At 38.4% G+C, this 72,089-nt stretch overlaps 3 protein-coding genes across 5 annotated transcripts in view; 2 read left to right on the top strand and 1 right to left on the bottom strand.

Annotated features, from left to right (window-relative positions):
- LOC133459309 (maternal B9.10 protein-like) overlaps positions 1 to 3,171 on the top strand; it is an 8,084-nt gene extending 4,913 nt beyond the window's left edge. The window contains exon 4 of the mRNA XM_061739190.1: positions 2,752 to 3,171. Coding sequence (XP_061595174.1) covers positions 2,752 to 2,964 — 213 coding nt within the window. The 3' untranslated portion in view covers positions 2,965 to 3,171. The remainder of the gene's footprint in view (positions 1 to 2,751) is intronic.
- An 11,412-nt stretch (positions 3,172 to 14,583) lies between these two features.
- LOC133460082 (heterogeneous nuclear ribonucleoprotein A/B-like) lies at positions 14,584 to 21,432 on the top strand. 3 transcript variants are annotated; one of them, XM_061740600.1, is made up of 9 exons: positions 14,584 to 14,736; positions 16,450 to 16,665; positions 16,840 to 17,008; positions 17,112 to 17,270; positions 17,455 to 17,586; positions 18,577 to 18,685; positions 19,469 to 19,618; positions 19,888 to 19,965; positions 21,045 to 21,432. In XM_061740600.1, the coding sequence occupies exons 2-8, from the start codon at positions 16,475 to 16,477 to the stop codon at positions 19,956 to 19,958; spliced, it is 981 nt and encodes a 326-aa protein (XP_061596584.1). In that variant the 5' UTR covers positions 14,584 to 14,736; positions 16,450 to 16,474; the 3' UTR covers positions 19,959 to 19,965; positions 21,045 to 21,432. The 3 variants fall into 3 exon arrangements, with proteins under 3 accessions (XP_061596584.1, XP_061596586.1, XP_061596585.1); XM_061740602.1 differs by having other exon boundaries at positions 19,888 to 19,970; XM_061740601.1 differs by having other exon boundaries at positions 14,640 to 14,763.
- An 11,873-nt stretch (positions 21,433 to 33,305) lies between these two features.
- arl10 (ADP-ribosylation factor-like 10) lies at positions 33,306 to 71,493 on the bottom strand. The gene is made up of 4 exons (XM_061739189.1): positions 71,250 to 71,493; positions 49,884 to 50,067; positions 39,468 to 39,643; positions 33,306 to 34,222 (listed from the first exon to the last, which is right to left on the bottom strand). The coding sequence occupies exons 1-4, from the start codon at positions 71,385 to 71,387 to the stop codon at positions 34,049 to 34,051; spliced, it is 672 nt and encodes a 223-aa protein (XP_061595173.1). The 5' UTR covers positions 71,388 to 71,493; the 3' UTR covers positions 33,306 to 34,048.
- Between the last annotated feature and the right edge of the window lie 596 nt (positions 71,494 to 72,089).

Genomic DNA, 72,089 nt, shown 5'->3' with positions numbered 1-72,089 from the left:
AAGGCTGATTTATGGTTCTGTGTTAATACGACGCAGAGCCTACGGCGTAGTACGGCGCGCGTCGCCGCGTACCCTACGGCGTAGGCTCTGCGTTGGTGTAACATGGAACCATAAATCAGCCTTTATTCTGACGAGATCTGAAAAAACAACGCAACGAGGAAACGAGTGATTATTTACATTCACTGAGTGAATATTATGAAAGTAAAATATATATTTCTCGCTAGAAATGTAATCAAAACGCATTTTTATGCAGAAACTAACTCAAAATATTGATTTTATTCACTAAAAAATGAGAAATGTCCACCATGTTTTTTTGTTTGATTCAGTCTGCAAATGATGACATAAAGCATTCTGGGAAATTTCTCTGGTCCTCGGTCGGCGAGTCAGCATCTGAAATCCCTCGCTGTGAAGGGCTAGATTGATAACCACTAGCCCTCGTTTTCCCCACTAGCCCTAGATGAAAAGAGGAATTGGGACACCATTACTCTCACGGGAACGCGCAAAATTTAGGGGGAGGGATGAAAAGTAGGACTGGGGGGGGATTGGGACTGGGCCATAGTCTCTCCAGTTTCCTGGGTCTTCCCCGGGGTCTCCTCCCGGTGGGACATGCCTGGAACACCTCCCTAGGGAGGAGGGACATGCCTGGAACACCTCCCTAGAGAGGAGGGACACGTCTGGAACACCTCCCTAGGGAGGCGTCCAGGAGGATCCGGTACAGATGCCCAAGCCACCTCAGCTGACTCCTCTCAATGTGAAGGAGTAGCGGCTCGACTTCGAGCTCCTCCCGGGTGACCGAACTCCTCACCCTATCTCTAAGGGAGCGTCCAGCCGCCCTGCAGAGGAAACTCATCTCTAAGGGAGCGTTCAGCCACCCTGCGGAGGAAACTCATCTCTAAGGGAGCGTTCAGCCACCCTGCGGAGGAAACTCATCTCTAAGGGAGCGTCCAGCCGCCCTGCAGAGGAAACTCATCTCTAAGGGAGCGTTCAGCCACCCTGCGGAGGAAACTCATCTCTAAGGGAGCGTCCAGCCACCCTGCGGAGGAAACTCATCTCTAAGGGAGCGTCCAGCCACCCTGCGGAGGAAACTCATCTCGGCCGCTTGTATCCGTGATCTTGTCCTTTCGGTCACTACCCAAAGTTCATGACCATAGGTGAGGGTAGGTGCGTAGATCGACCGGTAAATCGAGAGCTTCTCCTTTCGACTCAGCTCCTTCTTCACCATGACGGTCCAGTACATCGACCGCATAACTACGGACGCTGCACCGATCCGTCTGTCAATCTCACGCTCCATCGTTCCCTCACTCGTGAACAAGACCCCGAGATACTTGAACTCCTCCACCTGAGGCAGGACTTCTCCACCCACCCGGAGAAGGAACTCCACCCTTTCCCGGTGGAGAACATGGCCTCGGTTTTGGAGGTGCTGATTATAACCCCAGCCTGCTTCAAACCGCCCCAGCACATGCTGAAGGTCCCGGTCCGATGAAGCCAACAGGACAACATCATCCGCAAAAAGCAGAGACGAAATCCTGTGGTTCCCAAACCGATCCCCCTCCGGCCCCTGGCTGCGCCTAGAAATCCTGTCCATAAAAATGATGAACAGAACCGGTAACAAAGGGCAAAGTGTTGATTTACAAAGCTTCAGTTACTTTATATCCGGATGTTTTGCTAGATTAAACATGGGTTGTTTTGGGTTTTTTGGTTTAAAGTAATCACCAAGGTCCTACATATTTTATTTAATGGCACTGGTCTTCAACATCCACCTGATCCAACTCCACTTGTCACTTTCATGTAATTGAGCAGTGCAAATGCTCACCACTGATTTACAGTATATTATGAAAAATGACTCTCCATAAGTTTCTTCTAAAGGGCAGGAAGTCGAGAGGAAGTCATGTCTGATGTTTTCTTATGCTGTTGTGGCGTAAAGTACTTACATTTGTTATGACATTTCAATGCAGTTCCTCTTAGTTTTTTTTTTTTATAGATATCTTTATTGAGGGCATTAAAAAAAGAAAAAAATAATATTTACAATAACAATATAATTATCAATATTTCCCCCTTTTTTACTTTTCATAACATTAATTAAACCGAAATAAATAAATAATAAGAGAAAAAAAAAAAAATAAGTAAATAAAAACAGCACACCCCTCTCCCCTTCCCTCCGTTATATGGTCAATAAATTACATCATTCAAAATCATTTAACATATGTCTATTAATACTAGAACAAAAATGAATAATACATTAAATAATCAAGTCCTGTGTAAACACATTCATTAATGCAGTAGATGATTCAGATCATTAGTCCAATAAAAGCAAAAAATCCAAAAAAGGTCCCCAAATAAGGTCAAAGTCTCTAGTTTTTTTTTCTAACGGAATACAATATTTTTTCTGGAGTATTATATAATGCAAGTTAATTGATCCACTGTTTGGGTGCTGGTTTTTTTTTCTGATTTCCAGTTTTTAAGAATACAATTTTTTGCCGCGGTGCCTGCAAGCAGAATGAAATACTTTTTATGATAAGTCATATTTAGTGAACTGATATCTCCCAGTATCCAGACTTTAGGATCAAGAATATGGGATTTTAAAATATCAGAGATTGTTTTGACCACGTATTTCCAGAAAGCATCTATAATAGGACAGTTCCAGAGGAGTAGATTTCCAGTATTAAGTTCCTCTTAGTTTTTGTGTAAAGGAAATTATTCTGTCAAGTCTTTCTGCATAAACACCCATGTTCTTGTTTCTTCTGTCCTCAGTTCAGCGAGTTTTCTCCAGGTGCTCCTCGGACCTGGCTGAGGGAAAAGCGGAAGGCCTTTGCCGGGGAAGCTTTCCATCCTCACGTACCACCGCCCGGGCCTCCGCCCCCCCACTTCCCCGCCCAGAAAGGCTTCAAATCCTATCAAGCCACATTCACCTTCTCCGGGCCTCGCATTGACAAATATCACTGGGTCAGCAAATCCAGATCTTAAAGTAAGCCACGTCCAGGAGCTGAATTCAAGACTAGACTTTCTTTTTTCCTTTGTTTTCTTTTTTCCTCTTCCCCCCCTCAGGACAGTTTGTATATCTTTTGAAAAGGATAAGTTTATTTTGATTTAAAATAATGCTGTTTAAGTATGTTTTTAAATGTATTAAAGTATTTTATCTCCCCTTCATACAGATTTTTAACTAAAAATAAAGCAAGTGTGAATAAAGTAAGCTTGAACTGTTATTAAAAATAAATAAATGTTCAACCAACTGTGCAAGTTGTCGTCTTTACCGCAGTAGTATTTTTGCTCAATTATGTTAATTATGTTGATGCACAGAGACAAGTAAAGGTGTATCTAAAAAGTACCATCATTTAAATGATGCTTCTTGTGAGTTTCTCATACAGGACTGTCTCAGAAAATTTGAATATTGTGATAAAGTTCTTTATTTTCTGTAATGCATTTAAAAAAAAAAAAAAAAAAAAAGTCATACATTCTGGATTCATTACAAATTAACTGAAATATTGCAAGCCTTTTATTATTTTAATATTGCTGATTATGGCTTACAGTTTAAGATTAAGATTCCCAGAATATTCTAATTTTTTGAGATAGGATATTTGAGTTTTCTTAAGCTGTAAGCCATGATCAGCAATATTAAAATAATAAAAGGCTTGCAATATTTCAGTTAATTTGTAATGAATCCAGAATGTATGACGTTTTTGTAATTGCATTACAGAAAATCACAATATTCTAATTTTCTGAATCAGTCCTGTAGTAATTGGTAGGGTTTTTGTTTTTTATATTGATATGAAGTGATATTTTCATTAATTACACAAACTCATAAGAAAGTAAACATGCCTTGCTTCAAGAAAATTAATACATTTTTGTCTAGTGGCCAGACTGTTTTGCTAGTTTTGAAGAATTCTTATCAGGAAATGCTTTTCTTGCCTCATTGCCGGAGGTATTTTTGTGTCGTATAAGAGGACTTGGATTTAGGCATAGACTTATTTCTAGAGGCGGTTTTTGCAGTGTAGCAACCTCATCTAAACTAATTACTTTGGAGAAAAAAATCCAGCCTGCCAAAATTTGGTGTGCAAACATAAATAAATTGGGTCCTGGATAAACGGCATCTAAAAGGAGAACTCTCATTTGGTTTTAAGATTCAGACTTGTTACCTGTGGTTGAAGCTTGAAACCAGAAATGATCAGCTGGTTACGAGTTCATCAGCTTGAGGAAAAACGAAAAGAAAAAGCTCTGTGCACTTGGCTGATTCTGCAAAGTAAGTATTAAATTGTTACCGTAATTATTACTGGTCCCTGCAGAGGAGACAGGCGGTCGATTTATAGTCTTTGGTGTATGTTTTGCTCTTGTAACCTGGTTTGATCATCTTGGTAATGTGTGGTTCCTACCCAATTAATCACTAAAAGCAGTACTCCAGTTGTAAAATAATTCAGGGGGGATGGTGGATTTTATCATATGGGGACAGATAATTTGTGCTGATTACAAATATAATATATTACAAATAATAGCACTGATCAAAACACCTGCAGAAATACTGCAGGAATGACATAGCAGCAGTTAAATGCAGCCTTCTGTAAGCTTTAAATATCCACTGGGCTTACATCAAATACATCAAAACACAACAATAAAAAACACTTTTCTGAACTTATCAATATGACTGTCCTTCACAGGATAAGTAACATGGATCACTGCAAAAACTCAAAATCGTAACAAGAATATTTGTCCTATTTCTAGTTAAAATGCCTCATTTTAGTGAAAAAATTTCATTACACTTAAAACAAGACTCATCACTGGAAAAAACAATTTTCACCTGTTTCAAGTAGATTTTCACTTGAAATAAGTAGAAAAATCTGCCAGTGCAACAAGATTTTTTTGCTTGTAATAAGAAGATAAATCTTGTCCCACTGGCAGATTTTTCTACTTATTTCAAGTGAAAATGTACTTGAAACAGGTGAAAATTGTCAAATAAGTTATTTTTCTGCTTTTATTTTTCTGGTGATGACTAAATGTTGAAATAGCAGTAAAACCACATTCATTGATGAAATGACATAAGGGATGGAAAGGAGGGATGGCAGTTTTACAGGGGGGATGATTTGGACCATTTTTATTTCAGGGGGGGATGCCACCCCCCCATCCCCCCTCAACTCCAGTACTGGCTAAAAGTGATACTTTTCATTATTTTTGTGATTTTCCCAGATGAGGTGTTGAATATACAAACTTGTCATATTTTTGTTCAGTATTCAAACTTTTGAATGCTGAGGAGTTTGTCAATTTCAAAATATTTGTTTTGATTTTACTACATTTTTGGCCCTGTGATGAACTGGCTTTACTCTGAAGGCAGTTGGGATGAACCCCATCAGATCCCTGACACCCTAAAAGGAAATAAGCAGGTATACAATGATATTGCATCACTTAACTGACTTTTTTTTTTGTTTGGTGACTTTCCTAATGGAAATATTCAAATCTAAATCATCTCTATCAACAGCCTTACTTGTCACTAAAATATTTAATGCCATCTGCATCATCATTGGACACGTCATTACTTTCTATTTATCTATACAAAACACTGGCCATGCTCGTGCATGATAACCTTTAACAGTTGCGCAGCAGATTAGTCTTGCGTTAGGGTGCAGTCATCTTGAAACTTTGGTGCAAAATGGTATTAAGTGGCTGATAAGGATAATTTTATTTATAAATGATTTTTATAATGTCAATTTTTCTTTTTTTTTTCTTTTTGGGTGTGCACATCACAAAAGCATTTCAGTTCTGATGGTGATAAAAACATGTTTGTAGTAAAAGCCTAACTTTCATCTTGATTCTGGTTAGATTTTGTTAAACCAGGTAAAGTAAGTAACAGCAGCTATTTACAGCTTTGTAAAAATAAAAACATAATTTATGTACCTTTTATTTCACAGCCGTAACTATATAGGGTTGAATTTTTGTTTACCTCCATCAGGTGAAACTATATGCCATAAATAAATGTTTATACGATAAGGGGGTGTAGTCTGTTTTTGCATGATAGCCACATTGCGGTCAGCTGTATTAATGGCTAGCTGCCATTAATTTAGCTACTTAGCTCTGAATTCACAGCTCAGATGTCAAGTTTATTTATACAGAACATTTAATCAACAAGGTGATTCAAATTGTTTTACAGAGACATTAAAAAATCATATTGTAGAAAATAAAAAGCCTGATTTAAAATGTAAACAAAGAAAAATTAACAATAGATCAAAACAGTAGTTAAGATATGATACATTTTTGAAACTCAAGCTTAAAAGCATCAGTGCAGATTGAAATTCTATTCAAATGCAGCTTAGAACAGGTGTGTCTTAAACCTGCGTTTCAGCTGATCTGAGGCTTTGTGGGAGTTTGTTCCAGACATGTGGAGCATAGAAGCTGAATGCAGCTTCTCCGTGTCTGGTTCTGACTCTGGGAACTGATAAAGAACCAGATCCAGATGAGCTGAGGGGTCTGAAGGTTCATGCACTGATTCAAATATTGTGCTTGATCTACTTTAAAAAAATAAGTCAACTTTTTGCATGAGATTATTATGTAGATCAAGAAAGACTAGTCTTTGTATAAACTACTTAATTTTTTGTATGTAAATAATACATTTTGCAAGTACAGTCAACTTAATTGTGTTAAGTTTACTTTATTTATCAAAATTAAGTTGACTTTACTTGCAAATTAATTTTGTACATACTAAAAATTAAGTAGTTTATACAAAGACTAGTCTTTCTTGATCTACATAAAAATCTCATGTGAAAAAGTTGCATAATTTTAGTAGATCAAGCAAGATATTTTTTACTGTGGTTTCTACTTAAACAAATAAAGCATGTTTCATCTAAACGTTGGTCAATCTGCCCAATAGATTAAAATTGTTAAAGGAAAAGTAAATACAACAAGATCATTGATTGTTGTTTGTGTGTAAATGAAAAGATTGCCTGGGATTACAGAAATACTGCTTGTTAAGGAAAAAATGCACAATGTCTTGTGTTTTTTTAACAAATGCAGATTAAAGGAGCCGTCTGTAAGAAATGTCCAAAACTGGTACTGCAGTCACTTTCAAAATATTGTTGAGCAGCGTGTACCCTCCCCCTCCTCCCCCCGACCAGAGGTTGCCAGGTAGGCTGCAGAATGCAGCAGGAACGTAGGCTGCCATGGCTGCGATAATTAGAGCCGAGCTGGCAACCCGCATGCAGAAACAATACTGACTTGGTGATTGGGAGATAGGTGGAGGGTGGAGCTTCAGAAACAATACTGACTTGGTGATTGGGAGATAGGTGGAGGGTGGAGCTTCAGAAACAATACTGACTTGGTGATTGGGAGATAGGTGGAGGGTGGAGCTTCAGAAACAATACTGACTTGGTGATTGGGAGATAGGTGGAGGGTGGAGCTTCAGAAACAATACTGACTTGGTGATTGGGAGATAGGTGGAGGGTGGAGCTTCAGAAACAATACTGACTTGGTGATTGGGAGATAGGTGGAGGGTGGAGCTTCAGAAACAATACTGACTTGGTGATTGGGAGATAGGTGGAGGGTGGAGCTTCAGAAACAATACTGACTTGGTGATTGGGAGATAGGTGGAGGGTGGAGCTTCAGAAACAATACTGACTTGGTGATTGGGAGATAGGTGGAGGGTGGAGCTTCAGAAACAATACTGACTTGGTGATTGGGAGATAGGTGGAGGGTGGAGCTTCAGAAACAATACTGACTTGGTGATTGGGAGATAGGTGGAGGGTGGAGCTTCAGAAACAATACTGACTTGGTGATTGGGAGATAGGTGGAGGGTGGAGCTTCAGAAACAATACTGACTTGGTGATTGGGAGATAGGTGGAGGGTGGAGCTTCAGAAACAATACTGACTTGGTGATTGGGAGATAGGTGGAGGGTGGAGCTTCAGAAACAATACTGACTTGGTGATTGGGAGATAGGTGGAGGGTGGAGCTTCAGAAACAATACTGACTTGGTGATTGGGAGATAGGTGGAGGGTGGAGCTTCAGGCCAAAACAAAAAATGACAACATAAACATCAGTTGAGGGCTGCAACTCCTCTTTTTAAACTGAAATATCCTGGCTTGAGTGCTGTTGTCAGTGACATAAGTATTTGAAATGAACATGATTTTTTTGGGGTCATTTTATGATTCGTTTTATTATTGCTCTTACATACAGCTCCTTTAAGTTAAAAACTAGATGTATTCATGTAAAGCAACAAACTTCATTTTTAATTGTTAATATCACAGATTTAAATATATTATATTTACATGTGGTTAGATTTATTTTTTTCAGTGTACTGGGTCACGAGGTCATTGATGTATGTTGGTCCTGGACCATTCAGAGCTTTCTAGACCTTTAAAGTCTGTCCTCTGATGGACAGACAGCCAGTTTAAAGACCTCAGAACTGGACTGATTTTGGTCTTAGTGAAGATTCGAGCAGCAGATTTCTGAATGAGCTGCAGTTGTTTAACTGATATTTTAGGTAGACCTGTAAAGATGCTGTTACTCAAGGAGTAGTTTTTCCAGGTCCTGCTGAAACATCAGATCTTTTATCCTTGATATATTCTTAGGCAAGGCAAGACAAATTGATTTATATAGCACAATTCAACACAAGGTAATTCACAGTTCTTTACATTGACATTAAAAGCGGCAAGACATAATTAGCCAGTAAATAACAAATAAGATTGAATAAAATTATGAATACCGGTATATATCCTTTATTTAACCAGGTAAAAAACTCATTGAGATTAAAACCCCTTTTTCAAGAGTGACCTGGCCAAAATGGCAGAAATATATATTTTACTTTCATAATATTCCCTCAGTGAACGCTTGCTCGTTTTTTCAGATCTCGCCAGAATAAAGGCTGATTTATGGTTCCGCGTTACACCAACGCAGAGTCTACGGCGTAGGTTACGCTGCGATGCACGCCGTACGGTGCGCGTCGCCGCGTAACCTACGCCGTAGGCTCTGTGTTGATTTAACACGGAACCATAAATCGCGGGCGGCTCTTCTCATCCCCGAAAACATCGGAGCAAATTTCTTAACGGGCGTTATTTGGATAAACTGAGCCCAGGTTGGGGATTTTAACTTTTACGCCTGAAAAAATACTAAAACTTAATAAAGGGGCATATTAACAGCGCTACAGCGGAAATTAAAACAGCTTTTATCTCTGGGCTTCCTGATATGGTGTGACGTATGTGCAAACGTAACTACACAGTCGCTTACGTACCCGAACGTAAACCACGCAGTGACGTAGCAAGTGGTGTCCAATCCCTAGGGAACATTACAAGGACCCTACTCATTTTTAGGGTGAAGTGGTAGTGAGTGAGAGCTAGTGGTAGAAAGTAGGGGGTGTATTGGGATTGGCCCTTTATTCTTGATCTTGCAGTCTGCCTTCAGGTGTCTTATTCGTAGCGACATGAAATCATCAACAGAATCTCAATGAATGTAAGGTCACATCACTTAGTATGTGCTAAACTATTATTTCAATTCAGTCAGCTCTTGCCAAGTTGGTGTTCTCCATGTCTGACAAAGCAAGCTTTAGGGGCACAAACGTTCAATAAATAGCAAAGTTTTATGACAAAATTATAGGTTTGTTGGAGTAAAAAGGTTTCACTGACTTCCAATGGTCTCTTGCAGAGTTTGTAGATGTGTTTTGGTTTGGTTGTGTGCAGTTTAATAGCATCTGGTGCTTGGCCGTAACCACATTTGGCCACCTTGTGTTTCTGCTCCTTTTTTAACACGGACGCTGCATTTCTTTTGAACTCAGAATTCAGGACTCAGGTCAATCTGGGAAAACCACATGTACATGTCCAAGAGAGCCCCTCTTCAAGTGCATTTAACCGTATTTCCATGTCTGATAACACTGTAGTTACAGAGGTGGTGTGTATATATTTGTGTAAAATGCTTACTACATTTTATACAAATCAAAAAAGTGCCCAAAACATTAGCCGCAGCTTTTAATTTAAGGTTGATCTTCCTGGTAGCAAAACCAGTAGCCGGACCACTCAGCCACCACGGTCTCTCTGTGTCAAAGCAACTTATAAATAAATGACTAAATGGATGGCCTGCCTCTTGCTCTGAGATAGCTGATAAAATATCTACAGCCTGGTTTCACTCCAGCTTAAGAACACACTGAATCTTAAATACCAATAAAACACAACTCATGATATTTTCTGAGGCAAAAATCAAAGTTCCTGAATCTTCCATCTCCCTCTACTTTCCAGGATACTGAGATTGAGCTAGTTAGTTGAGCTTTTTGACTGAAAAAATTAAGCTGAAATTGGGTTATTTCTTTAGAATTAAGTCTTGCCTTTTTGTTTTGAAGCCACAAAGAGACTTGTCTCTGCTACTTGTATGTCTGTGCATGATGATGGTGATGTGATTTACAGGACTGTCTCAGAAAATTAGAATATTGTGATTTTCTGTAATGCAATTACAAAAACAAAAATGTCATACATTCTGCATTCATTACAAATCAACTGAAATATTGCAAGCCTTTTATTATTTTAATATTGCTGATCATGGCTTACAGCTTAAGAAAACTCAAATATCCTATCTCAAAAAATTACAATATTCTGGGAATCTTAATCTTAAACTGTAAACCATAATCAGACGACTCCCTACGCTTGGAATCGGCAAGAATCTGGTGTCATTACATGATTTTTTTGCTGGTGTTATGTAGTGCTTATGTACATATTTAATGTATATATTGTTGTTATTATGTGTGTTTTGTAACTCATATGTTCTTAACCGCTGCCTGTCTTGGCCTGGGCACTCATGAAAAGGAGATTTTTAATCTCGTGAGTTGTTTTTTTTCTTCTCCCTGGTTAAAATAAGGTCAATAAATAAATAAATGAATAAATAAATTATGTGACCGGTTACTCTACACCAGTGAACAAAGAACTGCTGTTAGTACAGACGAGTAAATAAAACCCTGGGAGTGTGGTTATTTGAAAAATTATGCTTTTAAGCACTGATGAGGATGAAGCCTGAGGATGGCCGTGTTAAACTTGACAGGTGACACTTGACCATAAACAACTGATAAAATATGTTCTTTGATCCAAAAATAAACCACATATTTCAAACACCCCCTTTACGATTTTACTGGCCAGCACTCGTCCCATAGCCTCAACAAAGACCTGATCTGCTGTAACTAAGCTGCTGACTGATCTGTAGTAGTCAGTCCTTGTTTTTATATCTTTACTACCATGCTGCGAATGAGGAAATGAGGAAAAAGTTTGTTTTTATTCTTTGTTCTTGCTTTTTTTCATACTGTACCAATAATGAAATGAGGTTCCGGGATAGATGCAATTTTTGCCTAGGGAATGTGCAATGTCGTTCACTGCTGCTTGGTTTCTAACTAATTTTATTGTGGTATTGAGTCTGATATCTGTTGCTGTCTGTATGTGTTGATTGTATGTGTTTTTATACGCTATGCATGTATTTGATGCCTAAAACAAATTTCCCCTAGTGGACATTAAAGTATAATTCTACTCAACTCAACTTGATTACGCTCACATCAAAAATGTTAAATTCCCCAACAACTCAGTTCTGCAACACTTGGCATCAGTGGCGTCAATTCAGTCGAAGCTAAGGTATGGCAAGGTTACGAGTCACAGAACTTAACTACAGTATCAATCAACACATCCAGCAAATACTCATCACAGAAGTCTGATATGTAGCTTATCTGTGTGGTCAAGAAAATTGAAACTTTTTCAAATGCAGTCTCGCTCACTGCAAAAACTCAAAATCTTACCAGGAATATTTGTCTTATTTCTAGTTAAAATGTCTAATTTTTAGTCAAAAAATCTCATTACACTTAAAACAAGAGTCATCACCAGAAAAATAACTTGTTATTTGACCATTTTCACCTGTTTCAAGTAAATTTTCACTTGAAATAAGTAGAAAAATCTGCCAGTGGGACAAGATTTATCTTCTCATTACAAGCAAAAAAATCTTGTTGGCAGATTTTTCCACTTATTTTAAGTGAAAATCTACTTGAAACAGGTGAAAATAGTTGTTTTTGAGTCTTGTCTTAAATGTAATGAGATTTTTTTTGACTAAAAATTTGACATTTTAACTAGAAATAAGACAAATATTCTTGTTAAGATTTTGAGTTTTTGCAGTGTATAATAACTAGTGAAATCGATCATGTTGTTCTGATTTGCATTTGTAGTTATTCTATATGTATTAAGTAATAGAATAATCAATACAAATAGACACAGAGTAATTCCATAAATGTATTTAAAAAACAAACATTTACATTTTCCCTTGAAGCCAGGGTGTGGCGGCTGCCGTACCTTCATACCCAATTGACGCCCCTGCTTGGCGTTACCAAATTCAAAGTGAATGGACGGCAATGCTGAGGACGTTTTCACCATGTTATGTGTGGGTGGACCATAAATTGGATAAGAGGGACTGAGATGTTAGAGGATGGAGTTTTCCACAGTCACAGACATGACCGAAGGCCTATCCATCTATCCATTTTTTATTGATACGTGCTTTTCCTTTTCAGGTCTGCTGGAGCTTATCCCAGTTCTCTTTTGGTAAAAGGCAATTGCTCACATGCACTCCAATAGGAATGACTTACTCACATACAAGTCCGTGGCCCAGAGCCCAAAATTTCACTTGTCAGTACCACTCAAGGTGACAAAACTTAATTATGATTTTTGAAAAGATCCATGTCTATAGATGATATTCTGGTATGAAAACCTTCCTGAGTGGCAGCTGGATCATAGTTATCAGCTCATGAAGTTACCCACCGTCTTCAGAAAATACATTTTAGATACTGGTGCATATCCTGGTTTAGACTCATGTACAGGATATCTGTCAATGTTTCACTATATTGTCTTTGGTATCATTTTAAAGGGGACCTTTTAAACATTCATTCAAGCTAAAATGTGAATCTTTCTGACCAACATAGAGGTCACTGCAGCTCTTTAAACTATAAACAAAACACATTTTTACACAATTTTCACCTAAATGATAAACTATCTTTTAGCCCTGTGTCATCTAGGAACAACAGAGACACAAAATACAAAAACTGGAATACTCACAGGTCCCCTTTAAAATGATAGCAAAGACAATATTGTGAAACATTGACAGATTTCCTGTACATGAGTCTAAACCAGGTTATGCACCAGGGTCTATAGTGTAATTTTCTGAAGGGGGTGGTAATTTCATGAGCTGATAACTCTGATCCAGCTGCCACTCAGGAAGGTTATTATACCAAAATATCATCTATAGTCATGGATCTTTTCAGAAATTATAAGCAAGTTTGTCACCTTGAGTGGTACTGATATCTGGTCTGGCCCATGGACTGTACATGCTTTTCAACAGTGGAAGGAAGCTTGAGTACCCAAAGAAAACTAAAAACTGCACACAGCACAACAATGCTTCCTTGGGTTGATCAGTTTTTTCAAAAATATATTGACAGATAAATATAAAACACAAACAGCCTTATTTTGTACTTCTATAAAGACCTAGATAATCTGCAAACTGCCAATTGATTCCTGTTTCCCAGTGAAAAAGATGGGATGCTTGATCCAGTCTTCCCCTATGTTTACATGACCCGTTCTGTCATCCTTTCTTTCTGTAAATATGTTTATTGCATATCCATGTACGTCTTTTGGTCAGTGTGCACGGTAGGAATGGGTGATATTTTACCGTTCACGATATACCGTCAAAAAAAGTCCCCACGGTAAGAATTTGTCATTTCGCGGTAAAAAAGATAAATTCCCGTTGATGATGTTTTTGTGTGAAGCTGATTTTTGGTTCTGTGTTAAATCCACGCACAACGTACGTGAAAGAAGGAAGGAAGGAAGGAAGGAAGGAAGGAAGGAAGGAAGGAAGGAAGGAGCCTAAAAGAAAGAAATTAAGAAAGATATGAGCAAGAAAGAAAGAAAGATATGAGCCAGAAAGAAAGAAATTAAGAAAGAAAGAAAGGAGCCTGAAAGAAAGAAATTAAGAAAGAAAAAAAGAAAGAAAGATATGAGCCAGAAATAAATAAATAAATGAAGAAAGGAGCCTGAAAGAAAGAAATTAAGAAAGAAAAAAAGAAAGATGTGAGCCAGAAAGAAAGAAAGAAAGAAAGAAAGAAAGAAAGAAAGAAAGAAAGAAAGAAAGAAAGAAAGAAAGAAAGAAAGAAAGAAAGAAAGAAAGAAAGAAAGAAAGAAAGAAAGAAAGAAAGAAAGAAAGAAAGAAAGAAAGAAAGAAAGAAAGAAAGAAAGAAAGAAAGAAAGAAAGAAAGAAAGAAAGAAAGAAAGAAAGACAGACAGACGTTTAGTGGCATTTAGTATCTTTGAGAGCAGTGTTTTGGGGGCTCCAAAGACTGAATGTGGTGATAGATTTATAGTTACAAAGGTGGTATTTTTTTATCATCATTTTTATCGTTATCGGGATAAATGGCAGAAATTATTGTGATACATTTTTTAGTCCATACCGCCCATCCCTATGCACGGTAACTATCCAAAAACAGCATTGTTCCTGCAGGAACAGAAGGGGAAAGGAAGAGCATTCGGCTGCTAACTGACTAACTAAAAACGTGCCCTCTTTGTCACGGCGGGATCGCGGCGCCGACCAATCAGGTCACGCCTTCATATTTGAATCGGAGCGCGTCGTCCAATCAGGGACGCGCTTGCTCCGACGTCCCGTGGCGCCTGCGCACATCCGGTCGTATATATGTTGCCACGAGTTAGCGGTGAGTTTGGAGAGTGTCCATTTTGAGCAGCGAGTCGGCGTCTCCGGATTATTCACTTCAAGTAAGTCAAGACTGCGTTTTTACAAAGGTAATTTAACAAACACGGGCGGGTTTTGAATATTTATACAGTATTTTACCCCTTACTGCGCCCAGGGGGTGTTTGTTTGTAAGTGCGTCCTCATGTGGGTTAAAGCTAACTGCTGTTAGCCACCGCGGGAGCTAAAGTACGTCAACGCCAAACCTCGAAATTTACCTCGTTTTGTGTCGTTTTCTCGTGCAATCAAGTTAAGGCTCTAAGTATTTTAAAAATCAGGTATTTTGGGGTGTAGGTGGTGTTTAGTTGGGGGGATTTGGCTGCAGAAACAGAGCGTTCCGGCCTCGGTTTCTGCAGCAAAGCGCGGTCCGAGGGAACAACATGGAGACCTTTGTGTTGCTGCTGCGGATAAAAGCCCCAAACCGGGGATCAAACCCAAGATCAGACGCCACCATCCCGGCCACACACTCCACACAGAGAGATCTTTCATTTAAAGGTTCTAAATTGTGTAAACTGTGTATTTTTTGATTAATTTAGCAAGAATGGTTTTATCCGGCACCACGCTGCAGCGTTACCTGCATGGCGGCTTTAAGAGCGTTTCGTAATTGATGATTTTCTGTTTCACTTTTAACTCACTGGGACGTACAATTGTACTGATTTTCTGAGTTTCTTTTTTTAATTTAGAAGTTAAGAACGAGCCAAGAGGAATTTAACCGGTTAAATTCCTGTATATTTGGCTTGTTGACGATAATTCACGTTATTTCGCTCCGTTTCTGCCCTAGCCGTCGTATCACGCCTGTTTGCAGTAAATGTTGTAGGTTATTGAAAACTTATATATATAACTTAATATATTACTGATAAATACCGTGTTTTGTAACCCCCCCCCCCCATCTTCCAGTTAACTCAAAGCCAGCAAACAATTGTAATGAGATTTAACCCTTTAAATACCAATTTATTAGTGTTTGTGTATACATTTCAGCCTTTACGCAACATTATTTCGAACACATAAGGAAAAAAATATAACATTTTAAAACAAATTCAGAACATACAGGAAAAAAAACACAAAAACGTAATACAAACAGGGAAAGAAAGAAAAAAACTGTCCAAAGAGGAGCAGGTAGAAGTAAAACGTATTTAACCCTGCCCCTTTGTTACCTCTATTATAAAATAAACATACATATTAATAATAAATGACTGCTAATTTACCTATTAGGCTACAGATTTTCCCATTGGTTGTGCCTTTGCACCTAACCAGCTAACAAACACTATTTCCTTAACATAACTCCTCGATCAAATAACTTCCCAACTTGGTTATTTTTCTCCCATAATTGGTCTTTCTATAGGAAAAAGTCGTTTTTTTATATATATTAATAATGAAACAAATATAAGGTAGAGACATCGGCTAAAAATGATGGGAAGAATAGCCTGAATTAACAAAGGTACCAAATGACCTGCAAGAGTTACTAATCTTGTGGTTTGGGACCAACCAAAGCTCTTCCTCTTCTGGTTTACTGTTGCACAGCCTTATTTAAATACATTGATGAAAGGAAAGAAGGTGGTCTTTCCACATGTGTGGTAGAAAGTTTTGCACATCATTTAGTGATTCCACAATTCTGTCTCATTTATGTGTATATTAGTGGCTCCTCCATGCAGTCTTGTAGCAGGATGTCACAAAGCAATAGTTTCTTGGAGCTTGTGATGTTAATTTCAAGTCTAATTTTAATCCTTGTCCCATCTCAGTCCCTTGAAGAGACACACAGTCAGAATGGCGGACGCTGAGACTCTGCTAATGGAGACATCGGAGCAGAACGGCAACGAGGGGGAAGAGGACCAGAATGGAGCGGAGCAGGAACAAGAACAGGAGCAAGAGCAGGAGCTGGAGCTGATGGTCGGCGACGACGGCCAGGACACAGATGGAGGCAAGATTGATGCCAGCAAAGAGGAGGAAGATGCCGGGTGAGTTGCATCGAGAGTATACAAACAAATCTGACATTTAAGGACCAATGTAAAGCTTAGTATAGACACGATTTATCGTTTTTACCCCTAAAAGGTGGGTTTACTTTGGGCTTCTGAGCCGTGGACGTGGTTTTCAAATGTTTTTTGGGTGTTTTGTGTTTGTTGTGTCGGCAGTAAAATGTTTGTTGGCGGCCTCAGCTGGGACACGAGTAAAAAGGACCTGAAGGATTACTTCAGTAAGTTTGGGGAGGTGTCAGACTGCACCATCAAGATGGACTCAAACACTGGTCGATCCAGAGGTTTTGGCTTTGTTCTATTTAAAGAAGCGCCCAGCGTTGATAAGGTGAAGCATTAATCCCCAACATCGGCGAAATAAATAAATGTGCCACCGCCAGACCAAGCAACTGGTGATTCATGTTTTTGATTTAAAATGTGTTTGTGTTCAGGTGCTGGAGCAGAAGGAACACCGGCTCGACGGTCGTCAGATTGACCCCAAGAGGGCAATGGCCATGAAGAAGGAGGCCGTCAAGAAGATCTTTGTGGGAGGTTTGAATCCCGAGACGACCGAGGACATGATCAGGGAATATTTTGGTGAATTTGGCGAGGTCAGTTTCCATTTCTTTTTCTCTAAAAATGATTTAGACACCAAACAAAGTAGGCTAGCGGCTCGTTAATTAACCACCATGTTGGCCTCTTGGTAGCAGGAAGTTGACTGTTCAAACCGCATTGTTTTGTATTTAAAACATTTTATATATCACATTTATTCTGGTTTTGTTTTTGTTTTTTCAGATTGAAACTATTGAACTCCCCATTGATCCCAAATCGAAGAAAAGGAGGGGTTTCATTTTCATCACATACAAAGACGAAGCCAGTGTGAAGAAGTGTCTGGAGAAGAAGTACCACACCATCCAGGGAGGCAGAGTATGTACATGATGCGTCTCTAAAAAACTATTGTCTTGAATATTAAAGTACTGAGTTTGATGAGTGCATTATTACATAACGGTTTAAAAAGGGCCAGAGTGTCTTGATCCTGGAGGCGCAAGTTAATGAGGTCTTGAGTGTAAAGTCGGGCTTTCCACTGGCGCAAAGCTGGCTGGCTTTTTTCTTTTTCCTCATTTAATATATATATATACTTCGTTATGGTTATGCTGCCAACTGGAGCATGCTCTGTATTTCATTTAAATTGTTGGGGGTTGTGGCGTTCTGATTTTTGTTTTAAAGCATTAAATGCATAAACAAAATACTGTGGAGCCACAGCAGCTACTTACTTCTGGAATATGTATTGTATTGATTTATAGTATTACTCTAAATATGAGAAATCCATTTTCAAAATTGTTTTAAATTAATGTGGAGACATTTTGAAAAGCTTCTCTATATTGAGGTTATTGTTGGGACTTTATGATTGAAATGAACAGTTGTTACCAGTGCATGTTTGGAGCCAAAGGAAACATTCAAATTGATTCATTTTTTTCATTTAATTATTTATTCAAACAGGTTAAAACAAAAAAATAATCAGAATACATAAAATGTATATACTGAAAAAACATAAGCAAAGCAAATTAAAGAGACAAATCTATATGTAGATAAATATTTCCTGTTTAAATCAGGAAAGAGTTTAAAGAGTTTGTATTAAGTCTGATTGCAGCATCTTATGGTCTGATTTATTGCTGCAATGTTGCTCCTAATTTTTAGAACAGATATAACCTTTTTAGCCCTCCTATACTGAGCATTTACTTATCTGGACTGTAGTAAATGTAATTTAGACTGTCGCTTTAAATTTTGATGGAGTGATGTGCATCATTCCATTTTTTGCACTGAGCCAAAATCCCCAAAAGATTCTAGTTATCAGGAGTAAAGGGAGCCTGACTATGTTGAACTTCATCTAAAAGGTCTTGCTCTTGTGTGTTTCAGTGTGAGCTGAAGATCGCCCAGCCCAAGGAGGTTTACCAGCAGCAGCAGTACGGCGGTGGACGTGGCGGCGGCTACGGAGGAGGAGGACGTGGAGGCCGGGGCCGTGGAGGTGAGGAGGAACAATCTGCACATTCATGGTTAAATTATCGTAGTTTCAAGACTACATGTTGTGTTTTTTTTTTTACTCTGGAGCGACTTATGTGTGAAATTACACATTATTACCGGTATATCATTTCACGTGTTTTCACCTTAAACCGCAAGAGGGCGCTGTAGGCCGGTGTTGGTAATTTCAACATTAGCGGTAACTTTAAAACGTAAGCGACGTAGAAGAGGAAGCGCCGCATCTTCTACCTCCAGAGTTGTTTAAAAGTGACACCGAGGATGATTTCCTTGGATTTTAGTAATTTTGAGTGACACTGATGGTTTGGTAAACTTCTTAACATGTTATTTATGCTATAGTTATCTGAATAACTCTTAACATACCAGGCACGTTCTCAGTTGTGTCATGTAATGTAAACAGACCGTACAATTATTCAGCCTGTTTTGCCTGTATTTTTATTTAATATTGCCTTTCAAGATGTCTGTTCTTGGTGTTGGATTTTATAAAATAATTTTCCACCAAAAATGCGACTTATACTCCAGTGCGACATGTTTTTTCCTTTTATTATGCATTTTATGGCTGTTGCGACGTAGTCTGGAAAATACATTGCTTTCTTCCCAGAGTAATGGCCAAATAGAAATCGAGCATGTTTGGTGGTTTTGTTTTGTCTAGAATAGTTGGGAATCCTGCCCCCAAAATGCTTCTGTATTGAGTTAATTTTCCGAGAGCACGTATGCAGGTTAGATGTCTGTGCCAGAAGATTCAACATGAACCTCTGCCTTGTGTTTTCAGGACAAAGCCAGAACTGGAACCAGGGTTATGGAAACTACTGGAACCAGGGCTACGGTAACCAAGGCTACGGTGGATACGGGGGATACAGCGGCTACGGCAACTACGACTACACCTCTGGTTACTATGGATACGGCACTGGATATGATTACAGTAAGTGCAGACATGCTCACTTATTAAATAACTAAAACTCCATAGAAGAAATGTGAATGATGTATATGAGCTCTTATTTAAAAAAAAAGGCCAATTTGTAATTGTAACACTCAAATTGGCATGGTATTTTCAACTGTTTTGCATTGCATGAAGTTGAATATGCGTCCTTAGATGTGGACACTCAACCTGAGTGAGGAGTCGTGCTGTTAATAGACTGAGCAAACTGAGATATTATGGTATGTAAATGTTTTGATTTGTTTGCTCCACAGACCAGGGCAACGCCAACTATGGGAAAACCCCAAGACGAGGGGCGCACCAGGCCAACTACAAGCCATACTGATCACCTGGTACGGTACGACTTCAACTCACAGCTTTGTTATGAGAAGTTATCGTTTTAAACCGGGGGTGTCAAGTGGGCCGGACCATTAAAATTATACCATACATGCTATATTATTATAGCTATAGCATGTATGGAAGTCGCACTCAAAATATCATTTCTTTCCTTTGTTTTGGTGTAAAAAAAGCACAAGAACATTAGGAAAATGTTGAAATTCAATGAACATTACTTTTACAAAACATTTCATGGAACACCTCATATTGATGGAGGATTTTTTGTGCCTAAATAAATACATCATTAATTAATTAAAATTAGAATGAAATATACTATTAATTAATTAAAATACAATTCATTTTAAGTAAAAAAATATATTTATTTCAGCATTTAATTAATGATTTCGTGTTGGTGTGTGAATCATGAAATGTAAAACTGTCAGTTTCACTCATCAAACGAAATCATTAATTAAATGTGTCATTAATAAATTAAAAGCTGAAACGATACATTTTTATTTACTTAAAATGAATTGTATTTTGATTAATTACTGACATATTTAATTGTAATTAATTAATGACACATTTAATTAATGATATATTTCATTCCCATTTTAATTAATGATGTATTTATTTAATTTTGGCACAAAAAATCCTCCATACATATTTCCTTAGACAAATGTGCAATTTACTTTTATCATCATATATGCATTGCAAAGGCACAAAACTTTAACTAAGTAACTGGTATTGAAAAATATAGTAATGCACCTTTAGATTAAATGCGATTTATAAAGAAGCAGATGGTGCATTGATACCGCTGTTTTCTACTCTGATCAAAAGAGTGCGCCCCCTAGCGGATAATACATGAATTGCATCTTATTAAAAATTTGAATTCCATCTCTTTTATGCATTTTTTCACTTTTAAATTATCCCACGGGCCTGATCGAACCTCCTTGGGGGCCGGTTCCGTTTGACACCGCTGTTTTAAAGTGACTGTAAATCAACACGAAACTTAGCGATGCTTCAACGGTGTTTTGGCAAAGGTAACTTTGAAGCGCTGCGTTGGCCCGGCTGCTGAACTTGTGCTTTGTCTCTTCAGGAAACCAGGGATCCGGTGAGATCGATGGCTGGACGGACACACTGGGCCCCGCTCGACCTCTTTTATGACAGACCATTTGTACAGAAAACACCAGAAATGTAACTTTTCCGTGTCTTCTTTTTGTTTTGTTTTTTTCCCCCTCCCTTGCCGCCCCCTTATTTTTTCTTTTTTTTCAATTCTATGATTTTTGTTTTAAGTTTCGTGCCCCCCTTTTTTTTCCTTCCACATTTCCACAGGAAGTGTAATTTTTACTGTACTTTTTGGTACCTGTTTTGATTCTAATGTATTGTAAGGGTTGTATTTTACATGTCTGCTGGCTTTACAGGTTGAAAATTGTGGCGCTGTAAAGGAGCTTTTTTTGACAAATAAAAAAACCAGTTTTCAGTAATATATAATTTTTTTTTTTGGGTCCCCAGAGTGTGACTTAAACTGGACAGTTCGCACAGTTTAGCCCCCACATCCCCCCTGATTCCATCACTTTGTCCTGTATCAAGGATGTAAAAGTTAGCACTGATGAAATGAAAATCGGATGGGCTGCCGAACATTAAAAAAAATGCTAGCATGCTTTTGTTATACTTGTTAAACTACATGTGTATGAGACTAACTGGGTCAAATCTCAACCAACGACCCGTCGCTCACTTTCACACAAGTCTAATGTGCACTATTGTAAGCTCATTATGATGGAAAACTAATGGTCCTTTCTGCTGCAAATTAACTTTGCATCAGCAATCGGTCAGTGTTTTGAAATCTCAATGAGCCTTTGAAACTGGTAAATTTAAATTAATCCGCTTTTTATTTCTTTGCCATCCAATGTAATACCTGTAAATGTTGCTGAAATATTTGATTTAATCTATTGGGTTCATATTCAAATGTCTTACTTTCTTGACAAAGACGAGCAGTATTATGCAGAAGTTGGTAAAAAAAACAACCTTTTTTTTTCATTATTATTATTCTGGTAAATTAATCCATACATACTGATAGGTCGACTCAGGGCTCAATTTGCTACATGTGTGTAACAGATTTGGACCACCCCAGGCCTCCCAGAAGTGTCCAGTGGTGTGTTAAGTGAAAATACAACTTTGTGAAATGCATACAGTTTTTGTAATCGCAGTAATGTTAAGTAAAAAATGTCTTTCAGTTCTAATGGTCACACCGGGTTGATGTAGCAGATCATTTACTCCCAACTCCAACCCCTCCGGCTCTGAACCTCATCCACGTGGATGCTTCCCGGTCCTAATCCAGCCTGATTACAAGAGTTTATTTGATGCTTCTCGTAGATTTCTGCAAAGGATATTTAGTTTGACCAGTCCTTATGAGGGGTACATTGAAAAGCAACGGCGGTAGAGGACTTGAACCTCGTTCTGGTGAAATAGAAATTACCATGGCAAGACCAGGGTGTGAAAAAGGCATTACAGGACTGTCTCAGAAAATTAGAATATTATGATTTTCTGTATTGCAATTACAAAAATGTCATACATTCTGGATTCATTACAAATCAACTGAAATATTGCAAGCCTTTGTTATTTTAATATTGCTGATTATGGCTTACAGCTTAAGAAAACTCAAATATCCTCTCTCAAAAAATTAGAATATTCTGGGAATCTTAATCTTAAACTGTAAACCATAATCAGCAATATTATTATAATAAAAGGCTTGCAATATTTCAGTTGATTTGTAATGAATCCAGAATGTATGACATTTTTGTTTTTTTTTAATTGCATTACAGAAAATAAAGAACTTTATCACAATATTCTAATTTTCTGAGACAGTCCTGTATTTTGACCAGTCCTTTTATGAGTAGTACATAGAAAAGCAACAGTGATAGAGGAGTTGAACCTCATTCTGGTGAAATAGAAATATTACTATAGCAAGACCGCGGTGTGAAACGGCCATTATAAAGGGAACTACACCAAGGGTTGTATTTTTAAAAGAAAAAAGGGTTATTACTTAAAATCCCAGTTCAAGGGCTAAACCCTGGGTAATAAGATTAAAAGGACTAATGATAAAAGCACAAACTGATTACTCGTTGGTTGTTGATCAATACAGGACTGTCTCAGAAAATTAGAATATTGTGATAAAGTTCTTTATTTTCTGTAATGCAAAAATGTCGTACATTCTGGATTCATTACAAATCAACTAAAATATTGCAAGCATTTTTTTTATTTTAATATTGCTGATCATGGCTTACAGCTTAAGAAAACTCAAATATCCTATCTCCAAAAATGTGAATATTCTGGGAATCTTAATCTTATACTGTAAGCCATAATCAACAATACTAAAATAATAAAAGGCTTGCAATATTTCAGTTGATTTGTAATGAATCCAGAATGTATGACATTTTTGTTTTTTTAATTGCATTACAGAAAATAAAGAACTTTATCACAATATTCTAATTTTCTGAGACAGTCCTGTAAGTTCCATGAAGATGTCCATGATGAGCTCTGCTTTTTGCTCGGTAAGCTTCTCTTTCTTGCATCGTTGCTCCGAGTCTCCTAACTTTCCTCTGCTATGAAGTCTGCTACAGCTCTGAGCAAGTTTTACTGTCTGCGCCGTGAAACGATACAGGTCTGGGTTTCTAGGTTTTCTACTTCCAGGACGTCCATAGTGTGATGTGATTATGGGTGGAAGTATTTGTAGATGCACCTGTGCACACTCAGTCTGTTGGATCATCAGGAATATTTTCCAGTCTGGTTCTGATGTTCCTTCAGTTTATTCTGAAATTTGTGGATTGTTTCTGGTATTCAAGTCTTGGAGATAAATTCAGCTGGATTTTCAAAGTTTCAGTTCAAAACTTGTCAAATATCACCCCCCAGGCTTCATGGGTGTTTCGTGGTTCTTTCCTCTGTTGCTGGCTTTGGTTTTAGTTTTGGAAAAGTTTCATCCCGCGTCTCCAAATCCTCATGGTGGTCATAAGATTTATTTTTCTATGAATTGATTCACTATAATGTGATTAAAACACCTGTGACAGTTTGTTGCATCCTCAGCCTCCAGGTATTTCCTGGTTTTGAGAAGAAGTCTGGGATTGGACCACATAAATCTGCAATTCTTCAGATTTCTTTCCATGTAAATATTTTTTGTATACTTGTTCTGAAAATTGTGATCCTTTCTTAAAACTTCATTGTTTTCCCATCCAAGACCATGTCTTCATGGGTCTTTTCTTAGAGTCTGTAGTTGCTCTCACTTCTGCTCAGTGCAAACTGTTTCTCCTAAGTTAAATTTTTTTTTAAAGTTTTTCCTTCATCACGATTTCTCAAATTCTCAACTCAAGTTTTTTCGTTTTGTCTTTCGTCCATGACGATATTTGGTAATTCTGTCCCTGCGTTTTTCTGCGGAGTCTTGAAGACGTTTGTAGAACGATATCCATTTTCTCCTTTGACCTTCTAGCTCAGGGGTTGGCAACCCAAAATGTTGAAAGAGCCATATTGGACCAAAAACACAAAAAACAAATGTCTGGAGCCGCAAAAAATGAAAAGTCTTGTATAAGCCTTAGAATGAAGACAAAAGGCGAAATGTCGCGATTAATGTTGAATTACAATCTCGAGAAAAAAGTGGAAATGTCGAGAAGAAAAGAGGAAAAAAGGACAAGAGAATAAAGAGGAAAAAAAAAAGAAACATTTTTGAAAAAGCTCCAGGGAGCCAATAGGGCAGCGCTAAAGGGTTGCCGACCCCTGATCTAGCTGCCATGTAGTCGTTGACTGAGCAGTTCCTCCTTTCAGATGACTTCACTTTCTTCCACTAATTTTCACATTTTTGCACGACGGAATAAACTCAACAAGAAATTAATAGATGTTTCTCTCAAGTGCAGAATAGATGTTTCTGTTCTTGGAGCCGTTTGAGTAACGTTGAAATGCCGATTGATTGATCTATCAGGTGAGTGTCGAGCTGATTAATTGTTCAGCTCTGGATTCAAAAGAAAAATTATTTGTAGGCTAATAACTTCAACCAGTTCTGGGGATACGGAAGTTTGAGGACTTTAGATGTACCATAAAGAATGCTATTGCAGTAGTCGAGTCTGGAAGTGATTAAACCATGGATGAGAGAGATGAACTGTTAAGACGGGTTTTCTTGTGCATCTTTCAGGAGTTCAGAGGTCAGGAGTAAACCAGAGGGCAGAGTGTGATGATTTGTTCTAGATTTTATACTTTTTTTTCCCCTCATTTGTCTTCATAATCATCTTACAGATGATGATCCTATGAAGCTGGGGCTCAGGGTCCAACAAACAGTCCTGGTTAAAAAAGACTAACCAGTTCAGTGCTGAATAGAATAACATGAGAACATACTTTATCAAACTCCAAAAGGGTTAAAAAAGGTCACAAACAATGATGCACACATTCTCTTCTTGCTCACTTTAGTCTCCGTCTGTTGGTTGAAGACAAAAATCAAAAGATAAAGTGCTGAAGGAAACTGAAAGTCTCATGCAAGAGCATCGTTTATTTTTGGTGCTTATGAAACTGAGATGAGTGCTCAGTAACAGAGCGAGAGCATGCAGGTTCAATTAAGGTCACGGATATGTCAAAAAGTAGAAGTAACACTGGATATATTGCATTAAGTATTAGTATGGCATCAGGTTTAGATTTTGTCAAAGGGTTGGAGCCAAATTTAAAAAGAAAACTCCTGCACACCTTCTTCTCACCGTACTCGTGTTTATTAGGCCAACGTTTCCGTCATAGACCTTTTTCAAGGCAAAACATGAACACTCAAAACACTTTTGATGCCTTGAAAAAGGTCTTTGACCGAAACGTTGGCCTAATAAACACGAGTACGGTGACAAGAAGGTGTGCAGGAGTTTTCTTTTTAAATTTGGCTGCAGCTTTCCTCCTCCGACGCACCTTTCTGCAAATCCGGTGTGCAAAAAGTTTTCCACTTCGGTCAATTAAAGGGTTAAAATCCTGCAAGTTATTCAGTATTTGGTAGTTGTGAGCAGACCTGAAGTGGTTTAAGGGATTTATGTTGGAAAAAGACAAACAAGATATTGATCTGTTATGATTTATAGCAGTTTTTTTGTGAATATATCTGGTTTAAAGTCCCCAAGAGATCACAAAAAGTGTCAGGAGTGTAAAATAGACCTTTTTAAGAGTAAATGACATAATTTTTTTTTTTTTTTAAGAAAAAAAAGACAGGAATTCATGGCATAAGCAGTAACAGCCATGAAGATCTCCAGACCAAGGAAAAGAAAAAATATCAAAATGTTCAAAAATGGCCTGAGGGGGGGTGATAAATGAGCATAGTAAAGGCATTATGTGGCGCTACCTCTTCTCACCACATGGGGGCAGCATATCACAGCTCAATTCATAGGTTGGTATCTGGCTGAAGACGTAACAAAATGCATCTCTCAAAGTGATGTTAGAACGTAGACCAGGGTTATTCAACTAGATCAGTGTTTCTCAACCCTGGTCCTCGAGGCCCACTGTCCTGCATGTTTTAAATGTTTCCCTGCTTCAGCACACCGTGATAAAAGTACCTGTGTCATCAACAGAATTGTGCAGACCTTGATGACAAGTAGGGTTGCCACCCGTCCCGTAAAATAAGGAATTGTCCTTTATTTGAGAAAAAAATGTTGCGTCCCGTATTGAACTAATACGGGACACGATTTGTACCGTATTTTCCTTAACTTTTACACCATATTCTAGTTGAATTATTGAAATAAATTAACCTTTACACCATATTCTAGTTGAATTATTGAAATAAATTAACTTTTACACCATATTCTAGTCGAATTATTGAAATAAGTTAACTTTTACACCATATTCTAGTTGAATTATTGAAATAAATTAACTTTTACACCATATTCTAGTTGAATTATTGAAATAAATTAACTTTTACACCATATTCTAGTCGAATTATTGAAATAAGTTAACTTTTACACCATATTCTAGTTGAATTATTGAAATAAATTAACTTTTACACCATATTCTAGTTGAATTATTGAAATAAATTAACTTTTACACCATATTCTAGTTGAATTATTGAAATAAGTTAACTTTTACACCATATTCTAGTTGAATTATTGAAATAAATTAACTTTTACACCATATTCTAGTTGAATTATTGAAATAAATTAACTTTTACACCATATTCTAGTTGAATTATTGAAATAAATTAACTTTTACACCATATTCTTCACCTGTAGGCTATATTACATCTGGACTGATATGGACATACGTAGCATAGGAGGATATTTCAGTTGCTAGTATGGTTGTCTGTACAGTCATGCAAGTTCAATGCTATTAAAGCAGTTTAAACTTTAAATCAAAGCATTTTGTTTTTTCATATAAAATAAACAAATTTTTATTCAGTTTAGAAGTTTTGAGGCTTTTTTTTTTTGGCTCCTGCGCTGCTGAAATCAGGGCGTCCCTTATTTCTGAAAGGTGGCAACCCTAATGACAAGCTAATTAGGACCATTAATTAGAATCAGGTGTGTTGGTGCAGGGAAACATCTAAAACATGCAGGATAGGGGGGACTCGAGGACCAGGGTTGGGAAACACTGAACTAGATTATTCACAGGGCCGCACTGCGTGCGCACACAGATGTGTTGACCCAGGTATACAACCTTCATCAGACCAGTGCTGGAATATGCCTCACCTGTCTGGGCCGGCCTCCCAAAGCACTTGATCCAGGAACTGGAATGTCTGCAGAGAAGGTGCTGCCGCATCATAGGGATACCAACTAACTCCTTCCCCACTCTGGAGGTGAGGAGAGAGGAGGTGAGGAGAGAGGAGGCACCTTAAGGGAATTCCATCGGCTACTGAAAGAAGGGACCAGCCCAATGATCCAGAGCCTGTCTGCAAGTACAAGTCGCTACACACTACGCAATGGGAGAACACCAGAGGCGGAAAAAGTACAAAAATATTGTACTTAAGTAAAAGTACAAATTTTCTGCTTGAAAATGACTTAAGTAAAAAGTACCCATTAAGAAAATTACTTAAGTAAAAGTATAAAAGTACCTCAAATTAAATATAATAAAGTACCAAAAGTACATGGTGTAAAATGTACTTAAGTTAAAAAGTAAAAAGTACAAAGTACAAAATTCAAAGTACAAAATTATTTTCAAAAGGATTGCAAAGAAATGAAGAATCCAAGAATTTGCTTACAACTCTAAATAATGGTGATATTATTACATTTTCATTTAATGTAAGACTTTAATTTGTAGCGAGTAACGACGTGTCCAATTTTATATATAGCGGATTAAAAGTACAATTTTTTCCTTGAAAATGTAACGAAGTAAAAGTAAGAGTACAGAAAAATGAAAGTATCAATAAAAGTACAAATTCTCAAAAATCTTACTTAAGTACAATAACGAAGTACTTGTACTTTGTTACTTTACACCACTGGAGAACACTAACACAACCTGTGAGTCACACAAAAAGGCACCAGATGTCGTTCCTCCCGAGAGCGTACAAGCTTTATCAGAAGTAAAATGAACTTTTTTAGCATTGTCTTACAGTTGATATTTATTTTTTAATTTTTTTTTCTCAATAGAGCGGTCCTCTTGTGTTAAAATGTAAGAAACATCATTATTCATATTGTTATGCAATGATGTATCTCAAATAAACTTGAAACTTGAAACAGAGCACACACGCGGAAAATTTGGGGGTTTTCAAAATGTATTTTGCACTCAAAGACGAAGATTTATATATATATATAATACATTTGTGCACAGGGATGAGCAGGAGAATATATCTGTCTAGTTTACATAATAATTATGTATTAATTGTCTCCAGATTTAGTCATTGTGAATGTTAAATATAATATTCAGATAAAGAAATATTATTTTAAATGGAAGTTCATTTTGAAACCATGCATTGAGCAAACTTAATGAAGTTGATATTGACCTACTTTTAATAAAACACGCCATAATGACAAAGCACCACTTTCCACCAAGATTTCCTGATTTGAATATTATATTAAGCATTGAGCACAAGCATTTCAGTCCATAGTAGCCAGTTTGATGTTATAAATAAGCAACCAAAATATTAACCATAAGCTCCTTTATTAATGACACATCTGTGCATTTTGTCAGCAAAACAAAACAATCCCATGAAATTATAGGAGGCTTAGAAGTTCATCTGAAATGCAAAATCCTCATTTAGAGATTCAAATGAAAAAAATTTCAGGCCAATCCTAGAAGCCTAATGATGTAAACAAGTCCTCTATAAACGCCAACAAATTATAATAGATTGTTCAGACATTTATAGAAAAACCTTCAGACTTAACTAGGACTCAAACCTGGTCACAGATGTTCCTGCAAGCCCAGACTCGTCTCTGTCTACAGACTGACTGAGGATGGAGAGTGTCAGACACTGAAAACCTCCTGCAAAAGGTCTTTGACCTTCAAGCTGAGTAACCCCCAACACTGGCTCCAAAGATGATAAAAGATACGTTGATTTTAAGAGAGGGAGAAATAGACTAATCCATCCTAGCCAATCCATGTAGGCTCTGTGTTTTTGACACATAATGCAGCCAAATCTTGGTGAAATTGAATCCATCTCTTGCACGTCCTCAAAAAAATACTTGCAGCGTGCGAAGCTGGAATGAATCACGAGGTAACGTGGGCATGAATGTGGAGGATTATAAAACAAGTAAATACTGAAAAAAAAATGGCCAAAATGTTACATAGTGTTTTTTATCATAACATGTAGTAACTATGTATTAAACCGATGTTTTTTTAAACAATGTATTCAAATACATTACTTTTCTCACAAACTTTGATATCGTACCCAAACAAAACATAGTACATACAGGACTGTCTCAGAAAATTAGAATATTGTGATAAAGTTCTTTATTTTCTGTAATGCAATTAAAAAGCCTTTTATTATTTTAATATTGCTGATTATGGCTTACATCTTAAGATTAAGATTCCCAGAATATTCTAATTCTTTGAGATAGAATATTTTAGTTTTCTTAAACTGTAAACCATAATCAGCAATATAAAAATAATAAAAGGCTTGCAATATTTCAGTTGATTTGTAATGAATCCAGAATGTATGACATTTTTGTTTTTGTAATTGCATTACAGAAAATCACAATATTCTAATTTTCTGAGACAGTCCTGTATATGAAACTGAACATGGACACTTATTGGCCTTTTTTAGAGGGTTGCAACTACTTTTAAACAGTTCAGTCCTTTCTTCTCACACTCAAAGTCCTTCCGATTGATGAGGGAGAAATATCACTTTAGTCTTAACAGATGCCCTACAAAGTTCATTTTACCACCTTCACATTTGGAAATAAGTTGTGATGGCTTTTTCTTTTATTAATCACGTTGGTTTGATGAATTAAGATGTACAGAAATACCAGAGTTCCTGCTCTTACGAACTACAGGAATGTCTCAGAAAATTAGAATATTGTGATAAAGTTCTTTATTTTCTGTAATGCAATTTAAAAAAAAAAAAAAAAAAAAAAATGTCATACATTCTGGATTCATTACAAATCAACTGAAATATTGCAAGCCTTTTATTATTTTAATATTGCTATGGTTTACAGGGTAAGAGATAGGATATTTGAGTTTTCTTAAGCTGTAAACCATGATCAGGAATATTAAAATAATAAAAGGCTTGCAATATTTCAGTTGATTTGTAATGAATCCAGAATGTATGACATTTTTGTTTTTGTAATTGCATTACAGAAAATCACAATATTCTAATTTTCTCAGACAGTCCCGTAAAAGCTGCAGGGAAACATTAGTTGTAGTTTCGTTGCAGTTGCACTCCATGGCCACTAGAGGGCAGTCGTATGAACAAAAGATCGACATGTGGCGCATTTCTCTTAAATTGTTATAAATAATAATAAAAATAAAAAAAACACGTCACATTAGATTTGCTCTGTGGTGAAACTGATGTAAAAGGTTACTTTTTTATTAACAAGGAACAGAATGTTATTCAACAGACATTTATAATTTCCTCTTTTGTATGGATATGACGCACATATCTGAACCCGCAACAAAGTTTTAATAGCGCAAAAAAAAAGACATAAAAATACGTAAATACTGGTTGCAGAAAAGTACCAAACAAGTCAACTAAACTTTTTCCAAAAGTGAAACATTTGTAGCACAACATTAAACTTATAAAAGACAATTTTAATTTAATTTAAGTGTGTCATTAATAAACGTAGCTGATCACATGCAGGTAACAAAGAGCTTTGACGTCAAAAGCTGTAAAGGATGAGTGTTTAACATTTAAACTTTTTCTACATTGAAAAATTAATTAAACAGCCGTAAGAGCAAATAAACCCTGAAAGAAAAGAAAACAATTTATCATACACATATTTATTGGTAGATATGGTAAATGAAAGTGTAATAATAATACCAGTAATGTGATTCTACTGCGTATAAGACATCTAATGGTTTCATATTTAGTGATTGAACATTTTTAATTAAATACTTTCCCATTAGCACAATATTGGAAAACACAATTAGTGGTCATGACACATTCAATTAGCTACCATTAAAAGTTTTTAGTCTTGTTTTTAGCAGAGAAAAGAGTCTGATCATGAGGCAAAGGATAAAAGCTGGTTTATTTTACTTGAGACTTACATGACACAAAACTGTAGTTTGCAGGTTGTGTGGAGTCATTTCTGTTCAAGTTACAACTGGGTTTGAACTGTTTTTTTAACTGTAGAATGAATAAATATTTTTCTACCAAATTTCCTAACATTTAACACACAAATATAACCAACATACCCATGAAAAAGCATTAAATAATGAATACGATGAAAGGCAGTAAAATGCTCTTGCTCTTGTTTAATATATTGGTGCAACTGGAAAATACTATTTACAGCTTTTTTAAATGATGCCTGTTATTAATTCTTTTTTTTATAAATAAAATACAATGAACTTCAATACTACTATCTCGTTTAAAAGATAAATGTCTTTAGTAGAAAAACTGTTAAAATATTCATTGAAAGTGTTCTGCCGGTGTACTGTCATGTTTACTTATTTATTTGTTTTTTATTTGTGTCGTACTATTTTATTTATACCATGGTTGCCTGTAAGGCGAGCCACTGATTTTGTTTGTTGTCGGCGGGTCTTTCATGTACAAACCACAAACGTGCTTGTATTTTACATCAAATCCTTCTTATAAACAAGAACAGCAACAAAACTGATGGATAAATGAGGTTAATCAATACATACAATGACTTCAAAGTAAGTAGTCTACATAGCAACAGTTTTAAACCATCGAGTATACATCAAAAAAATTATAGAGCTGATTTTCCTTAAAAAATAACCAGAAAGTGGAGCTTGTACGTCACCCTGCAACAATTTCTTATTAAGAAAAGAACTGTTACCGCTCTCGTTTGCTTCCATGTCCACCGGTACGAAACGTACCAGGCCAAAGCAATGGATTTGGGGGAGTTGGGCTTTTTTTTTCTTTTTCTTGGGCTTTTAATTTGTTCAAGACTGTCAAGGAACCACAATTTAAAACAGCCAAGACAGAACTGATGACATCTGGATCAAAAAGTTATTTTATGTCTTTAATTTCTTTTTACACGACATGCTTCATTTCTCTGATGGTGCGAATGTCCAGTGGCGTCTGGAGCCAGTTTTGCTTTGTTTTGAGCTCATTGGTGCTGCTCCTGGGAATCAAAATAAACTTCAGAGAACAATGATGAGGATCACGGCTGATCGCCGTAAAGTTTGAAACTTCATCAAAGAAACTGTTTAAAATTAGTTTTTCAGCCTTCCTTATCATCTCTACATGGCTTTCTTTCTTTCTTTCACGTTTTTATTGACGGGAATCATAAGTCCGTGGCACGTGCAACGTAACCAGACTGGATTTATCTTCTCCTGAAATAAGAAAAGTGTCAAAACATTTGCTCAGCTCTGCCAACTCTTCTGATCCGACCAAAGGATAAAATATTTCATAAAACATCAAACGAGACACAAGATCTGCAATTCTGACATGTTACAGGCAGTACTGGAGTTGAGGGGGGATGAGAGGGGACGGCATCCCCCCCTGAAATAAAAACGGTCCAAATCATCCCCCTGTAAAACTGCCATCCCCCCTTTCCATCCCTTATGTCATTTCATCAATGAATGTGGTTTTACTGCTATTTCAACATTTAGAGTCATCACCAGAAAAATAACACCAGAAAAATAACTTATTTGACCATTTTCACCTGTTTCAAGTAAATTTTCACTTGAAATAAGTAGAAAAATCTGCCAGTGGGACAAGATTTATCTTCTTATTACAAGCAAAAAAATCCTGCTCCACTGGCAGATTTTTCTACTTATTTCAAGTGAAAATCTACTTGAAACAGGTGAAAATTGTTGTTTTTTCCAGTGATGAGTCTTGTTTTAAGTGTAATGAGATTTTTTTTTACTAAAATGAGACATTTTAACTAGAAATAAGACAAATATTCTTGTTAAGATTTTGAGTTTTTGCAGTGATCCATTTTACTTATCCTGTGAAGGACAGAGTCATATTGACAAGTTCAGAAAACTGTTTTTTATTGTTGTGTTTTGATGTATTTGATGTAAGCCCAGTGGATATTTAAAGCTTACAGAAGGCTGCATTTAACTGCTGCTATGTCATTCCTGCAGTATTTCTGCAGGTGTTTTGGTCACTGCTATTATTTGTAATATATTATATTATTTGTAATCAGCACAAATTATCTGTCCCCATATGATAAAATCCACCATCCCCCCTGATTTCTTTTTACAACTCGAGTACTGCTTACAGGGTGTTATGTGAAGTATGAACAACATGCTTAAATAAAGGTGTAGCTGGTTGACGTTTGGACACAGTTAGGAGTCGCTGACAGGAGATGAACGTTTAAGTGGAGCGTCCTGCTGTCCCACCGTCTGCTCTCATCCTCCTCTTCTCCGGTGAGTAAGACGAGATGAGTCCACGCGCTCCATTCTGGCATCTTTTCATCTCTCTCTTATTTTTTTTTTGGCTCTCTTCCTCCAGGCTTTGTCATCACCTCCTCCTCTGCCTCAAATAGGCCGGAGAAAGAGGAGGATGGTCTCCATCCGTCTCCTGCAGCTCTGCTCTCTGGGAAGAGGTCAGACGAGCTGGAGCAGGACGTCCTGGACGGTGTCCACGCCGTGGCTGGACCTCCGCAGAGCTCCGTCAGCGTCCAGCTGCGCGGCCAGGAGGAACAACTTCCTGTCCTCCGTCAGGGCGTCCAGGGACAAGGCGTCATGCAGCTCCGACACGCTCACGGCGTTCGGCTTGTCCTGCAGGGAGCAGAAGACAATTTAACGGACGAGAACTTACAGGACTGTCTCAGAAAATTAAAATATTGTGATAAAGTTCTTTATTTTCTGTAATGCAATTTAAAAAAAAAAAAAATACATTCTGGATTCATTACAAATCAACTGAAATATTGCAAGCCTTTTATTATTTTAGTATTGCTGATTATGGTTTACAGTTTAAGATTAAGATTCCCAGAATATTATAATTTTTTGAGATAGGATATTTGAGTTTTCTTAAACTGTAAACCATGATCAGCAATATTAAAATAATAAAAGGCTTGCAATATTTCAGTTGATTTGTAATGAATCCAGAATGTAGGACATTTTTACATTACAGAAAATAAAGGACTTTATCACAATATTCTAATTTTCTGAGACAGTCCTTTAGCCTTTCGGAGCAAATATTTCACAACTTCAACTTATATTCTACTCTATTATTTTTATATTTTAATATTGGAAAAGAGTTTCATGAGATAGGCTATTTTATAGTTCATCTGTTCCTGAGGTTGGATTAAACGTTTCTTCTACATCTACATGAAGTAAGACGTTTATTTTTAATTTACATTCAAAATACAAAAAAATGAAGATTTAGTTATGCCGTGCAAGATTTCAGAAGTATCCACTCTCTTTTCTAAAAAGTGATTATAGGGATTCAAAATGGTAGTGTGCAATCAAATACAGATGCCAAAAATATAAAACTTTCACAGGAAAAATGCTGTTATTTTATTCAATATCACAAAGTTTGGAAAGAAAAATCCAGACTATCTAAACTATTTTGCTAAAAATGTCCATATACATACACATATATTACGACGGAGTATTAGGGCCAAACTAAGACAAAAAAAAAGGAAATTACGAGAATTAAGTCTTAATAATATGAGAATAAAGTCGTAAAATTACGAGAATAAAGCACATCGTAAAAAATATTACGATTTTATTCTCATAAATTACGACTTTATTCTCGTAATGTTACGACTTTATTCTCACAACATTATGACTTTATTCTCGCAACATTATGACTTTATTCTCGTAATTTTACGACTTTATTCTCATTATATTGTGACTTTATATTATGACTCATTATGACAAATTTTTTTTTGTCTTTGTTTGGCCCTAATACTCCATCGTTTATATACATGTGTATATATATATATATATATATATATATATATATATATACACATGTGTGTGTGTATATATATATATATATATATATATATATATATATATATAAATAAAGAAAGGTATATGTGTGATTTCCATCAAATCAAATGCAATAAAAACCATCAGAGCTCATCTTAATGGAGAGAGAAAATAACACAGCCGTCCTGCACAAACTGTTCAACCTAAGAACAGATGTCCGCCTCGCTTCTTTAAACCATGTCTTTTCCATCGTGTGGGCTGCGTCATGTCCTTCATACTGGAACGGAGTGCAGAGGAAGAGAATAATGTGTTGGTGGGAAAACGCTTGTATCACCGAAACACAACTCCTTCTCCCAAACATGAAACTGCTTTGTTTAATTATGTTGGGACTGAAGTCTTAACACTTGTTCATTCAGCCATGTCTTAACTGCCCATATCTGCAGCTTCCTAAAAGCACTTAACTTTTCTATGCATCATTTCAAAGCTTGGCAGGACCACCTTTCACAATTTATTCTTTTTTTTTTTATTTTTTATTTTTTTTTAACTTTTGGAAGTATAGTAGATATCTGCGTATGATTTCTGGCCTGCACCTGCTCTGCGGTGTTGCAGATCATTTGTGTAATTTGATTGGATTTGAAATGTTATTGTTCATCTCATGAGCAACCCACAGCCGTTGGAGGATGAAAAACTGCTCTGTTCCAACATTAGATGTGACAAATATTAATTGTATTCCTCCCTCCAGCAGTTATGCGTAACCTAACATGAGCGGCGCAGCAGCACGATGGCAACGAACACACGGTGGATACAGTTGATGATACCTCCCAATTAAAACAATAACTACCCAACATGATCACTGAAATAAGTTGAAATTGACAGAAGTTAATAATAATAATACTAAATAATAATTTACTCACAATGCTTTTGAACAGTGGCTCCACAGAATCATTAAGGAAAAGAACCTAGTAAAACTGGCCTGGACAAATTAGTTGGTACTTCTAGGAAATAATGAAAATGATGTGACAATAGTGACATGTTCAACTAAAGTGTGTCCTGTTATTAGCTTCACAGGTCAGACTGACTACTTAAAGGGTTAAAAGTCGTCTCGTGGCCACACTGCGCACAGACCAGAGAAGGCAAATGATAGAGTTGTCTGATGAGATGTTCATGTTCCCATGACTACAAGGGCCAATCCCAATGTTGCAGCTTCACATAGAAGGTGGGCAAAAACAGGCAAACACACAAGGAAACTTACAATTTTTTAAAATACTATTTATCAATCTACAATATCTAGGCCATTCAAGCCGCGCCATGTGGAGAAACTCTCGTAACAAGCAGGTTTACAGGTGACAGGAGCGGTGGGACGTTAAGCCTGAATTATGGTTCCGCGTTAAATCGATGCAGACCCTACGCCGCAGGCTCTGCGTTGGTGTAACGCAGAACCATAATTCAGGCTTTATTCTGGCGAGATCTGAAAAGACTTCGCAACAACGAGCAAGCGAGTGATTATGTACATTCACTGAGTGAATATTATGAAAGTAAAATAAAAATGCATTTTTATGCAGAAACTAACTCAAAATATTGAGTTTATTCACTAAAAAATAAGAAATGTCCACCATGATTTTTTTTTTTGAAAGAAAGAAAGAAAGAAAGAAAGAAAGAAAGAAAGAAAGAAAGAAAGAAAGAAAGAAAGAAAGAAAGAAAGAAAGAGGAGTTGAATTGGTATTTTTTTAATCGTCATTTTTATCGTTATCGGGATAAATGCCAGAAATGATCATGATACATTTTTTTGTCCATACCGCCCATCCCTACTGTCAATAGTGGATGTTGCATGGAGTTCCTTGGTCGGTGCAGCAGGAACGTCAGTCCAGCACCTCGGCCTTGTCTTTGTAAAGTGCGCAGAAGGTGCTTTTATGTGGTTTTGTAGACGTGGACAGCGATCCATGGGAAAGAGGTCATCTTGAAGGCAGCCTGCGTCTGCAGTCCTGATGTATTGATACTAATGACCTTTGGCGAGCGCTGATTCTGCCTCACAGATGGCAACGCTGCCGCCGAGCAAGCTTAACGCAACACTTCCCTCATGCACACTCAAGTTTTCAGTGGCATTTGTGAGTTCTGTACTGTAGTGCTTAACTGTTTCCCCAAACAGTTTTCCTGTGTTGTTATATAAGCTTTTGACAGTTATTCTGATCTGAGGGATCAGGGATCAACGGTAAGTAGCATACTCTCCTTCTAGGAACTGAAATTCATTCAGATTCCTCGAACCATTTAACGAGATTATCCTCTGTCGGAGGACAAATATGCAACTCCCTGCCAATGTTTCGTCGAGGATCATTGCTTTGAAACGTTTCAATGATTTTCTAACATATTAGTTGGTTAACAGGAGATCTTTTGTCCATTTCTGCTCCCCAGAAACTTTAATTTGTACCAAATCCTCATTGTCACACTTGTGATGTGCTGTGGTTTTTGATGCATTTTTCTTTTATTCCTCCAGGTAGTTTTACATGACGTACAATCTATTGATTGGTCAGAAAAAACTCAATTTCCTGCACAAATGAATGAAAATGGAGGAAACAACCGAAAGTGCAGCCAAAAGCCGGGCATACACTGTGCCATTATCGGCTCGTTTTGAGACGAATTTCCACTCTTGCAACTATTTTTTGGATTGGGCGGGATTTCGACCCAATCGTTGGTCGTGCCTCGTGCAGAATACGTGGGGTAACGACGAGAGATTAACACCTCACAACGAGCTCCCGATCACAAATCGTGTGCTCGCAAGAAGATCAAATGTGTTTGATTTGACTCATCCTTTCACAGAGAGCATGCGCAATCTCTGATGTCACGTCAAAAACTTTTATTTGTAGTTTAAAGTGTTGCAAATTCACATTACAAATCATGTTTTAATAGCAGAAAAAAAGATTGCATTTCCCACATCTAGCCAGCCAATTCCTTGTCCAATCACGACGTTGTCTAATCTTTTTTCTAAATCTAAAATCTTGTGTCCTGAAAATGCCCTAGATTCCCAAAACACAGCTTTAGTTTTTAGTCAGCCACGCACCTGCTGTTTATCATATCAAATGCTTGTTTTTCTGTGAGAAAGAGCCTGGTTCGCACGGGATTTTGGGTCCCGTGTGAGCCGAAACTTATTTTGAGAGCTTGCGGACGGGGGGGCGAACAGGCCTTTCCCCTCCCCCTCCGCAAGGTGTTGAGGGAGAGGTATAAAGACCCGGTGGCCGGAAGTGGATTTCAGAGTCTGCCGTGGGTTAGTGCAGAACGCCTGGCGCGTTTTTTTTTCCTTGGCTTACTCAAACCGGACTGTCCCCCGGCTCTCCAGTCCCTTTGTCGAGGTAAGATAGGCCTTAAAAACCTTTGTAGTTGTCTGTGATGAATATTGCTCAGCCACTTGCGGGGGGTAACTTGACAATTTATCCTAGAAAACGAGTAATTTTGTGTGTACTGCTGTCTGCGGGGGGCTGATTTATGGTTCCGCGTTACACCAACGCAGCGTAGGGTGCGGGTCGCTGCGTACCCTACGCCGTAGGCTCTGCGTTGGTGTAACTCGGAACCATAAATCAGCCTTCAGTGTGTGATCTGTGTGCTGTTCTGAACTTCTCTGCTCTGCTCATTTTGCTGGGACGCCGGGTTCCTCCGCCGAGGCACAACTTTTGTGGTATGTGTTCATTGTTGTATCTAAAAATGATGCGCAGTGCCGACCCAATCAGAAACGGTACAGATATTTTGGGATTTTTTTTATATATATATATATATAAAAAAAATTTAATTATAAAAAAATAAAGGATCCCCATAGTCTTTGATCAGGTGGGCAGGACGCACGTTTGGGTGGGCACAGCCCACCCCTGCCCCAAAACCGGCCTCGAGTTCCAGTAACAGAAGTCCGACGTAAAGATTATGATCGTATAGTGTGAGCAGACGGGTCGCATCCGAGCATCGGCTCGTACAGTGTGAGAACATAAATCGTGGGCTGTGAACTTTTGAACTCAGCGATCTAGTCGTGCAGTGTGAGATGGGGCTGAATCAAACGATTTAAAATATTGCACAGTGTATGCCCAGCGGACGTGCGTGTTACCTGCTTGTTTCCCAGGACGACCACGGGCAGCCGTGGCTCCAGCTTCAGGAGACGGTGCAGCTCGGCCTTGGCCATCGGCAGGCGCGTCCGGTCCGAAGAGTCCACCACGTACACCAGGACGTGAGTCCTCCTCAGGTAGTCCAGCCAGTAGCGCCGCAGATCCTCACCGCCACCGACTGCAGCGGTAAAAAAAGTGAAAGTTTTCACTGACGCGTCATCTAGGAATGGGCGATATTTTACCGTTCACGATAAACCGCCAAAGAAATTCCCCACAGTAAGAATTTATCATCTCGCGGTAAAAACAATAAATTCCCGTTGATGACGTTTTTGTGTAAAGCTGATTTATGGTTCTGAAAAATTTGCAAATTAGAATGTGCAAATTATGCACATTTTAATTATATTAGAAGAGGACATCAAGGAAGGAAATGAGCCAGGAAGGAAGGAAGGAAGGAAGGAAGGAAGGAAGGAAGGAAGGAAGGAAGGAAGGAAGGAAGGAAGGAAGGAAGGAAGGAAGGAAGGAAGGAAGGAAGGAAGGAAGGAAGGAAGGAAGGAAGGAAGGAAGGAAGGAAGGAAGGAAGGAAGGAAGGAAGGAAGGAAGGAAGGAAGGAAGGAAGGAAGGAAGGAAGGAAGGAAGGAAGGAAGGAAGGAAGGAAGGAAGGAAGGAAGGAAGGAAGGAAGGAAGGAAGGAAGGAAGGAAGGAAGGAAGGAAGGAAGGAAGGAAGGAAGGAAGGAAGGAAGGAAGGAAGGAAGGAAGGAAGGAAGGAAGGAAGGAAGGAAGGAAGGAAGGAAGGAAGGAAGGAAGGAAGGAAGGAAGGAAGGAAGGAAGGAAGGAAGGAAGGAAGGAAGGAAGGAAGGAAGGAAGGAAGGAAGGAAGGAAGGAAGGAAATGAGCCAGGAAGGAAGGAAGAAAGAAAGAAAGAAAGAAATGAGCCAGAAAGAAAGAAAGAAAGAAAGAAAGAAAGAAATGAGCCAGAAAGAAAGAAAGAAAGAAAGAAAGAAAGAAATGAGCCAGAAAGAAAGAAAGGAAGGAAGGAAGGAAGGAAATGAGCCAGAACGAAAGAAAGAAAGAAAGAAAGGAGCCAGAACGAAAGAAAGAAAGAAAGAAAGAAAGAAAGAAAGGAGCCAGAACGAAAGAAAGAAAGAAAGAAAGAAAGAAAGAAAGGAGCCAGAACGAAAGAAAGAAAGAAAGAAAGAAAGAAAGAAAGGAGCCAGAACGAAAGAAAGGAGCCAGAAAGAAAGAAAGAAAGAAAGAAAGAAAGAAAGAAAGAAAGAAAGAAAGAAAGAAAGAAAGAAAGAAAGAAAGAAAGAAAGAAAGAAAGAAAGAAAGAAAGAAAGAAAGAAAGATAAATTCCTGTTGATACGTGTTTGTGTAACAAACATGGCGGATCTGAGTCATTCCAGTTTTGCAGTACAGGTGTAACTCATTTAATTGGTTTTTATTAATTCAATGTAATTGGTGTAGTTTAGTATTTAGTATCTTTTAGAGCAGTGATTTGGCTCCAAAGACTGAATTTGGAGATAGATTCATAGTTAAAAAGGTGGAGTTGAATTGGTATTTTTTTTATCATCATTTTTATCGTTATCGGGATAAATGCCAGAAATTATCGTGATACATTTTTTTGTCCATACCGCCCATCCCTAGCGTCATCCTAGTTTAAATGTAGCTGCTTGGAATAAACAAGATGATCAGATGATGTAAACCGTTGCTAAAGCAGCAGCAGACTCTGGGGTTTCAGTCTCTGCAGAGGAAACTAGTTCTGAATCAACGCAGCAGTTGTTCAGTGGGGGATTTTCATAATTACATGGGGCTTTTAACTAGAAAGGAGTCAGATTTAGCTTAGCTGAAATGCTCCAAGCACTCAGATTACTGAAAACATCACACTTGTTCATGTAAGAGCGGCCGAAGCAGCTTTCGTAGAAAAGGAAGATGCTATTTTGATTCTCACAAACCGCTGCTGAGGAACAGTCTTTCCTCAATAGCACGTCAGACACTGACAGAAGAAAGCTGCCACAGTGAAATACGCTCCTTTTAAACAAATCGGCCTCGGGTTCATTCAATATTTGTGCCATATCCGATGAGAACGAGCGTAGAGAGAGAGATAAAACGAACCAGGATGGTGCTTTGCATCCTTAATGTCCAGATTTCCTCCTTGGCAAATTGGTCTGATTAAGTTTCTTCCGCCTCGCTGCCTCCAGACACATGTCCATGATTAAAATATAGCAAAGCAGCTCATTGGATTTTTATCATGAAACGTCTGTAAATCTGTGTTTTCCTCATCAATGAGCATCAACATAAAAGCGCTGGCCTGACTTTGTTCTGCTTCACTTTTATTCAAAGGCGTTTTTCTTTCTTTTTTGTGTGCAAAAGGAGGATATTTATCACTTTTAGCCTTCAGGAATGTCTCAAAACCTGCAGCCACTCATTCATCACCTTTTAAACATGGGTGGGTGATAGGCCTGTGTTGAAAAAATCGATTTCTCAATTCTAAATCAATTTTCATATTAATTCCTAAAAATCGATTCATATGTCTAAAGATCGATTTTTTTTTCTTTTATTTATTTATTTATGTATTTTTTTTTTCATCATTACATAACAACTTTTGGTTATTTTTTTGTTTATCCCCAAAAAAGGAATGTTTTGTTGGACACGAGAATAACTGGTGCCATGTTTTTGCCTTTAAATATGTTTAAAGGTATGAAAACATTAAAGTGTTAGGTTATAATTGCATAAATTGTTTATATTTCATTACTTTATATACTGTCTTGGGGTTACATTTGCAAAAAATGCTAAAAACCAAATGCTCAAAAATTAAAAACCAAAATAGACCGAAAATGGAACAAATAAAAAAGGAACGTGGGAAAAAATAAAACCGATTTCATCCGTCTCTGTTTGCTGCCCTGGATCTGTCCTTACAGCATCATTAGCTGCCTAGCTGCTGTTTAATCTCAATATAATACTAGTATTAATATGTTGCAGAACTGCAGTCATATAGCTCATGCAACAGCTCAAAAAACAGTTTTAATAACACTAACCCAAATCAATATCAGAATCGAATAGGATCGAATCAAATCTTGATAATCGATTCTGAATCTTAAGAATCGGAATCGAATCGATTCTTGACATTTCAATCGATCCCCAGCCCTAGTGGGTGAGAGTTGATTGCAAGAATTCCTCCTCTAGGAAAGTCTTCAGTGCTTCATCACTGCTTGTCCACAATTTGTAGACTAGAGCAGGTATTTAAAAATCCCTCGCTGGCTTCAGCAGAGGGGGAGTGTCGCAGTGGCCGAGGGCGTCGAGGGCGTCGAGGCTACAGCTGCACAGACCACTGATCACTTGGCAGCAAGTCTGACTTCAGGTCTTCACCATCTTGGCAAGAATTCATTAGAGAAGGTTGCTAGGAAACTGGGCAGCGAGGTGGTCTAAGCCGGCGAGATGTGGCGGCGGTAGAAACCTGCTGCTCACCTGATGCTGTCGTCTGCAGCTCGGCCTCCGGGAGCTCAGCGGGACGCCCGTCCTGCCACTCAACGGGACGCCTTATTACAGTTACTGCAAAGCAGCGACGGAGGCGTCTGGGGGTGAAGGACGGGAGCCTTTACTGGAGTTGAGGGGGGATGAGGGGGGATGGCATCCCCCCCTGAAATAAAAACGGTCAAAATCATCCCCCCTTAAAACTGCCATCCCCCCTTTCCATCCCTTATGTCATTTCATCAATGAATGTGGTTTTACTGCTAGTTCAACATTTAGAGACATCACCAGAAAAATAACACCAGAAAAATGACTTATTTGACAATTTTTTACCTGTTTCAAGTAAATTTTCACTTGAAATAAGTAGGAAAATCTGCCAGTGGGACAAGATTTATCTTCTCATTACAAGCAAAAAAATCTTGTTCCACTGGCAGATTTTTCTACTTATTTTAAATGAAAATCTACTAGAAACATCACTGGAAAAAAACAACAATTTTCACCTGTTTCAAGTAGATTTTCACTTGAAATAAGTAGAAAAATCTGCCAGTGGAACAAGATTTTTTTGCTTGTAATGAGAAGATAAATCTTGCTCCACTGGCAGATTTTTCTACTTATTTCAAGTGAAAATCTACTTGAAACAGGTGAAAATTGTTGTTTTTTCCAGTGATGAGTCTTGTTTTAAGTGTAATAAGATTTTTTTTACTAAAATTAGACATTTTAACTAGAAATAAGACAAATATTCTTGTTAAGATTTTGAGTTTTTGCAGTGATCCATTTTACTTATCCCGTGAAGGACAGAGTCATATTGATAAGTTCAGAAAACTGTTTTTTATTGTTGTGTTTTGATGTATTTGATGTAAGCCCAGTGGATATTTAAAGCTTACAGAAGGCTGCATTTAACTGCTGCTGTGTCATTCCTGCAGTATTTCTGCAGGTGTTTTGGTCACTGCTATTATTTGTAATATATTATATTATTTGTAATCAGCACAAATTATCTGTCCCCATATGATAAAATCCACCATCCCCCCTGATTGTTTTTTACAACTCGAGTACTGACGGGGGCGTGTGCACGTCCTGGGCTCCACAGCAGCTCTGCAAACCTTGTAATCGCACGACGATTTGTTTTTCTTTTCTTTCATTTAGGCTGAACCTTGAAAGAAAGTCGAGAAATACACATGTTCAACAAACAAAAACAAAAGCCTGGGAGTTGCGTGACCTCGTTTCTCCACGTGTCACACTTCAGGTCAGGTGCTTTTGCAGGTTAAACATTTGCTGGTGAATAAATGGGTCGTTTCCCGTCCCAAAGTTCAACGAAAGTGAACTTTGAGGCGTTAGGTCCAAGGCGTTTCTCACATTTATGTTTCCACTGATGACGCTGTGTCTCAGCAGTTCTCTGTTGGAAACCTGCCAAAGGTGGTTCTGTTATCTCATATATTCCCTGTTGTTGACAGGTCTGAATCCAGTTTATTGACTGCTCTTATTGATTCGTTAGTTTGTTTGAGCTTTACTCACTAAGAATATTGAATTTAAGCATTGATCTGCACAATAAATAAATGAAAAAAACGCAACCACAGGAGCAAAGCTACATCGAAAGTAAAACTAATGAAGCTGCTGGTGGGAAACATTAACCTCGATCATCCAGATTATTTCTTGAAAATGTGTTGATCGAAATATAAATATTTATAGTAATATCAGATCTATGTTTTAAAATGATGTATTATTTAATCTCTTAATGCCTGATGTATCACATATATTTCATACAAGTAATAATCTAAAAAAATATACAATTTAAAAAAAGAAATACATAAAATGAGTCAATGCACTCAGAGATGCTAAAAAATATTAATTAGAAAAATGTTACTGACAAAATTGGGGGCATTTTTTATTTCAATATACAGGACCGTCTCAGAAAATTAGAATATTGTGATAATGTTCTTTATTTTCTGTAAAATTTAAAAAAAAAAAAAAATGTCATACATTCTGGATTCATTACAAATCAACTGAAATATTGCAAGCCTTTTATTATTTTAATATTGCTGATCATGGTTTACAGTTTAAGATTAAGATTCCCAGAATATTGTAATTTATTTAGATAGGATATTTGAGTTTTCTTAAGCTTTAAGCCATGATCAGCAATATTAAAATAATAAAAGGCTTGCAATATTTCAGTTGATTTGTAATGAATCCAGAATGTATGACATTTCTGCATTACAGAAAATAAAAAGGACTTTATCACAATATTCTAATTTTCGGAGACAGTCCTGTATTTCATACAAATAATGATTAAAAAAAATATACAATTTAAAAAAGAAATACATAAAATGAGTCAATGCACTCAGAGATGCTAAAAAATATTAGAAAAATGTTACTCAAAAAATTGGGGGCATTTTTAATTTCAATATATAATAATTGAGATTAAAAAATACATGTCATCGGTCTTAAACAGTTAACATAAAAGCATATAATGCTGCCGGATGTATCATATCTGATACATTAACTAAACCACAAAAGTTGAACATTTCAACACAGAATTTAAAGGATTGAAATTATGAATCAATCGACTCCTTTTTTATTTTTTATTTTTTAAACCTAATCAGATCTCTACGCTTGTCTCAGAGATTACAGGTTTGTAACTGGTCTCCCTTTCCAGAGTAAACACCTGCCAACAAGCCTCCCCTGACATTTACCACTCAGGAATGAAGTATCCCGGGTGGGTGGCGACGCCTGCTTCTCTCACGGAGATGAGCGATGAACAAATTAGGGGTTCAGATCATGAATAAATCAGTCTCCGGATGACTCATCCCTCTGAATCAGTTCAAAGGAACTCGCTCTGAAGCAGCTCAGCGTCTCAGCGTCTCGCTCTCGGTGATTGAATAACGAGAGAAGTCATTGTGTTATTTTTAGTCCACGGCTTTCGGTCGAGAGATAATTTGGAACATTTCAGAGTCAGTCTAAGACTACACTGCAGTCGAACTGAACCCATCCGAGGTTTATAAGGAGAATATAGTGAGAGGCGCAGATTACTTTTTCATCGTCTCTGGTTTGCAGTGACAGATGTTGGCAGTGTTGGGGGAGTTAAGGAAAGAAAACAGCTGAAGTTCTGCTGTTTACACAAACAGAATAATTCCTCTTGATGGATGAGAGCAAAGGGGAGAGGCTTGTTGTAAACCAAACGAGCCGTATCAGCACAAGCGCTTTATAGCAGCCATCAAGCACGGTGGCGGAGGCTTGGTGATACGGGCTGGTTTTTGCAGCCGCAGGGCCCGGTCTCTCATTGTGGCGACCGTGAATTCCTCTGAGATCCCAAGTGTTTTATTATTATTATTATTATTATTATGAGCACTAAAAGCAATTAAAATGCAAAAAAAAAAAAAATGCAAGAAATCAATGTGCAATATGCATTAGCACTTTATACATCTGAGCATTGGAGCACTTTAAAGAAAATTGGAGCACTTTAAAGAAATAATGGGACGATGTGTAATCTGCATTGACACTTTAAATCTCTTGCACTTAAGCACTTAGCACTTTAAACATGACGGTCACTTACTGGTACCAATTGTAACATGTTTTTATTTCTTATTGATTTCATCTAGCTTAGTCCTGTTTTTAAATGTTGTTTTTCGTCGCTATATCTTGTCTTCCTTGTTTGCTGGTGTCCGATTTTATGTTTTATGTTTGGCATTGATTTGCCACAGGGACGAATGGTGGAAATTAGACTATGGCTATAACCATACATGTTTACACTTGTGTTCATTAACATGTACAGTCCCTGTCATCAAATAAATAAATTGAATTGAATTTTAAAGTCAAATGTGAGGCCGTCTGTTGGGCGGCTAAAATATGGCTCAAAGTGGTTCGTGCAACAAGGACGAAAATCCCCGAAACATCAGCAAATCTTCAACTTAAAATGAAAAAAAGGAGGGGAGAAAAAGAAGCTCAGACCTCAACCTGAATGCAACGGCCAGTTAAGACCTTGGGAGAGCTGCTTATAAACAAACGTCTGCAAACTTGGATGCACTGAAGCTACATTGAATCAAGTAAAGGACTCAAAAACAACTGCTACATACAGAGGTGTCGTGTAATTCTGTGGCATTTAGACCAAAAACATGTCACTGACGTTTTAGCAATGTCTCAAAAGGTTAATGGCATCTAATACCTATTTTAAACAGGCCTTGAATGTCTTAAAAACAAGCTTTTGATTGTTTTTTCTAAATAAATTAGAAATTCAGCCTCTGAGCCATGTCTTTATCTTCCCCGTTTCTATCCTCATTCTCTCGTTACGTAACGACGGGAGCAGAATCTTATTGGCTCGTAGATCCACATCACACTGGACGGCTCATCCGGGCGGCTGTACAGACACTGCAGAATTTGGTTGCTTTCCTCCTTCTCCGGGTTGGCAGGCTGAGGGGAGACCACTTTATATACCGTATTTTCCGCACTATAAGGCGCACCTAAAAGCCTTTAATTCTCTCAAAAACCGGCAGTGCGCCTTATATATGATCATTACGGTAATTTCTGTTACTGTAGTCAGGGGGATTGTGGGTAATGTAGTCAGGGGGATTGTGGGTAATGTAGTTGGTGTCGCCGAAGTAACGGCGCTAAAAACGTCAGGAATCGTCACAGACGTTCAAGACAACAGCAGCGACGCTGACTCGCATAATGGAGACTTTGACGAGACGGAGCAAATCTGGTTTTTATTTTGTTAATAAAGTTTGACATACGGTACTTTTCTTCTTGTTTTTCTTTTGCATTTGCTGTAGGATTTTGTAGCATTTCCATCAGGTAGATACGTAACTCAACCCCAGCCACTATAGTACGGTATTTTACCAGATATTTAGTGCGCCTTATAATGCAGTGCGCCTTATATATGGAAGACGTTTTAAAATACGTCATTCGTTGAAGGTGCGCCTTATAGTGCGGAAAAGCTACTTTATGTTAACGCAAGAAAAAACCTGTTTTTCATAATAGGTCCCCTTTAATTTTTTTTAAAAAGAAGAAGATTTTGTGGCCTATTATTAATACTTTAAGACAGGAAATGAGGGTGGGGGTAGCATGGGCTGAACTCAGTGACCGCTGCACAAGGGCAGAAGCCTCTGAACACGGGATAACCGCTCAACCAGGTGAATCATCTTTTACCCCATAATATATCTCCTTCAACGCTTTGTATGGGCCGGCCTTACATGTGAAAGAAGATGTACTTTTTCTTTCCCTTGAATGGACGGTTTATTCCAGTTTTGACATGGCGGGATCGGGACGTATGGAGCTAGAACAGTCTCATAATTCGCAAATGCACACACCGTTTCACAAATGCACAGAACAATTCACACGTGCGTAGGACAAGATATACAAATCTATTTTTGATGCACACACAAATATAACCTGATTTACAAAAGTTTAACAAACGTTGGTTTACGAGTAACGTTTTATCCACTGCTTTGCGTCCCCCACGTGGGTGCGCTCTTATGATTGGCTGAAACAAAGGAAGACATCTGATTGGTTGCAGATCCTTCTGTGTTAAATAAAACGTATTTGTGGATCGAGTCACATCAGGGGAGTCTCAAAAGTCACACGCAAATCCAGCCAAGCTCACAGACAAAAAAACGTTTGTAAATCAGGTTATATTTGTGTGTGCATCAAAAATACATTTGTATATGTTGTCCTATGCACGTGTGAATTGTTCTGTGTATTTGTGAAACTTGTCCTGTGCATTTGTGAAACGCTGTGTGCATTTGTGAAACTTGTCCTGTGCATTTGTGAAACGGTGTGTGCATTTGTGAAACGATGTGTGCATTTGTGAAACGCTGTGTGCATTTGTGAAACGCTGTGTGCATTTGTGAAACGCTGTGTGCATTTGTGAAACGCTGTGTGCATTTGTGAAACGCTGTGTGCATTTGTGAAACTTGTCCTGTGCATTTGTGAAACGCTGTGTGCATTTGTGAAACGCTGTGTGCATTTGTGAAACGCTGTGTGCATTTGTGAAACTTGTCCTGTGCATTTGTGAAACGGTGTGTGCATTTGTGAAACGATGTGTGCATTTGTGAAACGCTGTGTGCATTTGTGAAACGCTGTGTGCATTTGTGAAACGCTGTGTGCATTTGTGAAACGCTGTGTGCATTTGTGAAACGCTGTGTGCATTTGTGAAACTTGTCCTGTGCATTTGTGAAACGCTGTGTGCATTTGTGAAACGCTGTGTGCATTTGTGAAACGGTGTGTGCATTTGCGAATCAGTGTGTGCATTTGTGAAACTTGTCCTGTGCATTTGCGAATCGGTGTGTGCATTTGTGAATTTTGTCCTGTGCATTTGTGAAACGGTGTGTGCATTTGCGAATTATGAGACTGTTCTAGCTCCATAGGGACGCGAGGGTCACGGCGGACTGGCAGTTGCACGGAGCGCTACTAAAAGCCTGGCCGAGCCTCCTGATTCCCCCAAACTCCTGTTACTTCAGTGTCGAACCTGCTTCAGGTTGTCACACGAAGCAACCGTTTGTTTAGTCCATGTTCGTGCTCTTGCAGAATCGGCAAAGAAAGTACGACAATACGACTGACCTTGAGACTTTTAGTTTTCCTGGAAAGCTGCAGCCTTCTCGCCTTCATGTGAATTTTTGCAGTACGCCATCGTTAAAGGATTGCAGGGGAGGGGGGGATGTGTTAAAAGTGGGCAACTTTGAACACTTTGACTTGGTCCTACTGAGGATAAAAACCCTGACGACTTGTACAAAGTGAGATGTGGCAACTGATCTCAAAGGCCTCTTGAAACAGTTTTGAAGAGCTTGATTACTTAATCTAGCTCTTCAAAACGGTTTCAAGATCCTTTGAGATGTCATGCGTGTTTGATGAAACAAAGGCCCCTACTGTCGTGAGTCGAGTGCTTAAAAACCCTTTTCATTTCTCTGCTGGAATCCACACAAGAGCCGGCGGTGTTTGATTACGGCAGATAAAAAGGGATCTTACTCTCCAGAAAGTCGAGCTGACAGGCCGGGGCGTTGAGGCTCATGAAGTTGAAGCCGCGGGTGGGCCGGCATCGGCCTCTCTTCGTGGCCGGCTGCCCCGGGGCCAGGCCCTGCAACATGCTGCTCTTCCCGGCTCCGTCCAGACCCAGAACCAGGACCTGGCGCTTCCCGCGCTCCACTTCCTCCTGCGGGCAGAGCAGCGAGAGTCCAGAGGTGTTCATAACGTTCAGATTAAAACACGTAATGTATTCAGCCCTGCGTGAGGGTAATTACACAATATCAACACAAGTGGGAGGGGGTTGTTGAAGGAGCGGATTTGTGTTTGGTGTACAAATATTTAATAGTTGAAATGCTCTGACGCATTTTGGGTTTCTCACGCCGCAGCTGAACACACAGATGTAACACACCCACGGATGGACGTGTCTTCAGGAACTACAGTCAGTACTGGAGTTGAGGGGGGATGAGGGGGGATGGCATCCCCCCCTGAAATAAAAACGGTCCAAATCATCCCCCTGTAAAACTGCCATCCCCCCTTTCCATCCCTTATGTCATTTCATCAATGAATGTGGTTTTACTGCAATTTCAACATTTAGAGTCATCACCAGAAAAATAACACCAGAAAAATAACTTATTTGACATTTTCACCTGTTTCAAGTAAATTTTCACTTGAAATAAGTAGGAAAATCTGCCAGTGGGACAAGATTTATCTTCTTATTACAAGCACTGGCAGATTTTTCTACTTATTTCAAGTGAAAATCTACTTGAAACAGGTGAAAATTGTTGTGTTTTCCAGTGATGAGTCTTGTTTTTTTTATTTATTTTTTTTTATTTTCTTTATTATTATTATCCTCACATCTTACATTACACAGCTGGTGTACAATTGGTTTACAATTATTGTCAGGGAGAAAGAAAAACATCAGCATGTCAAAACATAGCTGTTGCCCTATAGTTGTGTAATGTTGAAAGTAAGAAAACCTGCGTATATTTATATTTTTTAAAGTAAAACGAACAAACGGGACTAACTAAAGACGAACACACACACAAAAAAAAGGGGGAACAATGATGAATCAAAACGGGATGTATGGGCTTGTAACAGCGACTTAATTCAGTTGCAGGGAGACCAAACTACAATATTATAAGGGTTTGGATATACACACACATAAAATTATGTACGTATAAAACACATGAAACCTGGCAGTCCTTCAAACCAACAGAGAAATGACCGAGAAAGTAAGTGAGTGGAAACAAGTAATTCAGTTTCTGATGAGTCTTGTTTTAAGTGTAATGAGATTTTTTTACAAGCAAAAAAATCTTGTTCCACTGGCAGATTTTTCTACTTATTTCAAGTGAAAATCTACTTGAAACAGGTGAAAATTGTTGTTTTTTCCAGTGATGAGTCTTGTTTTAAGTGTAAGGAGATTATTTTTACTAAAATGAGACATTTTAACTAGAAATAAGACAAATATTCTTGTTAAGATTGTGAGTTTTTGCAGTGATCCATGTTACTTATCCTGTGAAGGACAGAGTCATATTGATAAGTTCAGAAAACTGTTTTTTATTGTTGTGTTTTGATGTATTTGATGTAAGCCCAGTGGATATTTAAAGCTTACAGAAGGCTGCATTTAACTGCTGCTATGTCATTCCTGCAGTATTTCTGCAGGTGTTTTGGTCAGTGCTATTATTTGTAATATATTATATTATTTGTAATCAGCACAAATTATCTGTCCCCATATGATAAAATCCACCATCCCCCCTGATTTTCTTTTTACAACTCGAGTAGTGGTTACAGTATTACTGAAACGTTCAGCAGTGTACTGAACACTAGGCTCACTTAACAGGCATTAGGAGCCACAATCTGCATTAGTTAAGCACGTACAACAAGACATCCAGGTAAAAACGGCTCTACTGAAACAGACAGTTAAATATTGTGTGGATTATAGTGGGATCAGATTATCTTTCTCCTCATTTGGCAGGAGAATTTGGGATTAGTTGGTACTTTTAAGATTCCCAACGAGACTCCTGCAGCTTGTTTGTGTTGAGTTTGCAGAAATGCATGCCAGAGTTATAGGGATCCAGTTATTACTACCAAAAAACATTCATCAGTATTCTGTCTCCTGTCTGAGGCCCTCCCAGGTGACGGAGCTCCTGCCCTTTTCCCTCCATCCGTCCTGTCCAAAAACTCACACCGTGGATGTCCATTACACTTTTTTGCAAAACAAAAGACATAATTGTGAAGTTGCGAGAAGGTTCCACTGAGGGAGCGCCGGTTGAGCGGTGTTTTGTGAATAATTCTCATGAAACGTTGTCCTGCGAACTCGTCCTGGGAGACTTATCTTCAAAACAAAGATCTTGATTTAAAAGAAGATGGACGGAAACTTTGGTTTTAGTCTTTAGTTTTGGACAGATTCAATTATCCCGACTGCTGCTGCTGCTGCGAAAATAGTCAACAGAAGATGAAGGCAGTGGACGATCACTCCATCAGTCACGTGGTCTGGTCATATGACCGACTACGTCACATACAGAGATGTCGTGGGATTAGCCTTCATCAAGCTTTAAAATGCGGAGCTAGATTCACAAATGCCGCTTGCAACTTCATTGTGCAAAAAAGTGGCCTCATGATAAACTTGTCCACCATCCCTGGACTCTGAGGCATCTGGATGGACAATCTCAAAGTGTGGGCGGTTTATTATTCCAGATCTTAAAGCAGCACAACGTAACTTTCAGCTTTTGTTGAGTTTGGCGGCTCCTTTGGACCAAAGCGGTAGTGCTTTACCAGAAAGAACACTACGTTTCCCATGAGAAACTCCTGTCCCCGTCGCATTTGTTTTGATAGTGAATGAAATAAGACGGGACAGACTTTCAAAACTACTGTTTCCAGCGGTCGTTTGCAGGATGGATAGCGAAGAGGTAATGTACCGGTATCTATTTTTAACTAAACAATATAATATGACGATGTTGAAAATCCCTAAGTTCAACTTGGTTTTTTTTCCATTTTCATTTAATTATTTATTCAAACAGGTTAAAACAAAAACAAAAAAATCTGAATACATAAAATGTATATACCGAAAAAAAAAACCCCAAAGAAAACCATAAGCAAAACAAAGCAAATTAAAGAGACAAATCTATATGTAAATAAATATTTCCTGTTTGAAAGGGTGTAGGATGAAGTTTCAAAAAACTTTTCTAGTCCTACCCGTTCTAATGTTCTGTTTTTACAATGTATTCATTTCACAGAACTCCAAAAGAAAAGCATAAAAGAAAAGAAAAAGAAAAAGTGGTTCAGCTGAGCAAGGCACTTTGGTCATTGGCTGTCAATTGGCTGTTTTATTAGTGAAGTCACTGTTTCAGCAGATAATGCGCCCCAAACTACAAACTCATATGCTAGTCCAACATACTGACAAAATAAAAAAATACTTTATAACCTGTGAATAACTGAATGTTTTGCAGATCAGCCCTGCACAATTTTACGGTTCTCAGGAAAAAATACTAGAAATGTTCTATACATTTTCTTTGCATTGCATTCTTTCCTCTAGTGCTGTAATTCTATTCAATTGTATTGTACATCGCTCCTCGTCTTTTTAGCTCACGCCAGCGAGTGAACGCCGGGCCAATGTTTATTCTTGTCCGGGCATTTAGCTTGTTACTCTACCGCTTTCTTTTTTTCGCCTCCTCCGATAAAACTTTTATTTTCTTGGGTTTTTCCGCTGCTTCGGCCATGACACCAGCTCCTGCTGAGCTCTGCGCTCCACGCCCCGCCCAGCTTTGGTCTGGACTATGAATCGGGAAGGAGGGGGAAGTGACCTATGCCGTAAAGCAGTCAAAGCCGTAAAAATGTGTAGTTTTTTAGTGTGGAAGGGTTCCTACCATGCTCCTCAAAGTTACATAGTGCCAGTGAAGGTGATACAGACCCCTCAGACCATGACAGAGGTTCATTAAACCTGTTGGAAGTTGATGTACCATCACAATGACTCTGGAAATATTAGATTAAGGTGGAAAAGTTACATAGTGCTGCTTTAATTAAAAAAAAAAAAAAAGACCCATTTATCTATTCAAATTTTCTGCTACCATTCCACCTTTTTTATCATTATTTGGGGGTTGTAATAATACAAATATGCATTAGTTGCAGCTGTGATTCCATCAGGCAGGATCCTCGCTCTTTTTGCAGAGTGCAGTCACGTTATCATGCAGAACTCTGCAGAGCAGATCATCACTATGCATCAGTCTCGTATTAGACATTCATTAATATGTTAGCAAACCTCCGAGGTTTGAAGTGAAACTTTGACAAAAGACATCAGAGACAGAGCTGGCAGTGCTGCTATTTCTCACTGCCTCTTCGCCGCAGACCTTTCACAGCCTCCTGTGCCGAGGTGCCGACTTGCTGCCAGATTCAAACCTCGGCGGGACGCTGCATTCCCAGTGAGCCCCCACGGACATCACACTTAGTTGTTTTAAAAGTCATACAAGGTTAGTCTTTATCAATGCCACGCACTGGTGTGCTGCTGTGTGTCTCGCTGGAATCCAATTACCAATTCATAGCAGATGATAGATGATCAAAAGATCTTTTTTAACTGCTTATTTAATAAAATACACCACCCCTCCTCTGCATGTGCTACCAAACAAGACCAGATGAAACATCCAGACATCCCTGGTGCTGCTGCTGGTGCAGCTTCATACAAACACTTGTGTGCTTTGACAGTTCAAACGCTTCTTTCTGCGTGTTTCTGGTTCTTCGGCCCGGTGGGAAACGGAGCTCAAACTCTGACGGTGCAGAACCCGCGTCGTTGCTGCTAGGGATGGGAATTGATGAGATTTTTATGATTCCAATTCCATTTTCGATTCTGCTTAACGATTCGGTTCTTTATCAATTCCCTTATCGATTCTCATTTGGAAAAAAAGGACAACAACGAGGCAAAAGGCGTTAATATGCAGAGCTGGGTAGAGTAGCCAAAAATTGTACTCAAGTAAAAGTACTGTTACTTCAGAATAATATGACTCAAGTAGAAGTAAAAAGTAGTCATCCAAATAATGACTTGAGTAAAAGTAAAAAAGTACTTGGTGAAAAAACTACTCAAGTACTGAGTAACTGTTGAGTAACGTCTGATTTATTTTTTAACACAACCATTCAAACAGACAAAAGTACAAAATAATCATCTTCAGGCAAATTAAATCAATAAAATAAATTAAAATGAATAAAAAATAGCTTAAATTAAAATAATCCTAAAGTGAATTCAAGTACTTTAATAATAAAATAATAACAGAATAAAAAAATTAATTAAGCACAAGTAGCACAAAATTTCAAGCCTTTGTACTTTTCTTTTTTAACCAGAACTAGAACAAGCCCATGAACTCATAGAAACTCTGTGTGTAAATGTGACAAAACATGCAAAAACAAACATTTTTCCCAAAGAATCACCCAGTGATGTCATGAGATTGACACGTACGCGGATAAAAGGGATAAAAGAAAAGTAACAGCTCAATGTAGCCTAATGTAGCGGAGTAAGAGGAACAGTTTCTTCTTCACAAATCTACTCAAGTAAAAGTAAAAAGTATAGTGATTCAAAACTACTCCTAAAAGTACAAAATTTAACAAAACTTACTCAAGTAAATGTAACTCGTTTCTACCCACCTCCGTTAATATGACAGGTAGCGTTCGTTAGTTAATTAGTTACCAGCAATATTATTAGCCAAGGACATGCTAACATTGCTGTTGCTGCTGCTGGGTTGAGAATTACTGACATTAGTCCGGAGCGGATCGAAAACGCGACATTCATTGATTGTTATTGCTGCTGTGTACACAAATGTTTTTGCATGTTGGTAATATTTCCTCTCTTTGACGAAATATTCACTTAGCAAGTATTTCAAGTTGCCCTGTTGTCTGTTTTTTACTCAAATGTAACCAGACTATGGAGCGTTTGTATCGCTTGGGCACCATGTTTACTATTGACTGCTGGCTTACACAACATGTGTTATGACCAGTGTTGGGGTAGTTACTCAAAAAAAGTAATCCATTAGCCTACATATTACTAGTTACTTTTTAAAAAGGTAATCCCTTACACTACTTAGTTACTGGTTGCTGAAAGTAACTAATTACATTACTAGTTACATTACTTTTGGATTACTCCGCAATATCACCTGAGCTGCACCATAACTCGAACTACAGGACTGTCTCAGAAAATTAGAATATTGTGATAAAGTTCTTTATTTTCTGTAATGCAATTACAAAAACAAAAATGTCATACATTCTGGATTCATGACAAATCAACTGAAATATTGCAAGCCTTTTATTATTTTAATATTGCTGATCATGGTTTACAGCTTAAGAAAACTCAAATATCCTATCTCAAAAAATTTGAATATTCTGGGAATCTTAATCTTAAACTGTAAGCCATAATCAACAATATCAAAATAATAAAAGGCTTGCAATATTTCAGTTGATTTGTAATGAATCCAGAATGTATGACATTTTTGTTTTTTTAATTGCATAACAGAAAATAAAGAACTTTATCACAATATTCTGATTTTCTGAGACAGTCCTGTAGTAAGAACCTTATTACTGCAGTGCCCAGATCAGCACAAATGTGTATTCGTAAAGTCCCGTAAAATCCTGTGAGATCACGTAAAATCACGTTAAGTCAGACAAGTGTTGCGCAACGCGCGAAGAGGCATGAAAGGCAAGTTTGATTTTCTTTTCTGTTCTCCCGTTCTACATGTAGCTGAAAAGCTTAAAGTAACTAAAGTAACGTAATGTTTTTTGTCTTAGAGTAACTATATTGTGATTACCCAAATTACAACTGTAACGCGGTACATTACTGCGTTACTGGCGAATGTAATCTCGTTACAGTAACGCGTTACTTTGTACCGCGTTACATCCAACACTAGTTATGACATCGTTCGTTCCCACTGGAAAAAGGGAATCGTTTGCAAAATATGCAAACGATTCCAAGGAATTGAAACACTGGGAACCGGTTCCGAACAAGAACCGGTTCTGGATTCCCATCCTTAGTTGCTGCAGAAGCCGCAGAGCAAAGCCACTGCTCCCATCTGCAAGCAGTTTGTACAAAGCTGTCTGTTCTGGCACACTTACCTCACCCCAGGATTACACAGGAGACGCTATCAAAGCACTGATTGTTCTTTTCAAATCAGCCCCTTTATCTCCTGCTCCTTTTGTCACTTCACATTTACATTTTGTACAGCTGATTCAGACTCTTCCCACGAGGAGCTCGCAGTGTTTTCTTTCCCGCTTTCTCCGCCGCAGTCGAGCAGGATTTAACATCGAGCTCAAGGACACTCTGTCATAAAGTTGTTTTCCTTTTGTTCCTTCGTCTTTTAAGTTCTTGAAAAATGTAGATATTTTTTAAATCTAATTATATTTTTCTCTCTGTCAGCTCTTAGATAACAATTGTACGGAAGAGTATTAGGGCCAGGCAAGAGAAAAAAAATTTGAGAGTGGAAGATTTTTTTTTATTGTGCACTTCGAGAAAAAAGACGAAATGTCGAGAAAAAAGTCGAAATGTCGAGATTGTTGAAATACAATTTCGAGAAAAAAGTCGAAATTTCGTGAATAAAGTCGAAATTTCGCCTTTTTTCCTCAACATTGACATTTCGACTTTTTTTTCTCAACATTTCGACTTTATTCACGAAATTTCGACTTTTTTCTCAACCTTTCGACTTTATTCACGAAATTTTGACTTTTTTCCTCAACATTTCGACTTTTTTTCAAAATTATACTTCAACAATATTCTCGACATTTCGACTTTTTCTCGACATTTCGACTTTTTTCCTCAACATTTCGACTTTATTCACGAAATTTTGACTTTTTTTTTCAACATTTCGACTTTTATCTCAACATTTTGACTTTTTTCTCAACATTTTGACTTTTTTCTTGAAATTGTACTTCAACATTAATCTCGACATTTCAACTTTTCTCTCGACATTTCAACTTTTTTCTCGACGTGCATAATGAAAAAAAAATCTTCCTCCTCTAAAATATTATTTTTATTTTTCTCCTGCCTGGCCCTAATACTCTTCCGTACAATTGCTAATTATACACACACAGTATGTTTATAATCATTAGGCATTCTCATTGTACAGATATGTTTTGTTGTGTGGTAACTTGTACTAACAGGCCACAAACCAGATGAGGGTTTAATAACAGCAGCTTTGCAATTGCAGGCGTTTTTTTTGTGGCGGCTGCGTCCCAGTTCTTCTAGACGAGATCCCCTCCAGGTTGGCCTGGATTGACTAACTTTGCCTGGATATTCTCTGGGAAACAGCTGTAACGAACCCTCTGGGGCTGCAGGGCTGCAGGCGTGAGTGTGGGTTTGTTGAGGGTCCAGCTCCTGCAGCTCTCAGCTTCTCAGGTCCCCGTTTTAAATCTGACACTAGCTGTTTCACATGTCATGTACGTGGATTTATGGACAGATTTGATCAGAATTAATTAAGATAACGTTAGTTAAAACAAGAACAACCTGTTTTAGAGACAGTTTTTATCCTTTTATCATTTTTTATCCTCTTTTACCTTTTTATCTACTCCATAACAAACTGTAACTGATATGAGGGATTATATGCATGTGTAGGTTATTTTCAATTATTTATTGGTTTAAATCAGTTTTTTTTTTCAATTTTATGTTGTGTGTAAATGTTTTATATACAATTTTTTTTATTTAACCTTTATTTAACCAGGAAAAGAAACCCATTGAGATTAAAAATCTCTTTTGCAAGGGTGTCCTGGCCAAGAGGCAGCACAAGATTTCAAATAATAAAATTTACAGAGGTGCAATATGAAATATTAAAATCAAATGAAATCAAATGAAACAAAAAATGGATTTAAAATCATTTAAAACAGTTACAAATCAGAGATGCTGTCTCAAGTGCACTCATTCTGGACTTAAAATCACTCAGTGGAATAAGTTCTGTTATTTTTAGATCCTTTTGAAGTTTGTTCCACGTATAAGGGGCAGAGTATGTACTATAGTAAATACTATAGTATTTATCTGTTCGTTTTTTAGCACTGAGTGATGGCACTTTTAATTTCGTTGTTATATAACAATGACTAATAAAGATGTAATTCCAATTCCAGTTTTAATTAGGGCCCGAGCACTGACAGTGCGAAGTCCCTATTGTATCTGTAGATGTTCTCGACGAAACGAGGGCCATTTTTCCCCCTAAACGTGCTCAAAAGTCACCAAATTTTGCACGCAAGCCAGGCCTGGCAATAAATGTGATATTTAATGGTTTGCATTAATGGGCGTGGCGTAATGACTCAACAGCGCCCCCTAGAAAACTTTGTGCCTCAAGCCCCACAATACGGTTTGACGTACATGCACGAAAATCGGTACACACCTGTATCATGTCGCAACTTAAAGAAAAGTCTCTTGGCGCCATGGCCGAAACCAAACAGGAAGTCGGCCATTTTGAATTAATCGTGTAATTTTGGCGCAATTTATGCCATTTCGTCGGCCGTTAATGCGGCCCGAACCGTAACGTGCACCCAGGTGTGTTAAACATCAAAATGTGCCCCTCAATCCTGCGACGATGGGCATTACTTTTCTCAGTCAAAACATTACTGTGGCGACGATAGACGCCAAAAAGCGCACCCCCTTCATCTGATTGGTCCATATTTGATAGTTCCTATTTTCTGCCATAACTTTTGAATGATTTGACATACAGAGTCGTGGGTGGTGTCATCGGACTCGGTTTTCAGTCCTTGAACATAATTGGTGCAAATTAGCCCCGCCCATTCTTCTGATTGGTCAATATCTATCAGATATTGCCATAACTTTTGAATGGTTTGATATAGAGAGTCGTGGGTGGTTTCATCCGCTAAATGTCCAGGTCTGAAGAATCTACATCAAGTCATACAAGCTTCCACTGCAGCATGAACGTGCACAAGGGTGCGAGGGCCCGTTCATCGCTGCTTGCAGCTTTAATTCTAAAAGTTAGTGTCATAGTTCAGCAAGGAGACCACAAGGCCTCAGTCAGTTGGACGAGGAGGGAACCTTTTACCCCTTTTCCACCAAACCGGTTCCAGGGCTGGTTCTTGGCCAGTGTTGATAGTGAGGACTTGAGCAGCAGTGTTACTGACGTTTGCAGTGACGTAATGACGTGGCCCCCGTTAGCACCCGAGCTATGAAAAAACAAACCAGTTCTCAGCTGGTTCGCAAATTGAACGAGTTGTGAACCAGCACCAGCACCGGCCCAGAACCAGCTCTGGAACCGGTTTGGAGGAAAAGGGGTATTTGAGGGTCCTGGTGGGGCTCAATCCAAACTCTGCCTGTCCTTGTTTTGGCTCCAGTGGTACGGAAGAGTATTAGGGCCAGGCAAGAGAAAGATTTTTTTTATTGTGCACTTCGAGAAAAAAACGAAATGTCGAGATTGTTCAAATACAATTTCGAGAAAAAAGTAGAAAATTTGTGAATAAAGTCAAAATTTCGACTTTTTTTTCGACATTTCAAATTTTTCCTCGACATTTCGACTTTTTTCTCGACATTTTGACTTTTTTCTCGACATTTTGACTTTTTTCCTCAACATTTTGACTTTTTTCTCAACATTTCGACTTTTTTTCTCAACATTTCGACTTTTTTTCTCAACATTTCGACTTTTTCTCAACATTTCGACTTTATTCACGAAATTTTGACTTTTTTCTCGACATTTTGACTTTTTTCTCGAAGTGCATAATGAGAAAAAATCTTCCTCCTCTAAAATATTATTTTTTATTTTTCTCCTGCCTGGCCCTAATACTCTTCCGTACCAGTGGTGCTCATTTGAAATGTGATTTTGGTTAGCAGCACCAGAAGTGAGGATGGATTGACAGATTTGATCAAAATTGATATTAGCATCATACCTTACCATGAGCTAAATCAGGCTAAAATAGCTAACATAACTGAGCTTCCAGACTTTCTTATTCCAATCATTTGCCCATTTTTGGATTTGGGGATAACAGAATCAGCTCCTACAAACAGAAAACGGCCCAAACACCTGAAAAAAAGGCTTCACAGATGTCACAGACAGGTCGCCCAGGTCTATTTATACAGTCTTTGGTCTTGTTGTTTGATCAAAGCTTAAATGAGCATCCATATTTATGGTTCAGTCTCTTTATTATTCAGGTTTTTTCCCCAACTCCAATTATGAAAGTGAAGTTTTCTTCAAACTACAGCGTGCTCCGGCTCTGCAGACGCTCTTTGCAGCACCAACTGTTTATCAACATAGAAGCAGTGCAGTGTGATGTCAAGGACTTCCCCTGGGATTTACTTTCATTTATTTATCTTATTCCAACTTCTTATTTGCTTGGTTTGTTTTGAATATATTTGGGATTTACTGCTTCAGCTCTGAGATGGACTTGTACAAAGAGCAGCAGAGGCTGTAAAGTGTAAAACCTGTAATTAAGCATCTATCAGAGGGTGAAACGAGATGATCCCTAACTTTATCTGAAGTTAAAAACACCCGCGTAAACATGGGCTGTTTGCAGGGAGTGAGTTGTCTTTTGCACGGCTCTGCAGTATTCACAGGTTGTACTGTAAGTGGGGAGCACATGCGGTACAATCTGAAAAGCACTTGAATAAGTCACCAGAGGACAATTAAAGGTTACAAAATTGGAGCTACTTGACCTTTTTGAAAGGTCCTAATGATCCTGTTCATTGAACGAAAAAAGTAAAAAAAAAATGTTTTAAGCCTCCAAATTCCTTGAGTACATTCCCCGAGACTGCTGTTGCATCATTTCAAATTAAAGCTCAATCTGTCATTATTTTGTCTCTACAGGACTGTCTCAGAAAATCAGAATATTGTGATTTTCTGTAATGCAATTACAAAAACAAAAATGTCATACATTCTGGATTCATTACAAATCAACTGAAATATTGCAAGCCTTTTATTATTTTAATATTGCTGATTATGGTTTACAGTTTAAGAAAACTCAAATATCCTATCTCAAAAAATTAGAATCTGGGAATCTTAATCTTAAACTGTAAACCATAATCAGCTATATTAAAATAATAAAAGGCTTGCAATATTTCAGTTGATTTGTAATGAATCCAGAATGTATGACATTTTTTTTTTTTTTTTTTTTTTTTTTTTTTTTTTAAATTGCATTACAGAAAATAAAGAACTTTATCACAATATTCTAATTTTCTGAGACAGTCCTGTAAGTGCACTTTACATGTAATCATTTCTGGCAATAACATTTGTAAATGAGCTCATCAATGACTGAGACATCAAACAGCCAATCAAAATTCTGAAAACAAAGATATCGATATCATTAACATGGTCTTGAAATCTTGCCTTTCATTAGAGCCCAAATTTATGACAGAAAGCTGAAGCTTTCAAGAGTAGCTGTATTTTTTACGGCTACCAAGAGTTCCAAATGGAGAGTACAAGAGTATTCCTTCAGAAAAGGGAGTAAGACATCAATTTTTTAGCTATTTTGATCAAATCTGGACGAGGACTTGATTGAGCATGATGCTCACAACTTTAGTCATCTGCAAACACCAAAGATCTGCAACTCTGCGCCAGGAACTATTTTTGGCATCTACCTGTTAACGCCATAGACTACAACACAGACTATGTTTACATGCAGTCAAAATTCGGGTTATTGCTAATATTCCGGTTACTGAAACATTGGGAATATTCCGTTTACATGGTGATTAATCATTCGGGATATCTGGATCAAACCAGCGACGCACGGAGAACGTCATGACTCAATTCCCGTCATTTCCGCTTCTCCTTCCTGTATCCAAATTCAAAACAAATGCTGCTTCGCGCAACTTTTCTCTCACCTTCTTGTAAATCTCACTATCCCGGTACTTTCTACCGTCTACAAATGCAGAAATGTTCATATCCTTCATTACATTTATGAAGTGATTAGTCTCCTCCTGGTCTTGTGTTTCTACGTGTTTATAAGAACTTCCTGGACTCAAAAGACCAGGATTCCTTGTGAACAGAACATGTGCAGAAAACAAATTCATGTTCCGTTTGATGGGGATATTCCGTTTGGCGTTTACATGACCCAATATTCGGGTTTTAAAAGGAGTATCCCAGGGGTCATATTGGGGTTTTTAAAAACCCGAATATGAGCAAATTCGGGTTATTCAAAGGGGTTATTGGTGTTTACATGGCCGTGCAAATTCGGGTTATTGCCAATATTCGGGTTTTAAAAGGGTTATTGATGCATGGAAACGCAGTCACAGATTCCACTCGGATAAAATATGACTCTTGGTTTTGGACTCCAGCTGAATTTTAACAGCTACATACTGTCTGGACAACATACTGCATGTCCAGACAGTAGTGGAGACAGCCTGTTATCACCTAAAGAACAGATTGACGATTAAAGGACTGATGTCTGAGCAGGACTTAAAAAAAACCTTCAGTAGACTGGACTACTGTAACGCTGCTGCCGGAGTCCTCACTAAGACCAACAGAGTGGACCATATAACTCCAGTTCTTAGATCTCTTAGTTCTTAGATCTTTACTCTGGCTTCTTTACTCTGCTGTTGGTTAATAAATCTCTGAATGGTCTCGGGCCAAAATACATCTCTGATCTCCATTATGCAGAGGTGTCTTCAGTATTCACATTCATTACTCAGGTAGAAGTATAGATACTAGAGTTTAAAAATACTCCTGTAGAAGTTGAAGTATCAACTCAAGTTTTTTACTCAAGTAAAAGTAAAAAAGTACTGGTTTCAAAACTACTTAAAAGTATAAAAGTAAAAGTAATGTAAGGGGAAAAAAGCCATTAAGGACAAAAGCCATTGAAAATGAAAGCATCTTAGTATAATGCAAATATATTAAAGAACCATATATGTGTACTATTGAGCATTAACATGTGTTTCAGAGAGCAGCAGATATGATGACTAGTTGCCTATAAGTATTGTAATGGTGCAAAAAGTCAAACTTCAGAGGCATGTTATCATTTATCCTAACCTTTATTGGAATGTACATCCAAGTTTAGTTGCAGGAATCTGAGGGAACGGATGTAAGAACAAAACTGGACAAGAACATCTGAAACAACCACAACCAAATTCACTCTATCCGGATGGAGCAATTTAACTTTTTTTTTTAAAGGCAGAAATTAAATAGAGTAATGAGGCTGTTTTTAAAATGTAAGGAGTAAAAAGTACAGATAATTGGGTGAAAATGTAAGGAGTAAAAGTAAAAAGTCGTCTGAAAAATAATTACTCCAGTGAAGTATAGATAACCAAAATTTCTATAAGGTAACAAAGTATTTGTACTTCATTACTTGACACCTCTGCCATTATGAACCAACCAGAAACCTCACGTCATCAAGGCCAGTTAGAACCAAACATGGTGATGCAGCGTTCAGCTTTTATGCTGTGGAATAAACTCCCAGGATGCGTCAGCGTTGCAGAAACTCCTTAAATCGAGGTTGAAGTCCTTTTTATTTACTGCTGCATTTCAGAGATCTCCCACAATACACTGCAACTTGTATTTGTTTTATTCTTTCTTAACTTACTCCTGTCCCTCTTTAGATATTTATTCGGCTTTTAAACTGGAACTTTTTAATGCAAGTGTTTGTGCAAAGCCCTTTGAATTGTCTTGTACATAAAGTTTGCTATACAAATAAACTTGCATTGCCTTTTCATGGTCTGAAGGGTTCATCACTCTGGTAAACATGTCTCCAGAATCACTCTTTACTCACTCAATAGTGCAAACATGGTTACGAGAAAAGCTGATGACAAACTTTGCAACACGAGTGACACCATGAACAGTACAAACATACAACAATGTTAACTTTATAGCCCCTAAAAGAAAAACTGCCCTACACAGTGACCACGGCGCAGTGCTCTATATGTCGAGGAGCAGGTGATTTAAGGCATTGCAGTAGCTGCTGTTTGTGTCAAGTTGCAAATGACGGAAAAGGCTATTTGAGATCATATTTTAGCAACTGAACAGTTCAAACTGAGATCCAGCTGGGAAAATCAGATTTGAAATGCATTGAAAACCACTTCCATATGCAGTTTGAATCAGATTCAGGAAACAAGAATGAATGTGAATGTGGCTTATAGCTGTTCAGTCAAAGAGTCTATCTGCACATGCAAAAAAAAACGATTTAAGCATAGACTAAACCTGGTGATCTCTTCGACTTTTATCATACGTGATTTGAGCTTTGTCTGAATAATCATAAATCTAGAAACTTGCAGTGAGCAGTAGCTCTGCAGGGAGAAAACCCCAAAAGAATCCCCAAACAATCATGAGGTGGATGAGCAGAAGACCATGTTAGGTTCTGGGGGGAAATAACCTCAGCCAGGTCGGATGAATCTGCTCCAGGACGCCGGTCACATGACCTGTCTTGCATCAACAGTTAAAACCAATAGTTTAAAAAGTATAAGCAGTGCTTCTTAGACACGTTGGTTTCCTGAAGACTAAGGGCCAGTCCCAATCCCCCCACTACCCCTACTTTTCAGCACTACCCCTAAATTTTGCGCGTTCCCGTGAGGGTAGTGGTGTCCCAATTCCTCTTTGCATCTAGGGGTAGTGGGGAAAACGAGGGCTAGTGTGTATGAATCTAGCCCTTCAGAGCGAGGGTGTTCAGATGCACACCAGCTGACCGAGGGCCAGAAAAATTTCCTAGAATGCTTTACGTAATCATTTGCAGACTGAATAAAAAAAAAACATGGCGGACATTTCTTATTTTTTAGTGAATAAAATCAATATTTTTAGTTAGTTTCTGCATAAAAATGCGTTTTGATTACATTTCTAGCGAGAAATATATATTTTACTTTCATAATATTCACTCAGTGAATGTACATAATCACTCGTTTGCCCGTTGTTGCAAAGTCTTTTTCAAACCTCGCCAGAATAAAGGCTGATTTATGGTTCCGCGTTACACCAACGCAGAGCCTACGGCGTAGGTTACGCGGCGACGCGCACCGTACGCCGTACCCTACGCCGTAGGCTCTTCGTCGATATAACGCGGAACCATAAATCAGCTCCCGAGCCGGCAGGCTGTTCTCATCCCGAAAACATCAGATCAAATTTCTTAACAGGCGTTATTTGGATAAACTGAGTCCAGGTTGGGGATCTTAACGGTTACTTTTACACCTGAAAAAATATTAAAACTTAATAAAGTGGCATATTAACAGCGCTACAGCTGAAATTAAAACAGCTTTTATCTCTGGGCTTCCTGATATGGTGTGACGTATGTGCAAACGTAACTACGCAGTCGCTTACGTGCCCTAACGTAAACCACGCAGTGACGTAGCAAGCAAAATTTAGGGGTAGTGCTGAAAAGTAAGGGTAGTGGGAGTATTGGGACAGGGCCCTGGGAAGATTACAAGGGCCCTAAAATCTGTGGCTTAATTTTTAGGGGTAGTGCTGGTGAGGGAGGGCTAGTGGAAGAAAGTAGGAGGTGTATTGGGATTGGCCCTTAATCTCTGCTTAATACCAGTAAATGACGATTGACTATGAAGTGTAAATAAAAAGGGAGAATCCTGAAAGTGTAGTCTCTGTTTCAGCAGCTCATCCAGCAGCTGGATCTGGTGCTGTGATAGTGTTGCTGTGTAAATGAGCATGAGCCCCCCCCCCGTCTGCTCTAACCTCCCTCAGGTCGCCAGACGTGATTGCAATTGTGGCTCCTGCGACAAAAACCAATTACACCTGCAGAGAGCCGCCGGCAGACAGCGCCGCTCTCCGAAGACCAGCCGAGCTGGATAGGCACGCCCCTCGCGTTACCGCAAATCAGATCTGAGACTCGTAAACAGATTTCATTAAGAGATCCGAGCTGCAGACACACTGAAGACCCTGTGAAGACAGGCTGGTCACCTATTTAACTCATTTCTGCTTGTTTTCTCCGCTTTAATGAAAAGGACCGCAAGTTGAGCGCAATTTCAACAGACCCCAAGACGTCTGGATCCATGCTCGACACAGACGGCACCGAAATAGAGATGTTCCATGCATCGCAGCATGTCATGTGTGAAGGAAACAAAGCATATCGGCACAAAGACGTCTTACCACGCGTTAAACGCGGTAGTTGAGGGCTGATTGTTTGGGCTGTTCTGCTGCCACAGCACTGACTCAACCATCAACTCCTCTGTATATGAGAACCGTTCCAGTATTGGAAATACTCTCAAATACCACTGAAGTAAAGTTATTTGAGAGTATTTACATCTGCTCACTGTCTGATGTGATCTTTATGAACGGAATCCTGATTCTTCTTCTCTCCTCTAAAGACCAGGGGCCTCATTTATAAAGCTCGCTCGCGCACAAAACAGGGCCTGAAAGATGCGCAAGCCACCTTCTACGCAAAGGTTGGGATTTAAAAAGAAAAAACTAACCGAAAAATCTGCGTATCCCTACGCCAACCCTGACCCTCCCGTAGGAACATACTTAAGATATGGGGAACTGGCGACGCAGGCGGTGAGGTGGTGAAATGGAGCCGGATTCATGTCATACTTTTAATGTCATCACATATCAGATTTATAATAAAATAGCGCTGATCTTGTCCCTCTGTGTTTGAAGCACAGCGTCAGTGCAGGTTGCGCCGGGCCGGGAACTTCCATTTGTTCTGTCCTCAAATGAGTGCCGGGCCACTCTACGGAGCCCCTAAAGGGACTCAGATTTTCTTTATATATATATATATATATATATATATATATATATATATATATATATATATATATATATATAAAAATATGAGTCTTACGCGCGCGTGAAACCTTTACGCGCCCGCGTAAGCCTAAATTATGGTTCTGCGTTAAAACGACGCAGAGCCTACGCCGTAGGGTACGCGGCAACGCGCACCTACGCCGTAGGCTTTGCGTTGGTGTGACGCGGAACCATAAATCACTCAGCCTTAAAGGTTAAAGGCGCACGTAAAACTCATTATATATATAAAAAAAAAATCTGTGTCCCTTTAGGGGCTCCGTACCTCTTGGCCTCCACCTTCAAATCACACCACTTGTTTTTTTTTTTCTGCACCATCTGTCGTGCTGCCACTCACTCGCTTTATTTTATACTATTTATATACTTTTTCTACTTTTACTGTGACCACCAAATAATGTGGTTTTCCTGGCCTCAACCTCATCCACAACATCTCGATCTCAGTCTCGTGAAATTTAGTGGCACGGTGGCTCGACACATCTCATTCATCCTGACACAGCAGAAACAGACTGCAGGCAGCCGCTGCGCATGCTCAGCAGCTCATTCATATGCAAATACAGTCATGAACTACTTTGCATTGCCCATTTATGGTAGAAAGCGGGCGTGTAGAGGGCTGGATATGAGGCGAATTCACCTGCGCAACCTTCCAGCTGGACTGTGATTTATAAAGCGAACATTGCGTGCAAGTGTGCGTGCACACGGTTTTATAGATCCAGAATTTTTTTTGCGCATGCCATTTTCGGCTTTTGGGTTACGTGCACTTTTAGTATGAATCCTACACACTCTTTTATAAATGAGGCCCCAGCACAGGAAGTCACAAAACACAGCCGTGCAACTTCCTGTTTTGAGTCTGCAGGTGGAGAAGCGTAGACATCCAGTAAGAAACATGTAAGTTGTTGGACTGGACATCTATTGAGCATCAGCGGTAAGGTGGCCGCGTGGCATCATTTTAGATCCCAGCAGGAAAACTGTGGCAGGCTCATTATGCAAGGCTGCAGCTTCCAGAGGTGGAACAGATGTTGCTAAAAATAACACGTGCAATCTTACTAGGCATTTCAGCAGCCATTGCGTGAAAACCCATGCTTTTATTAGGTGTAAGGAAAAAAGGACGGACGAATCACAGCGGCAAGATCTGGAGCTTCCTTCTCAGATATGAAAGAAATTTCACGAAGGCTATAAACCAGAGCAGTGATGAGGAAAAACGGATTCATCGCCCTGGAAAATGTTGGATTCCACTGCGTAACTGAAAATCAGAAGCAGGAAAGACTAAACCAACGCAGCGGTGGGACCTTAAGAGAGTAATGTCAACAAACTTCAATGAACTGAAGGTTTTGCAGCTCAAAGTTCTTCTACAAGCTTTCAAATCATCAGGATCTACGTAGTACTTTCTATAAGTAATATGGGGCTGCTGGAGGATCTAATCACATGACCTAACATGGAATAGATCATTCTTTTTGTAAAGTGCTGATAAGTTAAACGCAGAACTTCATGCTCTACGGTGATAACGGGACGTAATGTATTGACATCTAATCATTACCAAAGGGCTCGTGTCAAATGACTCACTCCTGCCGTTCCAAGTCAGAGGTTGAGCTCACACCCCTGAACGGCGTGTGTGATAGTGAGGCAGTGACTACTTTCACACTGCAGTTCCCAAGTGACCCAAATCCGATTTTTTGCTCATATGTGACTCAGATCTGATTTGTTTATGACAGTGTAAACAGCACAAGTCACATGGAATCTGATCCTTTCAAATCAGATTCAGGTCGCTTCCATATGTGGTTCTAAATCGGATACAGGTCTGATGTTTTGCAATGTGACCTCAGTGTGAACAGCCAGGTCGGAATTAATGCGACTTTGACGTCACTTGAGAGCGACCGTTGTCATAATACTGCGCTGGCGGGGGCGGGAGTCACTCGGAAATGAAAATGCAGCTTTCTTTCTCCTCTTCATTAACACTTGCTGACAGTTTCGTCGGCTTCCACCACACAACAACTTCAAATTATACCCATGTACGCTCACTTCTGTTGCCTCCATGTTTAACGCCGTATGACGGCGTGCTGCGTGTGACGTCTTTGCTATTGTTCCTCTGCGCATGCGGGTCAGTTCAGGGCTGCGATGCGTTCACACTCGAGTCTGATATAGGACACATTTTAAAAGATAATGTGAACAGCCACAATAAAAAAATCGGATATGGGAAAAAATCGGAATTGAGCATTAAGGCCTGCATGTAAACGTAGTCAGTGAGATCTCCACCACCTTTGTTGTGTTGCTTTGCTTTCCACAGGAAACACTTGTCAGCAGTTTTGTAGTTTAATGAAACTATTCAAAGGAGCTGAAATAAGCATATTGTTCCCTGTAAAGGGCCCGTGAGACATTCAGTGTAGATTGGCGCAATACAAATAAAGCGAACTGACTCAAGACTAGGGAGGTACGGGTTTGTGTTATGGTGTTGGAGTTTATCATGGTAGGGGAGTTTTTACCTGCCATTGTTTATGTAATAATTGCTCAGGGGTTTATGTTCTGGGTCTCTGGAAAGAGCCTAGAGACAACTTTTGTTGTATTAGACGCTATATTAAAAAAATTGAATTGAACTTTAAATTAACTGTTACCAGGGATTTTTGGTTTGTTTTTTAAGTGGACACAACTCTTCATCCGTCTATCAATGTTTTTTACACATCTTCATCTTATCCAATTTCTTCATTATGGTTCATCTTTACTTGAAACATCATAATTTTTGTCATCAACTCAATTAATGCTCTTTTCCTCACACACATTTACATCCAACCCTTCTTTATCACCATTTTCTCACTTTTTTTCTAGGACAATCCTCAAATCTCCCCCACACCTCTACAGGACTGTCTCAGAAAATTAGAATATTGTGATAAAGTTCTTTATTTTCTGTAATGCAAATAAAAAAAACAAAAATGTTTAACTGCTTACAGTTTAAGATTAAGATTCCCAGAATATTCTAATTTTTTGAGATAGGATATTTGAGTTTTTTCTTAAACTGTAAGCCATGATCAGCAATATTAAAATAATAAAAGGCTTGCAATATTTCAGTTGATTTGTAATGAATCCAGAATGTATGACATTTTTGTTTTTGTAATTGCATTACAGAAAATCACAATATTCTAATTTTCTGAGACAGTCCTGTGAATCACATCCCCATCATCATGCGCAGACATACAAGTAGCAGAGACAAGTCTCTTTTTGGCTTCAAAAGAAAGGCAAGACTTAATTCTAAAGAAATAGCCCAATTTCAGCTTAATTTTTTCAGTCAAAAAGCTCAACTAACTAGCTCAATCTCAGTACCCTGGAAAGTAGAGGGAGATGGAAGATTAAGAAATATTGCAAGCCTTTTATTATTTTAATATTGCTGATTATGGATAACAGTTTAAGATTAAGATTCCTAGAATATTACAATTTTTTGAGATAGGATATTTGAGTTTTCTTAAGCTGTAAACCATGATCAGCAATATTAAAATAATAAAAGGCTTGCAATATTTCAGTTGATTTGTAATGAATCCAGAATGTATGACATTTTTGTTTCTGTAAAATTTTTTTACAGAAAATCACAATATTCTAATTTTCTGAGACAGTCCTGCACAGTGACTTCCTCTAATCCAGCACATCAAAAATCACATTCCTGCAGTTTCCTTCACTCAAGGCTGATTTATGATTCATAAATCAGGCTTCAAGTCCTATAATAAACACTCCTGACCAGACTCCAAGTTTGGCCAGCTGAGCCTCGTCCCACCTCTTTGATGGTGCAGTACTCCGAGTGCGGGGACCAGACCCTCCGCCGGTACAGGTAGCTGAGGGCGATGAAGAGCGCGGAGCCCAGGGCGGCCACGGCGGCGGTCAGAGCGACGGAGATGTGCCGGAGCAGAACCATGGAGGAGAACCATGGACCAGCCGCAGAGAGCCGGCTCTGCGGGAGCGCGCTGCGAGTGCCCGAGCTCCGGCCGTCGGCTGGTTTTGTAGACGGGGGTGTGGCGTTTATGTGCAGCTCGGAAAACGGAGCCTCTCTTTGAAAGCACCTGAACAGCGATGCCGTAAACAACAGGTAAACTGGATGAATAAGGAAAAAAAGGAACAAGGCAAGGTAAGTTTATTTATATAGCACCATCAGTAGTCGAGTTGTAAAACAAAAAAAAAATCAGGGGGGGATGGTGGATTTTATCATATGGGGACAGATAATTTGTGCTGATTACAAATAATATAATATATTACAAATAATAGCACTGACCAAAACACCTGCAGAAATACTGCAGGAATGACATAGCAGCAGTTAAATGCAGCCTTCTGTAAGCTTTAAATATCCACTGGGCTTACATCAAATACATCAAAACACTACAATAAAAAACACTTTTCTGAACTTATCAATATGACTCTGTCCTTCACAGGATAAGTAAAATGGATCACTGCAAAAACTCAAAATCTTAACAAGAATTTTTGTCTTATTTCTAGTTAAAATGTCTAATTTTAGTAAAGAAAATCTCATTACACTTAAAACAAGACTCATCACTGGAAAAAACAACAATTTTCACCTGTTTCAAGTAGATTTTCACTTAAAATAAGTAGAAAAATCTGCCAG

This window comes from Cololabis saira, chromosome 14 (genome assembly GCF_033807715.1).
Source record: "Cololabis saira isolate AMF1-May2022 chromosome 14, fColSai1.1, whole genome shotgun sequence".
Taxonomy (NCBI): Eukaryota; Metazoa; Chordata; class Actinopteri; order Beloniformes; family Belonidae; genus Cololabis; species Cololabis saira.
Note: the sequence above shows the minus strand (reverse complement) of the source record. Positions and strands in the feature narration are given on the sequence as shown.

Bases quoted from the DNA above. Each gene is read 5' to 3' on its own strand.
- LOC133460082 (XM_061740600.1), top strand. From the start codon at position 16,475: ATGGCGGACGCTGAGACTCTGCTAATGGAGACATCGGAGCAGAACGGC. The intron at 17,009-17,111 runs GTGAAGCATTAA...GTTTGTGTTCAG, and splicing joins AAGCGCCCAGCGTTGATAAG to GTGCTGGAGCAGAAGGAACA. The intron at 17,587-18,576 runs GTATGTACATGA...TGTGTGTTTCAG, and splicing joins ACACCATCCAGGGAGGCAGA to TGTGAGCTGAAGATCGCCCA.
- arl10 (XM_061739189.1), bottom strand. From the start codon at position 71,387: ATGGTTCTGCTCCGGCACATCTCCGTCGCTCTGACCGCCGCCGTGGCC. The intron at 39,644-49,883 runs GTAAGATCCCTT...TTACCGCTGCAG, and splicing joins TCAGCTCGACTTTCTGGAGA to TCGGTGGCGGTGAGGATCTG. The intron at 34,223-39,467 runs GTAACACGCACG...TGCTCCCTGCAG, and splicing joins TCGTCCTGGGAAACAAGCAG to GACAAGCCGAACGCCGTGAG.